The sequence below is a fragment of the Sceloporus occidentalis genome, unplaced genomic scaffold (genome assembly GCF_023333645.1).
Source record: "Sceloporus occidentalis isolate IW3139 unplaced genomic scaffold, rSceOcc1.0.p SCAF_32, whole genome shotgun sequence".
Lineage (NCBI taxonomy): Eukaryota > Metazoa > Chordata > Lepidosauria > Squamata > Phrynosomatidae > Sceloporus > Sceloporus occidentalis.
Window position 1 is genome coordinate 1,563,901 of NW_028317012.1, and position 63,224 is coordinate 1,627,124.

The 63,224-nt window shown below is 46.9% G+C and overlaps 1 pseudogene; it reads right to left on the reverse strand.

Annotated features, from left to right (window-relative positions):
- Positions 1-5,860: 5,860 nt before the first annotated feature.
- On the reverse strand, positions 5,861-48,213 carry LOC149298460 (neural-cadherin-like; annotated as a pseudogene).
- Between the last annotated feature and the right edge of the window lie 15,011 nt (positions 48,214-63,224).

The window sequence follows — 63,224 nt, forward strand, 5'->3', positions numbered from 1 at the left end:
TACACGTCTTCTCTCTCCCTCATACATTAGACATGTCTTCTCTCTCCCTCATACACGAGACACGTCTTCCCTCTCCCTCATACACGAGACACTTCTTCCCTCTCCCTCATGCACGAGACACGTCTTCTCTTTCCCTCATACACCAGACATGCCTTCTCTCCCCCCAAACACCAGACACGTCTTCCCTCTCCCTCATACAGCAGACACGTCATCTCGCTCCCTCATACACCAGACATGTCTTCTTCCTCTTTAACACAACAGACACGCCATCCCGCTCCCTCATACCCCACACACATCTTCTAGCTCCCTCATACACCAGACATGTCTTCTCACTCCATCATACACCAGACATGTCTTCTCCCTCTCTTATACAACAAAAATATACCAGACATGTCTCCTCACTCCCTCGAACACCAGACACGTCACCTCGATCACTCATACACCAGACACATCTTCTCTCTCCTTCATACACCAGACAAGTCTGCTCGCTCACTCATACACCAGACATGTCTTCTCTCTCCTTCATACACCAGACATGTCTTCTCTCTCCTTCATACACCAGACACATCTTCTCTCTCCCTCATACACCAGACATGTCTCCTCTCTCTCTTATACAACAGACATGTCTCGTCACTCCGTCATACACCAGACACATCTTCTCAATCCCTCATACACCAGACACATCAGCTCTCCCTCAGATACCAGACATGTCATTCCGCTCCCTCATACACCAGACATGTTTGTTCTCGCTGACTCATACACCAGACATGTCTTCTCTCTCCCTCATCCACCAGACATGTCTTCTCCCTCTCTTATGCAACAAATACGTCATCCCGCTCCCTCTTACTCCAGACATGTCTTCTCACTGCCTCATACACCAGACAAATCTTTTCTCTCTCATACATTAGGCATGTCTTCTCTCTCCCTCATACACCAGACACGTCTTCTCTCTCCCTCATACACCAGACACTTCTTCTCTCTCCCTCATACACCAGACACGGCTTCTCAGTCCCTCATACACCAGACACGTCTTCTGTCTCCCTCATTAACCAGCCACGTCTTCTCTCTCCATTACAAACGAGACACGTCTGCTTGCTCACTCATACACCAGACACATCTTCTCTCTCCCTCGTTAACCAGACATGTCTTCTCCTTCTCTTACAATACAGACATATGATCCCGCTCCCTCCTACACCAAACACGTCTTCTCTCTCCCTCACACACCAGTCACGTCTTCTCTCTCCCTCATATATCAGTCACGTCTTCTCACTACCTAATACACTAAACATATCTACTCCCTCTCTTATACAACAGACATATCACCTTGATCCCTCATACACCAGACACGTCTTCTCTCACCCTCATACGCCAAACACGTCATCTCGCTCCCTAATACACCAGACACGTCTTGTCTCCTCCTCAAACACCAGACACGTCTTCTCTCCCCCTCATACACCAGACACGTCTTCTCTCTCCCTCATACACCAGTTACGTCCTCTTCTCTCCCTCATACACCAGAAACTTCTTCTCACTCCCTCATCCACCAGACATGTCTTCTCCCTCTCTTATACAAAAGGCACGTAATCTCGCACCCTCATACACCAGGCACGTAATGTCGCACCCTCATACACCAGACGTGTCTTCTCACTCCCTCATACACCAGACATGTCTTCTTCCTCTCTAATACAACAGACACGCCATCCCGTTCCATCATACACCGGATACATCTTCTCGTTTCCCTCATACACCAGTCAACTTTTCACCCTCTTTTATACAACAAACACGTCATCTCGTTCCCTCATTCACGTCTGATTGCTCCCTCATATACCAGACATGTCTCCTCGCTCCCTCATATACCAGACACGTCTCCTCGCTCCCTCATATACCAGACACGTTTCCTCACTCCCTGATACACCAGACACATCTGTTCTCATCCTCATACACCAGATACGTCTTCTCTCTCCCTCATACACCACACTTCAACTCTCTCCCTCGTACAGCAGACATGTCTTCTCCCTCTCTTATACAATAGGCACGTAATCTCGCACCCTCATACACCAGACATGTCTTCTCTCCCCCTAATACACCAGACATGTCTTCTCTCTCCCTCATACAGCAGACATGCCTTCTCCCTCTCTTATATAATAGGCACGTAATCTCGCACCGTCATACACCAGGTACGTAATCTCGCACCCTCATACACCAGGTACGTAATCTCGCACCCTCATACACCAGACATGTACATACACCAGAGGACGTCTTCCTCTCTAATACAACAGACACACCATCCCGCTTCCTCATGCACCAGATACATCTTCTTGCTTCCCCCATACACCAGACATCTCTTCACCCCCCCTTTACAACAAACACGTCATCCGGTTCCCTCATATACCAGACATTTCTCCTGGCTCCCTCATATACCAGACATGTCTCCTTGCTCCCTCATACACCAGTCACGTCTTCTCTCTCCCTTATACACCAGACATGTCTTCTCTCTCCCTCATACAGCAGACATGTCTTCTCCCTCCCTCATACACCAGACATGTCTTCTCCCTCCCTCATACACCAGACATGTCTTCTCGCTCCCTCATATACCAGACATGTCTTCTCTCTCCCTCATCCACCAGACACATCTGCTTGCTACCTCATACGCCAGATATGTCTTCTCCCTTTCATATACAACAGACATGTCATCTTGCTCCCTCATACACCAGACATGTCTTCTCGCTCCCTCATAAACCAGACACGTCTTCTCGCTCCCTCATAAACCAGACACGTCTTCTCGCTCCCTCATAAACCAGACACGTCTTCTCGCTCCCTCATACACCAGACACGTCTTCTCTCTCCCTCATATACCAGACACGTCTTCTCTCTCCCTCTTACACCAGACACGTCTTCTCGCTCCCTCATACACCAGACACGTCTTCTCTCTCCCTCATATACCAGACACGTCTTCTCTCTCCCTCATATACCAGACACGTCTTCTCTCTCCCTCATATACCAGACACGTCTTCTCTCTCCCTCTTACACCAGACATGTCTTCTCCCTCCCTCATACACCAGACATGTCTTCTCGCTCCCTCATATACCAGACATGTCTTCTCTCTCCCTCATCCACCAGACACATCTGCTTGCTACCTCATATGCCAGATATGTCTTCTCCCTTTCTTATACAACAGACATGTCATCTTGCTCCCTCATACACCAGACATGTCTTCTTGCTCCCTCATAAACCAGACACGTCTTCTCGCTCCCTCATACAACAGACACGTCTGCTCTCTCCCTCATATACGAAACATGAATTCTCCCTCTCTCATACACCAGACTTGTCTTCTCTCTCCTTTATACACCAGACACTTCAGATCACTCCCTCATACACCAGACACGTCTTCTCTCTCCCTCATACACCAGACACATCTTCTCTCTCCCTCATATACCAGACACGTCTTCTCTCTCCCTCATATACCAGACACGTCTTCTCTCTCCCTCTTACACCAGACACGTCTTTTCTCTCCCTCATACACCAGTCACGTATTTTCTCTCCCTCATACACCAGACACGTTTTGTCTCTCCCTCATACACCAGTTACGTTCTCTTCTCTCCTTCATCCACCAGACATGTCTTCTCTCTCCCTCATACACCAGACTCATCTTCTCACTCCCTCATAAACCAGACATGTATTCTCTTTCGCTCATACACCAGATACTTCAGCTCACTCCCTCATACATCAGACATGTATTCTTGCTCCATCATACATCAGACATGTCTTTTCGCTCCCTCGTACACCAAAGACTTTATCTTGCTCCCTCATACATCAGACATGTCTTCTCATACCCTCATACATCAGACACGTCTTCTCTCTCCCTCATACACCAGACACGTCTTCTCTCTCCCTCATACACCAGACACACCTTCTCTCTCCGTCATACACATCTTCTCTCTCCCTCATACACCAGACATGTCTTCTCTCTGCCTGATACACCAGACACACTTCTTCTTGCTTCCTCATACACCAGACATGTCTTCTCGCTCCCTCATACACCAGACACATCTTCCCTCTCCCTTATACACCAGACACGTGTTCCCTCTCCCTCATACACCAGACACGTCTTCCCTCTCCCTCATACACCAGACACGGATTCTCAGTCCTTCATACACCAGACATGTCTCCTGACCCCCTCATACACCAGACACGTCTTCTCTCCCCCTCATACAGCAGACATGTCTTCTCCCTCCCTTATACAATAGACTCGTAATCTCGCACCCTCATACATCAGTCACGTAATCTCGCTCCCTCATACACCAAACATCCCTTCTCCCTCTCTTATACAACACGTCATCCCACTCCCTCATACACCAGACGTGTCATCCCGTTCCCTCATACACCAGACGTGTCTTCTCTCTCCCTCATACACTAGACATGTCTTCTTGCTCCGTCATACACCAGAGATGTCTTCTCGCTTCCTCATACACCAGACACATCATCTCTCTCCCTCATTCACCAGACACGTCTTCTCTCTTCCTCATACACCAAACACATCTTTTCTCTCCCTCATACACCAGACACGTCTTCTCCCTCTCTTATACACCAGACATGTCTACTTCCTCTCTTATACAACATGTCCTCTCACTCCGTCATTTATCAGACACATCTATCTCCCTCATACACCAGACACATCTGCTCAATCCTTCATACACCAGACTTGTCATCCAGTTCCTTCATACACCTTATAGACCGCCACTAAAGATCGTCCTAGCTTAGCAGTGATCCACCTGAATGATCAAAGTCTGACATCTCAAACGCTTGTCAGGACATAGAGTATTCCAATTTACCTCTGGATTGATGAATAAATATCCGTGAACTTCTCTGAGACCTCTTTAAGCAACTGGTCAGCCACCGGCCGACATGGTCAACCTATAACCCATTGCGTGTCAATAGTGAAGTGCATTAATGACCATGAAATGCGTGTGTTATTCGAGCAATGGAACTCACCTGGTTATTTGAGAGACGGCGGAATAGTGTTTTGTATCCCATTTATCTTCATCCAGCACAGCGACCTTCCCAATCTCTGCTGATGACCACCCGGCTGTTTTAAACAAGAAAAAATGGTAAGACATTCATAAGTATGTCTGCATTCGTGCCCATCTGTATTTTTAATCATTTGTCCTACATTCTGCTGTCAGGAACTGTACAATATACGATCAGCATGCCCTGCCGGAGAATTAACGAGGACTAATTTCCAATACGTCCCTCCTGTTTAGCTCAGTTAACCGCGGAATGAAAATAACTGACAGCCATTAACGTTGACTAAAGATCATTCGTTCACTGTTGCTGCTCACTTTCACTTGGCGGCGTTTGCCAGGAGGGATTTTTGGATGTAAACTCATTGTGTAGATTTAAAGCGATCTAATAAATATCAATATTTTACATGTCATTAGCCTACTTAAAAAATGTAAAAAAAATAAGTGGGCCTGCGTGTCTGTCCTTGACAAGGAGATTAATTATTTTTTCCTTTGTTTCGATCTCTCGTATGCTTAAATTATTAATTTTATGTACAAATATAAAATTCATATTTATAAATCTTCTAGCAAAAAATGACGTGTCTAGAACGACCTTTATCTTACAGCCACCATTCGCCGTGGGTCTCTATAATCAGTTTAAAAACAAACATTATTCCTGCCTCTTTATCAAGAGAACGTACGTATAACCAAACTGATGTTCGGGGGGGGGGGGCGGATAGGAAGGGTTATTAAAGACTTGGAGCCAAAACATGTAAAATAATGCATCTGGGACAGAGAACGTAAAGATATAATTAATAGCTACAATACTGGTCACAACAGCAGAGAAGAGACTATTGAGGCTACTCACTTACAATGTTTTCCCAAACAATAGGTTTGTACAGAGCAGCCAATGCTGGCCCGTTGTCGTTAACATCCAGAAGGTCTAGAATGACAGTTGCGCCTCCTGTTTGAACTGGGATACCCCGGTCTGAAGCTACAATGACCAGGAGGTATTGGGAAGTCACCTCCCGGTCTAGGGCTTTCACCACTTTGACAGCCCCACTTTGGTCAACATAAAACTGACTGAAGACATCAGACTCCGCGTGAACGCCATAAACAAACTGTCCATTTAATTCGGATCAGGCAGTGGGAAACTGAAGAAAAATCACAGTCCCGGACCTCGATGGTAAGGTTAAATCTCCGTTCCTCAGGGATCTCATAATCCAGCTTCTTATTAAGTTTAATTATCGCGTGTTTCTCCTTTTGGTTGCTTTCAATAGTGAATGCGTGGCCTGGGTCTCCTCCAACGATGCTAAATGACAATAAAGCGTTTTCTCCGTCATCTTCATCTACTGCCACCACCTGAAGGACGTTAGAGTTGATTTCACTTGTCTCCCAGACGGTAGCATGCCACGTATCCTGAGTGAACACCGGTGCGTGATCGTTTATATCTAGAACATGAATAGTTGCCGTACCGGTGGAACTCATTCCTCCGCCATCTTCAACTTCAATAAGAAGAAAGTAAGTATCTGTCTCTTCACGGTCTAGGTTCCCGAGGGCTGTAAAAATAACACCGGTGGTGGAGTCTATGCCGAAGATGCTTCGGTTAAGCAAATCCAGGGGATTGTTAACGATGGAGTAAGTCAGAATAGCATTGGAACCCTTGGTTCAACTGCACTCATCTCCATGACGGACGCGTTGGCAGGAGCGTTTTCCAGCACATCTCCACTGCAGGTGTTTCTCTCACAGATGAAATGCGGTACGTGGTCATTCACATCATCTACATAAATGATCACATCGGCAAATCCTGTGAGGCCATCTCCTCCTTCATCTGTGGCAAGAACCACAAACCTCCAGAGAGCGTGTTCCTCGCGATCCAGAGGCTTTTGGGCAAATATTCCTCCTGTCCTTTCATTTATGGTAAAAACATTACCTGCTCCGCTTCCATGCAGAAAATACTTCATGGTTCCTTGTTCTCGGTCATCTGGGTCTACAGCAGAAACCTTGACATACGTCAAAGAGTAAACACAGTAGTATTGTTATTATTGGCCAAGAACATTTGAAGAATACCCCTAACCCCCTTGTTCTGAGAGTTATAAGGAAGATGAAGTCAAACAAATTCTGGAAACATGTTCAAAGTACCAGTACCAAAACCGGTAAGTGTGACAGTTCTTCCATTATGTGACCTTGGTACTCGTTCTGCGAGAAAACCGGAGCCTCATCATTTTTGTTCAACACGTTGATCATGACCGTGGTATAATCTTCCCACTTCCCGTCCGACGCCAGCACAGTGAGTTCATAGACCGGCACCTCCTCGTAATTCAGTGGCTGGAAAATGAAGACAGCGCCGGTTTCTGGGTCTACATCCAGGGCTCCCCCGTTATTCCCAGCTGTGATCTGATAGCGGATCTTTGCATTCATCCCTGTAACATAAACAAACATTCTGAGAGCTTCTTCCAAACCAAACAGCTTCCCTTTAAACGGAATGACTTGTATGTCAAATGAATGATCTGCATTACTGATAAGCACAGGAATGAGATATTACTAGTTACTGATAATTCCTTTGCTCACCAAACTTCCGTAACATGCAGTGGCGTCGCTACAGGGGGGCAAGGGGGGGCAATTGCCCCCCCTAGGTTAATCCTTGCCCCCCCTGTTGCCCCCCTGCCGAAATTGGAATAAAGTCGCAATGCGACTTTAAATCCAGTCTTTTTTTTTTTTTTTTTATGTGGAGGAGAGAGAGGGTGCGGCCCGCGTAAGATCGGCAGCCAGGGCAACCGATCTTACTTGGGCCGCACCTCGAGCCCTGCTACTTACCTGTGGGAGGGTCTTCTGTACTGCATAGAGGAAGCGGAAGCTAGCAGAGAAGGCAGAGGGAGGCCGCGCCCCCTGCTGAAGTCTGTCAGCGGCATCGAGGAGCTGCAGCGCAGGTAAGGGGGTGGGGAGGGTGTTTGAATGGGTCTGGGTGATTGAGGGAATTAATCTGTGGATGAATGAGTATATGAATGAATGTGTGTGTGATAGCATGGATGTGTAAGTGCTGGAACCTTGGCATGATGGAACTGTGATTGCTGTTAGCAATCACACTCCTATCATGCCAAGTCAGCCAGTACATGCTGAAACCTAGCTAGCTGCCCCCCTTGTGTATTGATGCTGCCAGCAGTATGGGGTCTGCACATCACTTACAGCCACCCTGTACCAGCATGTACTGGCTGACTTGGCATGATAGGAGTGTGATTGCTAACAGCAATCACAGTCCCATCATGCCTAGGTTCCAGCATTTACTGGTTGGATGTGTAAGTGCTGGAACCTAGGCATGATAAGACTTTGATTGCTGTTAGCAATCACACTCCTATCATGCCAAGTCAGCCAGTACATGCTGAAACCTAGCTAGCTGTCCCCTTGTGTATTGATGCTGCCAGCAGTATGGGGTCTGCACATCACTTACAGCCACCCTGTACCAGCATGTAGTGGCTGACTTGGCATGATAGGAGTGTGATTGCTAACAGCAATCACAGTCCCATCATGCCTAGTTCCAGCATTTACTGGTTGGATGTGTAAGTGTTGGAACCTAGGCATAATGGGACTTTGATTGCTGTTAGCAATCACACTCCTATCATGCCAAGTCAGCCAGTACATGCTGAAACCTAGCTAGCTGCCCCCTTGTGTATTGATGCTGCCAGCAGTATGGGGTCTACACATCACTTACAGCCACCCTGTACCATCATCTACTGGCTGACCTGGCATGATAGGAGTGTGATTGCTAACAGCAATCACAGCAAGCACAGTCCCATCTTGCCTAGGTACCAGCATTTACTGGTTGCCTTGGTATGATAGGAGTGTGATTGCTGTGTGGGCAGTGTGGACGCAACTTGTGATCTATGCCTGTAATTTAGGGGGTTTTAAATATACCTTTTAATGCCGTGTTTTTATGTGAATTCCAGTTGATCTATGCCTGCAAAGCTGGGTTTGTGTGTTCTTCTGTAGATCCATATCTATATATTTCCATACATTATTTATGTATACCTGCAAATACAGGGTTTGTATGTCTTATTCAGTTGATTAATACCGGCAATGCTGTTTCCATGTATTTATTTGATCTATACCTGCAAATACAGGATTTGTATGTCTGATTCTGTTTATTTGATATATACCTTCAGTGCTGAGATCACAAGTGAATATCAGTTGATCTATACATGTAAAGCTTGGTTTGTGTGTTAATGTGTTGATCTATACCTGCTATCGGCAACTGGGGCTAATATTAATATATATGGGCAGCAGGGGAATCAATACACAAGGGGCAAAAACACTAAGGGGGGTATAAACGACAATGCAGTGTGAAAAATCCATCCTGATGTAGACGTCTGTGACGTAGATTGTGTCCTGCTGTTTGTGTGTTTTTGGTTATCAGTGTAGCAGAGCCTGTCCTCGGGTGTGTGTGTATAGGTGTTGGTGTGGCAGAGCCTGTCCTGGTGTGTGTTTGGGTGTTGGTGTGGCAGAGCCTGTCCTGGTGTGTGTGTTCAGTTGTCAGTGTGGCAGAGCCTGTCCTAGGGTGTGTGTTTGGGTGTCAGTGTGTCAGAGCCTGTCCTTGTGTGTGTGTGTTTGGATGTGGGTGTGGCAGAGCCTGTCCTGATGTGTGTGGGTGTCTGTGTCGCAGAGCCTGTCCTGGTGTGTGTGTCTGGGTGTTGGTGTGACAGAGCCTGTCCTGGTGTGTGTGTCTGGGTGTTCGTGTGACAGAGCCTGTGTTGGTGTGTGTGTTTGGTCATCTGTTTCCTGGCACTTAACTTACAGTAGGAATTATTTAATTTATATTTATCCAGAGATAAAATGCCCTCCTGAAGTTGTAGTGACTTCAGGGGACAAAACGTTCAAGGCCCTGAAATCATTTACTGGAAAAGTTATTTATTGTGTTATAATATTTATTTCAAGGATTAGTCGCACTCAATTGTGGCTTCAGGCTTCCCATGTTGAATGATCAAGTATTATTTTAGCCCAATAACAAAAGTATAATTCCATAGCACATTACTTTTGGAAATTATGAATGCCCCCCCAGTTTGACTGTGATATCTTGTGTGCCCCCCCTATGTATTGTTTCTAGAGTCGCCACTGGTAACATGGACTTTATGTAGATTAGCAATTTCTTCTTGGTACAAAAAATCAGTTTATTACCATTCTTTACTCTTTTGAGAACTAGGGGTGGAAACCCCTGGTCTAGGGGTATCAGTTGAACTATCCTTGGTCACATTCCTAGACCCAGCTGAACTATCCTTGGTCACATTCCTACATTTATAACTCTTTGGGGGCAGAGCTCTGTAACTCTCTTACAACTCGGTCACACTTATTTCACCTTCGTCAAGATCAGTGGCACTGACAAGGGCAGCAATGGACCCCACGTCCTGGTCTTCCTGCACGTTAACGTGGTAAGCGCGCTGAGCGAAGGCCGGCTGGTTATCATTAACATCGCTGATGAAAACGCTCACGTACGCCGAGTCTGCAGAGACGAGAGGCAGGAGATTAAAATACTTCACAGAGGCACTTCTGTCAGCCGCAATTCCTTAAACTGTCCGCCCGCATGTTAAATGAAAACTAATATGCAGACAATCCGCGGACAGACCCTGCGGCTCGGAAACAACTTATACAGCCGCGTTATTCCAAAGCTCTTGAAGATGAGATGAATGTGGACGGGAATTTGTTTCAATGGATAACACGAGTATAACTCCCCATGTCAATGGCTCATTTAAAAAAAAAAAAATTATTTCTGGCCAATCGCCCCAATAACGCATTTTATTGGGGTTAATTTGTTCTCATTTGCAAACCGTGCTGCTCTTCAGAGGAGCGTTAGGACGTAGATCCTTTTGAACACCATTATAAATTAATGATATTAGTGAATTTCATTAGCATTGCATAAAAGAATACATTTCATTTTTTGCGCATAACTTAATTTAAATACACAAAAAGTTACATGATTTGCATAAACTTCTGGCAGCTTAAAGTCATTTTATACGAACAGAACTGCATGAGTTAATCCCGGGGTTTCTTTACATGTTGAAAGGTGTGCCCAACCCTAAATATTTAAAAGGTGAGGAGGTAACAGGGCTGAGAGTTACCAACGTAACAATTGACCCTCCCTCTGGCACTGCAGCAGGATCAGACTTTGGGGTATCTCAGCAGGATCAGATGTTGGGGTAAAGAGGGGCATGGATATCTCAGCAGGATCAGACCTTGGGGTATGGAGGGGTATGGGTATCTCAGCAGGATCAGACGTTGGGCTATGGAGGGGTATGGGTATCTCAGCAGGATCAGACGTTGGGGTATGAAGGGCTATGGGCATCTCAGCAGGATCAGACGTTGGGGTATGGAGGAGTATGGGTATCTCAGCAGGATCAGACGTTGGGGTATGAAGGGCTATGGGCATCTCAGCAGGATCAGACGTTGGGGTATGAAGGGCTATGAGCACCTCAGAAGGATGAGGCATTGAGGTTTTATGGGCTATGGGCTATGGGCACTGCTTTGTGAACATACATTGGGGTGGTTTGTGGGCAACTTCGCAGGATCAGACCTTGGGGTAGGGAGGGCTATGGGTATCTCGGCAGGACCTTGGGGTGGGGATGGTTGTGGGCAACTATTTAGGAATAGATCTTGGGATGTATGCTGCATTTTGGTTGAGCAGTAAGGCCACTGTGCCAAAATAAACCCCATATTATCCTCACCAGAATTGGGTTGCCCATGTTTTCCAGGTCGAGCAGACTCTGATCCATCTGCCGACATAACTTCTAGGAGATACGAGCCCTTGGTCTCCCGGTCAAACACGGCAGCTGTGTAAATGACTCCCGTCTGGGGATCGATGTGGAACAGAGCATGGTCTCCGCTGCGATCTTCTAAAATAGAATAGGTGATCTGGAGCAAGACAATCAGACCACAGTTAGCGCAGGCTGGCTTGAAAACACTTTGCTGATATGAGGTGGAACTGATGGAAAACCACTAATGCTCTTTGTTGCAAAGGCCTGGAAGCTTTTACTGAACACGTTCTGCCAGGACTACATATATTATTAACGTAACAGTAATGCCGGTGCGCAGGAAATGCTGCGATCCGATGAGCAAAAGGTCTGTCTGCTCTTTATTATTTATTTGTGGCTTTAACTGACACGTGACCCCTCGACAATCAACAATCTGGCCCTAATACCAGACAGTGTTATCAGGCGAGAAAACCCCCCTATGTGGCATCAGTAACTCTAATTAACGTGCTGACCCCCTGATCTAGTGTAGATATTGGTATGGCCGTGTCCCACGGATCAGTATGGCCCTGTACTATGAACTGGTATACACCCCTCTCCTATGGATCGGTATGGCCCTGTGCTATGAATTGTTATACACCCCTGTCCTTTGAACCAGTATGGCCTGATCCTATGAATCAGTATTGCCCTGTCCCATGAATCGTAATGGCCCTGTGCTATAAACTGGTATGCACCCCTGTCCTCTTGATAGGTATGGCACTATGCTATGAAATGTTATGGCCTTGTCCCATGGATCGGTATGGCCCTGTCCTGCTGATTGGTATGACCCTGTCCTGCTGATTGGTATGGCCCTGTCTTACAGTTTGGGATGCCCCTGTCCTACAGATTGGTATGGCCCTGTCTTACAGACTGGTATGGTCCTGTTTTACAGATTGGTATGGCCCTGTCTTACAGATTGGTATGCCCCTCTCCTACAGACTGATATGCCCCTGTCCTACGGATTGGTATGGCCCTGTCCTACGGATTGGTATGGCCCTGTCCTACGGATTGGTATGGCCCTGTCCTACGGATTGGTATGGCCCTGCCCTACGGATTGGTATGGCCCTGCCCTACGGATTGGTATGGCCATAAAGCACTTTGTTTTACATGTGCAAATTACAGGAATATATGCTATGGCTAGAAGGACCAGGGATATCTAAAGAACATGCGTCAATGGGTGCAGATTTTATAAGTTGGTACCGCATTTAGTATACCTAGGAACACAGAGCTATAGGAGTCAGAGTGTGCGTGTGATGAGGTTTCACGTATGAACTCACCTCTCCATTCAGTCCGAGATCTTGGTCAGATGCAGACACCTGGAGCACAAATGTTCCCAATTCAAGGCCTTCTGTAACGGTGGCCTCATATATGGACGACGTAAAGAAGGGCACATTGTCATTCACATCTGCAATATAAACAAGTCCGGCTTCACATTTGCTGTTCTAGCAGCGCAGGCACAGAATTGATATCCGAAGATTTTACCTGTAATGTTAATGTACACCGTAGTGAAGGCAGCCAATGGCACAGCAGCAACGGTCTGAGCTCGGATCTTCAGGATAAAAGTCCTGGTTGTTTCATAATCTAAAGGTTCAGCTACAAGAACGGAGGCAGAGCCTTCTTCTCGATTTACCGTCAGGTAGAAACGAACGGGCATGTTAGTCTCCGGGACCAACCCTTCCTCTAAATTGTACGTCACACGAGGGTCTCCCAGCAGTGAGGAAGCTTTAACGGTCTGTAGGAATGGCAGAACATTGTGTAATTAACAGTGAATTACAGTAAAAAGAAGCCCTCAACAGCAGGAAGTCCACTCGGAAATGACAGACATTAGAAGGGTGATTAAGGCTCCTTAGTGGTGATGTCTCCATACCCCGTTCCCTCTCACTAGCTTCATATCAGGCCTAACGGGAAGCAGATGTCTAGATGGGAATGATCCCTGGTAGCCGGGCATGAGGGAGAAATCCATATTGAAATGAGATCATACACCAATGGGCAGAATCCTTCTATGACTCCTACCAATGGCTGGAAGCATTGTACAGTTCCCACCGACGGGTGGAAAAATTCCACTGGTTTCCAGGTCAGAGGTCACGTCATACCACAACAGGCGTATCTCTCATGGTATTTTCCGGAATCACCAGGTCATATCTTTCTTTTTCCCAGACCAGAGGCTGATTCTGAGCATCTGTGATTCGAACGGCTACTTCCACCTGCGTGCTTCTATTTCCTCCGTCCACGGCCGTGACCTCTAGTGTTATTAATGATTTCTGATGGGAAAAAAAAGGTTAAGACAAAAAAATGAATTACATTCACTTAAACCTTCTCCATTCAGCAACCTCCCCGACAAAAAAAACAAACCCAAAACTGCTCTCCCAATTGATTTAAAAGCTGTGAGTAACAGATGGTTGAGGAGTTTCATGCACCACTCACATACTCTGGTACTCAAAGTGTTATTTAGTTGTATGGTACTTTTCTTTTTTTTGTATGGTTTTTCATTCTATCGCCCAACCAATTTCCAATTGCAGAGCTACCCAGAGGCACGTATCAAAAAAACAAGAAAAAAAAGACAGTGGACGATTCCCAGCAAACAGCTGGCATTCTGCAATGGAGAGTCTCATTTAGCGGTAACCTCGGGGACTCACACGGGGGCCTTCCAATCAGTGTCCAGATGTCGTCGTCTGGCCGTAGAGACTTTTGATTTCAGAAAAAGCAAACATGACAGCTTGACAATGCCTTAAAACTATCCAAAAAGCCCCGTTACGTCCCCACTTAAAAAGCCACCAGCTGTGTTTGCAAAGCATAAAGTTGAAATATCCAAACACAAAGCTACTCGCTGTCATAAGAGATACATTGTAGTTTTGCAATATGTACATTAAACCGGTTACTTAATATTAGGAACAAAAGAGAGATACAAGTGCGCCATATTTTATTATTGCATTATATATATAGCGGCTTACAATCCTACTATAAGTCATATTGTATAAAGGGGTCTGGGGTCAGAAGGTGACCCCGCGATATTTTCATTTAAGAGTACTATCACTTGTTGAAAAGTAAGTTGGTTCTCTAAACACAGCATGTAAACGCTTGCTACGTTACCTGAGATATTGGCTGGCGAACATAAAGCCACCCCGTAGAGGTGTTAATGCTGAAGGCCACCGGTTCCTCTCCAGACACGGAGTACATGATCGTTCCATTCACGCCATAATCGTCATCACGGGCCGCAACGCGGAGGAAGCTGCTTCCCACGGCAGCATCTTCTCTCAGGAAATCTGGGACAAGAATGAAAACATTTGAATTCTATGTTGTCCACTGGGGTCCCAAATACCCCATGGGCGAGCTGGCCAAGCTCTTGTGGACCAGCAGATCTAGGAAGACTCTTAACGCTGAATTCCACTTAAAGCTATAATTAGAAGAGGACAGAGGAACATGATGGGGACTCGGTGCTTGTAGAGATCTCATACTCTACCCACGGAGACTCAATTACATTCGTAGTGGTTGTTCTCAAAGCTGGGGTCGTTGTCATTTTGGTCCTGGATCTGTATGTTGATCTGGCACAGCCCTATGAGAGGCTCGGCCGCCTGGTCTGTGGCTTTGATGGCGACGGGGAACTTTCTGCTTCTCCCGATCAAAGCTCTGAAGGGTTGTCAGGACTCCTGCGTGGGAAACGTGTTAAAGAAAGCACGGAGGCGATGTGACTGGCAATTCCTGCTATAACACGTGAAGAACATTTTCTCATAAGCTTTTGAGAAAAAAAGCTTGGCTGATTAACCTGACCTACAACCATGGTTAAAACCTGCATCGCCAAGCCTATCTGACCCACAGGTTTTAACAGAATCAAATGAAGCTCCATGATGTCACCTCTGGCTGTTGACCCTGGGGTAGAAGGGTAGAAGCGTATCCACCAATCCAGCAAAAAGCATATTAAAAACCTAGAACACAAATACACTGGGGAGGAAAGTGTGTCCTCGGTCACCGTGCCGCAGCCCATCTCTCCATACAATGTTTAAAGGGCTTTAAGGTATAGGAGGCGGTGGCACCTATGTCCGGATGGATGCTGAATGCAGGAAGAGAGCCCTCGCGATGAACGATCCCGTACTTCACTTGACCGTTGACGCCAACGTCTGCGTCTTTTGCCTCCACCTGCAGCACAGACGTTCCTGGGGGCTGCTTCTCCAGGACTATGGCGTGGTGACGGTACTGGGCACACTGGAAATAACGTTAAATCCACACATTTCTGTTAGGATCCGGCTACATCTTGGAGCCAAGGACAGTTCTAACGCGGCTTTAGTTCGTTGCCGTTCAGTAAGGGATGATTCTCCTAAGTGGTTTTCTGGAGTTTGATTTAATGTATGAGGTACCTGATGGAAGACGGGCTTGTTCTGGTTGACGTCATCGACTCTCACGACGACTGTAGTCGTGCTGGTGAGGCTGTGAGGACCCCCCGAAGCATTGTCATCTGTGGCGGTCACATACAGAACATACTCGGCTCCATGATGCTTTGGAAGCAGGTTAGAACCAAGACGGATTATTCCTGTTAAATGGTTTGAGGATAAATCAGTCCCATTGTTACAAATCCTTAACCCAGGGTAAGTGATACCACCTACTCAACTATTTAGGAACTTCAAGTTATAGTTACTGTGACGGAATTCCGGTGAGGAACTCGATTTTATCTCGATGACTAATTTTCTTCTTTATGTAGCAGAATATGCGAGAAATCATCAGGTATCTGTAAAAAGCATCGGTGGCATTGGGGGGGGGGTTAGTTATGGATGTATACAAAATATAGCTCTACGTACCTTTCTCGGAATCAATAATAAAGCTCCCTTCTTTATTTCCTTCCGAAATGTTGTAAGTCACATGATCTCCATCTGGATCAAAGGCATGTACGGTGGCAACCAGGGTGTTGGGAGCAGCTTCCTCCGATACAAACGTTCTGTATCTAGAAAACGGAGTACATAATCAAGTTCCTCCGCAGAGAAACGCTGCCAAGAGACCCATTCAGTGCTACCTCCTACCCCGAGGCTCGGCCAACACCAAACCTATAGGCCTTCTGAGCCAAAAACTCATCCCAGCCTCACCGGCCCTGGCAAAGAAGTTAGAGAATGAAGTCTATGCAGTCGCCTTCGTTGGGAGAGACCTGATGAACCGCAATGTATTACAATGTATTAGGTTATGGGAGTGAAGCTACAATATTTTACGCCATAAAGAAAAAAGACCGAACCGTGACCTTCTCCCCGGCAGAGACGTAATAGACGTTCTACGCCCGGCTTTAAAATGTATCGCGCTCCAAAGAATCGCGGCAGTTACAGACATGTCATCGTTAATAATAGGTTAAAAAAGAAAAAAAAAAATTGCATGAATTTGTGCAAGCGGAAGAAATATGAAATGAGAAAACCCTGAATGAGAAAAAAGGGTAACCAACGGCCATTACGCCGAGACGTCTGCTCTGTCCAGATCACACGGCTGCAAATTGAAGGAGACTGGAGAGGAGATTATTTGTGAATCCCTCGTTTAATGCACCAGGCTGGAGGGACGCTAACGCCGCTCGACAACAAATAAAGTGACTTCGCGGGAAGGTCTCGCAAGACAAAGGAGGCGTTAAAGAATACAAGTAGGGCAACAATGTATCAGTTACAGAAGGTGCAAGTTTGTGATGGGGGAGAAGAAGGGAGAGAAGAAAGGATTCCGGCAATACACCGAGATGCGTTGATGGACAAAACAAAACAAACTTTGGCCCCTCGAGACGCCTCTCCTTAAACGACCATCTCACGCTCATTAAACTGACTAATGGCCCTGCAATCATTCTGACAATCAGGGCTATACACGGCACCCCGGGTAGAGCGAGTGCAACATACAGGACAACAGAAACGGCATTTCATACGCCATCACCCCGGCCTGCGGGGGGCAGTATAGAGTGGCTGTTAATTACCTGACAACACTATCCCTCTTCTAAAATGATCACCTAGCATTGTATTGCCCTCCCCTTTGGAAGCGAAGCTTAGAAAATTGCCCAAAGTTTAACAATTAATCTTTGGGAAAGATTGCCCAAAACTCTCAAGTTTGAATCTGTTTTGGATCCATTACTTCCACGCTGTGAAGCGGAAAGGTTTGCCAGCTCCATGTCGGCCCTACCCTAACTAAGAAGAGTCTCGTGAGCTGCACCTACGTGGTTTGAGAGAACTCCGGAGCTTCATCGTTCACGTTGGAGACACGGATGCGGACGGTGGCTGTCCCGGTGTTTGGGTCTTCTCCGTGGTCTATCGCCAGAACCACAAACTCGTAAAGATGGTTGGGCCTCTCGTAATCCAACTCCCGGACGGGGCTGATAACGCCCTCCTCGGAGATGCCAAAATCGGGGCTCAAAGAATAATAGGAAACCTCGCCATTCAAACCGGAGTAGTAGTCGGTGGCTGTCACTGGTTAGAAGCAAACATAACAACAATAAGCATGCGCGGCGCTCTGATACACCATATCATTACACATCATGTATGTAGGTAGTGTGTACCGTGCATTGTGAACCCGATACCATTTAACCCACCAAATAACGACACAGAGACTGAAATTGGATAAAGCAGGCCACAGCACAATTTTATTATAAACCATAAAACACTGTGTTGGCCCAAAACACCATAAACCAATAACAAGAATATACAATAACCGATAAATAATAAATACAAATATACATAACACATTACCATAACATATTCAAACATAACACAGGAATCGAATTAACCCCGTCCTTGCCGGCCTCTCACACTGCACAATCCAGACCACAGGTACTCACCTCCCCCCTCGTCCAAACAAAGATGACAGCTACCTTTCGCTGTCCCACCACCAATGCTAATCACCAGCCGTCCACAAGCTCGGTGGGCACGTCCAATAAAACACCAGAGGTTAGGGGAGGATTGAGCCTTCCATTACACCATCATCCAAACTCCATCACTTACCAAAAACAGACCGGCAAGGACACACAAACAGCCACTAATCAGCGGGGGCCCCCATCAGCACACGCCATGGCCTGACCGATAGCCTCCTGCAGAGCCAAATTGAAAAGATCCAAACCGATGTCATTCAAATGAACACCATCACTCCGAAACAAATTAGCCGCGTCCCTCTCAAACACCCTATGCCGAACCGTCACGCCATTAACGCGGAAATCCAACGATTAAATTTAACCCGCGACCGCTCCAGGGCCCGCTGGTTAGTCGCCACCCGCCAAAAATTCCGAGACACCACCTCGGACCATACCGGACATCAGGAAACAAAACCAGAAGCCTAGCGAGGTCCCGAAGAACCGTATCCCCCAGAGTCCTGACCGGGACTACCCCAAGATCATTCCCCCAGAGGTGAATCACCAGGACCGAGGAAGGACCCAACAACCGAGACAACCGAACCAGCTCAAGGAGGAGATGAACCCACCGCATCCCCCGCTTCCCGAACCACCGCACCTCAACCGCAAGAGGAGAGAACCCCAACTGCTCCCCGTTCGGGCGAACTGCCGCCCCCCTCCTGGCCCAGAAGACGAAGGAATGTCCAACGAGCCAGACTTGAGGGAGAACCACACCTACAAAAAACAGAGAACATTAAACAGGCATATCCAAACGAACATACGACCTAAAACGACCCGATCGCCAGCGCCCAATACGTTGCACTGAGGAATCAGGCAAACCAACCCGGGTATCCTCCGTGGCGGCACCAATCCGAAAGGAATGGCCCCCAAAAGACCCGGCAGGAACACCCAAGACTGACAGCGATTTCCGAAAAACGCCGACAAACTGGAAATGGGATAAAAAGGACCCGTCCTTATGCACCAACAGCGGACCCCCCACCGCCGGGCGTACCAGGAGAAACTCGCGAACCGACGACACTGGGCAAATAGGGGAGCCCGCAATGGCACCCAAACGAACGCAAGACCCCCTACCCAGGACATCCGTCTTTGAGCTCCGAATGCGAAAGCTCAGACCACCAGCCCCCAATTCCACATCCTCCGCCAAAACACCCCCAGGAACACGCTTACTAGGGCTAACCAACTCCCCACCAGTGCACACCCAGGATAGCCCCGAAACCCACCGACACAGCCGCATCCGTGTAAAGATGGGAATTAGAAACCTGGGGCGCCTGCCAATAAGACCGACCATTGTAGGCATCCAAAAAAGACCCCCAGACAGCCAAGTCGTCCCGCAGCGGGCGAGTAAGCCGAATAAAATGGCGGGGCCGAACAACACCCGCAGCCAGCCGCCGGCTAAAAACCCGACCCATCGGCAAAATGCGACAAGCGAAGTTCAACTTCCCCAACAGCGATTGCAACTGACAAAGCTGAACCTTCCCGCCTCCCCCGCACCCTGGCAACAAACCCCTTCAAGTCAACCAGCTTATCAACAGGCAGGGGGCACTCCATCGCCACAGAATCAATCTCGATTCCAAGGAAACTCAGACAGGTGGACGGCCCCTCCGTCTTGTCGGCCGCAAGAGGAACTCCAAAACGACGCATCACGCCTGCACAGTGTGCAGGAGACGAAGACAATCCCCCGAATCCCCCGACCCGATACACAAGAAATCGTCTAGATAATGCAGGATAGAAGCCAAACCCAAACATTCGAAATAGGAGCAGGATATAGAACAACCCATCGGGAGGCACATATCAACGTAAAAACTAGACTTGGGCACCAGGGGGCTCTTCCTGTTCGTCTTCGTGCTCGTCTTCGGGGGAAAAAAAACCTTCGTATTCCGCGAATATTCGCCCGTTCCTGTCTTCTCTTCGGGCGAATATTCGCGGACATTCTTCGTGCTCGTTTAATCTTCGTTTCCTTCCCGGTTGCCTAGCAGGGGTTAATACGGGGTTAACAACACATTGGAGCAGCAGCAGCTGCCGTGAAGGAACGTGTGTGCAACTCTATTGGTCGTTTCGGCAGGGGGCTGGTCTGGCATCAACGAGTAAATTGCAGAACGCACTTCATTAGTTGATGGCAGGCCAGCCCCCTGCCGAAACGACCAATAGAGTTGCACACACGTACTGAGGTGTACTGTACACAAAATGACAAATGCTCCAAGGAACTTGGCCTCCGTTTATCATACACAATCACACATCCATAGATGTTTAATAAAAGAATAGGGATTATTTTACATTTTTAAATTGATTTTGGACCACTTGTAATACATGCCTAACATTTGCTACCTATTCACAATGGCATACTTTGCAACAACCCAACTTTTACTGGACAGGACTGGAAAAAAGCAGGACTGTCCACCAAAATCTTGGGTGTGTTGGCAGGTATGCGGATGGAAAAATGTTGGGCAAGAACTAAAAAATAGCTTAGGGTTAATGTACGGTTATGTTTAAGATTAGTAGCAGTGCACTGGTTTGGTTAAAGATGTATTATGTCTAAATAATAATTTAATTTTAATTGGTTTTAAAAAAAAAATTAGGGGTTTATTTAAATGTATTTTAAAGTTAGATTTATTATTTAGTACTTTATTATATTTATTTAATGTTTATACTAGTGCTACCTACCGAGCTATAACTACCAACGTGTATTTGCATACCTAGATAGCTAAATTAGATGGGACAGGACTGGAAAAAAGCAGGACTGTCCCTGAAAAAGTTGGGTCTGTTGGCAGGTATGTGGATGGAAAAACGTTATAGTATGAAGTGTGAGTTATAGCGTTAATGCTAGTGAGTGCAGAAGTGAAGGCCAGGACAAATAAGAAGAGGAAAGGTCCTTGTGATTTGTGCATTGTACGTGTATGTGTTATGTGTGTTATGTGTGTTGTCACTGTGTGTTATATGTGTTATGTGTTATGTCACTGTGTTATTTGTGTTATTGTGTGTGTTATGTTTGGTTGGTTGGTTGTGTATCAGAAGGAAAATAATGAAATGGAAATGGAAAAGGAAATGGAAAAGGCGAATGAGTGGGCAATTGGCGACCCACTCACCTGTTTCACCCCAGAGCAAAGCATCCAAACACTGTCAGTCCTAGACGTTTGGCAGCGGACTTCCAGAGCTCAGACACAAGGCCCTAGCGTAAGCTGGCCACTCCGGCGGAGGTAGCAGGCGTTGCCACACCGCAAACAGACGCAGCCAGGGGGGAGAAACTGCCCTTACCATTAGGGACATTTTGGGCATGACTCTAGCCAGGAAGCGAACTGGCACAGAAGAGATGCTGGCACCACCACAACCACCACCACCACCACCAGCAGCAGCATTGAAAAATGGGAAAGGCGAATGAGTGGGCAATTGGCGACCCACTCACCTGTTTCACCCCAGGGCAAAGCACCCAAACACTGTCAGTCTTAGACGTTTGGCAGCAGACTTCCAGAGCTCAGACACTAGGCCCTAGCGTAAGCTGGCCACTCCGGCGGAGGTAGCAGGCGTTGCCACACCGCAAACAGATGCAGCCAGGGGGGAGAAACTGCCCTTACCATTAGGGACATTTGAGGCATGATTTCAGCCAGGAAGCGAACTGGCAGAGAAGAGACGCTGGCACCACCACCAGCAGCAGTAGCAACATTAGAAAAGGTAAATGAGTGGGCAATTGACGACCCGCTCACCTGTTTCACCCCAGGGCAAAGCATCCAAAGACTGTCAGTCCTTGGCGTTTAGGAGCAGACTTCCAGAACTCAGACACTAGGCCCTAGCGTAAATTGGCTACACCGGCGGAGGTAGCAGGCATTGCCACACCGCAGCAAGTGCAACCAGGGGGAGAAACTACCCTCTCCATTAGGGACATTTCAGGCATGATTTCAGCCAGGAAGCGAACTGGCAAAAGATACTGGCACAACCACCAGCAGCAGCGTTGGAAACGGAAAAAGGTGAATGAGTGGGCAATTGACGACCCGCTCACCTGTTTCACCCCAGGGCAAAGCATGAAAGTCTGTCAAGTCCATGGCGTTTGGGAGCGGACTTCCAGAACTCAGACACTAGGCCCTAGCGTAAATTGGCTACACCGGCGGAGGTAGCAGACGTTGCCACACCACAAACACGTGCAACCAAGGGGAGAAACTACCTTAAACATGACTGCTTAAACCCATAGCAAGGTGAACAAACAAGAAGAACCAAATAACCCCACCCAAACCCCCTGAAATAAAGACACTAGACACCATTGAGTGGGATAGGGCATTTGGCCACAGCTTTATTAAAACCATTCCCCAGGCCAGCGGAAACCAAACATACACATCTGAAAACAACCTGCCAGCTGCTGAGCGCTAGGCCCAACAGGCAGTTAAATTACCACCGATTGTACCAAGAGTCCCAGCCCTGCGGGTGCCATGAGCCGCCCGCAGGACACGCCTCCCCAAGCCCGCTATGGGCAAATGATCCAGGTTGCCTGAAATTACCTCGCTGGCCAGGGGACCAGACCGCTGCTGTGACAATAAAGAGAACAAACAGGAAAGAAAAAACAAAGCAATATACATAATACAACACAAAATATACATGACCAATATAGAGGGGCGGGCGGGAGGGGAACGTCTGGAAGCTGCTGTTGGTACAAGGAAAAAGAGGTAAGAGTCACCTCTTCACCTTCCTATAAACCCTGATAGCTGCAACATTGTTGCAGCTACCCACCAATGAGAGAAACTAACTAAACCACCATGCATGGGCCAGCAGTCATGATCCCCCTTTCCTATAGGTCCAGGGGGCCCCCTTGACTGCTTAAACCCATAGCAAGGTGAACAAACAAGAAGAACCAAATAACCCCACCCAAACCCCCTGAAATAAAGACACTAGACACCATTGAGTGGGATAGGGCATTTGGCCACAGCTTTATTAAAACCATTCCCCAGGCCAGCGGAAACCAAACATACACATCTGAAAACAACCTGCCAGCTGCTGAGCGCTAGGCCCAACAGGCAGTTAAATTACCACCGATTGTACCAAGAGTCCCAGCCCTGCGGGTGCCATGAGCCGCCCGCAGGACACGCCTCCCCAAGCCCGCTATGGGCAAATGATCCAGGTTGCCTGAAATTACCTCGCTGGCCAGGGGACCAGACCGCCACCGCGACCCGGACCAGAGACCACTATGGGCCGGGAAGCGCCCCCCCCCGCCGACAGCGCCCTTTCAATGCCCGACTGAAGACCCAAATGAAAAATATCAAGGCCAATAGAATTCAGGTGAACACCATCCTTACGCATGAGGTTACGATTATCACCCTCCAGCTCTCTATGACGAACCACCACGCCACCTATACTGGAGACAAATTTCGAGACAGAATGATTAAGCTTCCTACGACACCTCTCCAATGGCTTAAGCCTAGGATCATTAGACCAAACCGGGCGAGGAACGACCTCGGACCAGACTAGAGTAACACCTGAAAACAAAGAACAACATCTGGCCAAGTCATCTTTGATCTGATGAATGAGGGAAATGGTCTTAACCGTACCAATGTCATTCCCGCCGGCGTGAATGACTAAAATAATGAATTTAGGCGCAAACCTGTGCAATAAACGACACTCATGAAACAGACGATCCCATCGAAGACCACGAAAACCACGCCAACGGATGCGGGCCACGTCAAACGAAAAACCCAAATTCCTGCCGTAAACACGCGATTCCGCCCTCAGAGCTGCCCAGTGAATATAAGAAGGCCCGATGATCCAGACCAATCTTGGGGGGCCTAGGAAAGAGAGAGACAACAATTACAGCAACAACTGAGGGCGAACATAAAGCCGAAAACGATTAGAGCGCCACCTACCAATACTACGAATTTTACCCGAAGAAAAACCACACCTATACGCTTCAGTGGCAGCCCCTATACGAAAGGAGTGTGAGGAAAAATTACTAGAATCAACCCCAGCTACAGAGAGACAACGCTTGAATACCGAAGAAAACTGATATCGAGTCAGTGGGATACCATCAAGATGTACAAATAATGGGCCCCCAACCAATGGCCTGACCCTCAAGAAGGCCTCTAGCAAAGCAACTGGACAGGACTCACCACCAATTCTCCTCAAAGATACCAAACAACCACGGCCTTGCTGATCGGTTTTGGATCTCCGAATTTTAACAATTTTAACAACCAAGAGCCCGCCAGAGATGGAAACATCTTCCCTCAAAATGCCGCCGGGGGAACTCTTATTAACCGACACAAGTTCACCAATGCGAAAGGCCCCAAAGAAAGCCAAAGAAAAAACGGATTTGAACAATGCGAGTTCAAAAGCTGAATAACAAAAAGACGAAATATGACACAGTATAGACCTTAATAAGGACAATGAGACTGGTCGCCGGCGATCCGGCCGCTTACCCCTCTTCCAACCTTTTATTATTTTACGAATCACAAAGTCCTTGGTAACATCCTGCCACCCTAAGGCTTGAAACAAAAAGGATAAAGCAGACAAGTCACGTGCAGCAGACGAACCCGAAAGACGCGACATTCTTAAATTCTCGAGATAACACAAAGTGGCCCGCATCCTACCGTCATTATCCCGAAAACCGGAACGATTTTCCGCGAAGAGCCACCAAGACTTCCACACCTTGCAATAAGCCTGGATCGACTGCGACGACAACGATCTACCCAAGAGCTTCAGGAGGCCTGAGAAACGAGGGTCCATAAGTGCGTAGGGCAAGGAAGGCCGGACACCGCTGCCGAAGGAGCCACCTCCCGAAAACGACTGAACTGCAAACGAGACAATGAGTCCGCAATGACATTTGACACTCCGGGAATATGTCTAGCCTTCACCCAGATGTTGAATTGGAGACAGCGAAGAACTAAGTGACGCAACCAAGCCAACACCGGGAGTGAACTGGAGGAACAACGATTGATAACGTGAACGACGCTCATGTTATCAGTTCTGAATACAACACGCCGATCAGCGAGTTCATGACCCCACAGCTCAACAGCAACTACAATAGGAAATAGCTCCAAAAGAGTTAAATTGCGTCGCAAATCGGAAGCAACCCAAGCAGCAGGCCACTCATGTGCACACCACTGACCTTGGAAATATGCTCCGAATCCGATGGAGCCGGAGGCATCAGTGTAAAGCTCAAGCTCTGAGCAAAAGCACTCAGCCTGCTGCCAACAAGTCTGCCCATTGTACTGATCCAAAAAGGTGCGCCACACAGAAAGGTCTTCCTTGACGGCTCTAGTAACCCTAATAAAGTGCCTAGGGTTCCGCACACCCACTAACGATAAGGACAGCCTCCTACAAAAAGCCCGACCCATGGGCATAACACGGGATGCAAAAACCAGGTGACCTAGAAGAGACTGAACCTGTTTCAACTGAACCTTTTGAGCACCTAAAAATCTTTCCAATAGCTGAACCAGAGTGTCAATCTTAGCCTGTGGAAGGCGAAAAACCATCGCTAACGTGTCGATTTCAATGCCTAGAAAGGACATCGTCGTGCAAGGGCCCTCCGTCTTATCTTCCGCCAGAGGAATATGAAATTCCTGAGCAACCGAGCGGAATTCGTCCAACAACCGCTGACAAGCCGAAGTACCAGAAGGACCAACAAACAAAAAATCGTCACGATAATGGAGCACCGAATGAAGACCTGACCGGAGCTTAACCACCCACTCGAGGAACTTCAAAATAGTAGCAGGAGATAGAACACCCCATGGGCAAAAACATGTCAAAATAATAGTAACCCTGAAAAAATATACCCAGCAAGTGAAAACAGGCTGGATGGATAGGAAGGAGTCGAAAAGCGGACTCGATGTCCGCCTTAGCCAGAAAACAACCCGAACCCGCTTCCCGAACTAACTCGAGTGCCCTATCGAAAGACGCATAATGAACCCTACTCTCAGCCTTGTCAATTCCATCATTGACAGAGACACCCGGAGGGTATGACAGGTGATGGATGAGGCGGAATTTGCCTGGCTCCTTCTTGGGCACTAGCCCGAGCGGAGAGACTCTAAGATTGGTGAAAGGAGGGGAAGAAAAGGGGCCAGCCATCCTACCAGCCTCTACCTCGTTTTGAAGCTTTTCCGCAACTATCTGCTCATTCAACCGAACAGATTGTAGGTTTTTGGAAATGGAAGGGGAATCAGACGGAACAAAAGGGATCCAGAAACCTCTAGAGAAACTATCCTCCAACAGTAAAGCATCACGCCGTTTAGTGTACTGGGCGAGCCACGGGCGCATCCTTTGGACGCTCACCCGCGTCTTCACCCTTACCTGAGTCATCCTTTCCTTGCTTACCCCCAGAACCTCTACCTTTTTTAAAACAACGCAATGCTGGGTGCGCTCCCCCACAATGGGAGCATTCATGTCTGAACCTGCAGGAATTATACCATCTACAATGGCTCTCACTGTAGAGCCAGCAGAGTCCCCTCTTGGAGGCCGCCGCCGCCGCCGTTCCTGAGGCAGCAGCGGCGGCACCCCGAAAGGGCAGAGGCCTAGCAGGAGTCATAAGCAACAGCCACAGGTTGCCATCCTGCATGTCAAAACGCAAACCAGGACGCACCGCCATTTTCTGGCGGAACTGCTGATCATACAGGAACCAGCACTGACCACCGTAAACTTTGTAAGCACCCCAAATCAAATCAAGATACGCAAACAACGAAGGACTCCGTTCTGGGAACTTTTCACATAAAATTGCAGAAAATGCCGAAAAACCCTGCAACCAATTACCGAAGCTTCTGGGAAGCTGTTTAACCTTATCCGAATCGTGGCCCTCCGACCTCCGTGGTCTGTCAACCGATTCCCTATCAGGGGGAACTAGTGTCAGAACATCAACAAATTCCCCTCGCCAAATTTTTTCTTTAATGTCAGCAGGAATATGCATGCCCAAAGGTGACAACTCACATGCAGAAGCCGGAACAGAAAACAAAGGAGCACCGTCTCCATGACCTAAAACAGCTGGGTTACTATTAACAGCTGGACGAAGGGTATCAAGCCTGTCCACCACTGCCTTTAGCAGTTTAACCAGATCACTCCCACCACTCTCAGCCGGAACCCCTGGACAACTAGAGGCAACATCCCATGCCCTGTGCTCCCAAAACTCACCACCAGGGGCAGCTGCAGATGTGACAGGCAACTGAAGAGGCTCATGCAGATCATCCTCAGAGGTGTGGAGGTCGAGATCCGGATCCGGGTGTGATGGTCTAGGAGATGCCGTCCGTCCTCTAGCCACTCTCGGGTGAGAGCGCCGCTGGGGGGATAAAACCGGGGCCATCCGTTCACTAGACGGACGCCCATGCCGCGGAATCCCCTGTGACGTCACCGTGATCTGCGGGTGCTCCGTCTGCCTGCCAGCAGACGAGCTCTGGCGTCTGCTCCCTCGTGGCCGTAGATGCGCATGCGCGCTGACGTCAGCCGCTGTGCGCGTCATCAGGAGCGACGTTCGTGGGCTTCTGGAACGCCCCCGTCTTCGCGCCGAACTGCTGGAAGCGCGGCCTGACCTCGTGGTTCTCCGGACGGGCGATGGAGAAGCTGCCTGGCGCGGCCGGCTGACGACCAAAACCGGAGGACTGGTCGGAGACTCGGCATCCTGAATCGCCTCCTCAGGAGCCACAGCCGAAGACGGCACTCCTCCCCCTCGTGCCCGCCGGACCGGGCTTGGGCTAAGACGTACCGGAGGGCGGGAGCGTCTCGTTCTTCGCCCTATCACCGCGGGCACCACTTCTGCTGCAGCCGGCGAGGCATCCTCGCTTTGTGCCTGCAGCATCAGGTCTTGTAGGGACGTTCCACCATTAGCTGCAGCATAAGCTCGCAGCAAGGTGACAATTTGGGTAGCGTCCATAGCAAGTACAGGAGTAGGCTCACTGTCACCTATCTTCTTCTGTTTGAAAAGTTTTTTTTTTCTTTTTTTGCAGGTATTAGAGCCAAACAGCAGAACAGGAACTCCTGGAACGTCTGGAAGCTGCTGTTGGTACAAGGAAAAAGAGGTAAGAGTCACCTCTTCACCTTCCTATAAACCCTGATAGCTGCAACATTGTTGCAGCTACCCACCAATGAGAGAAACTAACTAAACCACCATGCATGGGCTAGCAGTCATGATCCCCCTTTCCTATAGGTCCAGGGGGCCCCCTTTACAGAGAAAAAAAATTAACTTTCCAAGCTAAGAGCTGGATAACCCAACTTGGGCAGATTGAATTTAAGAAAGGCAATCTGCTCCATGAGATGAGGTGCCATGCGTGAGCGCTGTGGACTCAGTATGTTTCCAGTCATAGAAAACACGCGCTCACTTTGAACAGTGGTTGGCGGACATGATAGTAGCTGCTGCGCAACCCATGAGAGTGCAGGCCACACACTCTTCATTTCATCCCAGTAGCTAAGAGGATCAACATTAGACGCAGAAGGAACTTCACAGAGGTAAAGTTTGACCATTTCAGCAGCACTACTCTCCTTTCTGCTGCTAGCTCTGTCAGATGGTCCAACTATACTCCCAAGTGCCTCTTCCCAAAACGCAGCTGCTCCACTCAGCTGTGTTGTGCTGCTTGTGGCACTGCTGCTGATGCTGCTGCTAGGAGTAGCAGACCACATCATCTCTTCCTCCTCTTGCACCTTTCCCTCCTCGGACAGCATTCCCATTTTACGCTGCCAGTCACGCACCTTGTTGACCAATTGCTCCCGGTACCTACTGAGAACATTAAATTTCAAAGCTAGCTTTCCCTTAATTCTTGGATCGCAAAGGCACGCTAGCATCATTTCGGGACTCTCTTCCATTCGTTTGCGAAGGTGTACTTTTAGCAGATCCTTCAGCTTCCTGGCTATGGCTGCTACGTCAGGATGTAGAGTGCCACCTTGAACAGCCTCACGGTTTCCAAGGAACACATCCATCTTGCTGCCTAGATGGGAGAACACTGGGATTACCTGGGCCAGACTGGCAGTGTTTGAGCTTAAATTTTCTGTGGCATCCCTGAATGGTTTAAGGACTGCCACTAGCTGGGCGATCACTGTCCAATCCTCCCTATTCAATGGAGAGGTAATCCCAATATTGTGCTCTGAGGCAAGATTATGGATTGCCCTCTGCTGCTCCAAAATCCTCTCCAGCATGTCTAACGTGGAGTTCCACCGTGTACTGACATCCTGGCGTAGGCAGTGTACGGGAAGACCTGACCTCTCTTGCTCTTCCCTCAAAAGTTGGCTAGCCTTAACACTATGGTGAAAGTGCCCAGCGATCTTTCTGCAGCGGGACAGAACTACTGCTGCCACATTAGTTCCTTCTGACATTGCTGCCTTCACTACAAGATGGATGATGTGGGCTGCACAGCGCACACCAACAATATGACCATCTCGCAGCGCTTTCACCATATTGGCACCTCCGTCAGTTACCACAAAACCAACTTCAACATTGGTGCCCGCCTCTGCTCCCACCCAAAGGCTAAACATTTTCCTCATTGCATGCAGAATATTTTGGGAAGTGTGCTTTTCATCCATCACTTCTGCATGGAGAAGGAAAGATCGGTAGCCTGCTGTGTGACAGGGCCAGGCTAGCTGGCTCATGTGTCATATGAAGTTTAGCCGGGTCACGGAGCACTTTTGTGTCCGGTTCTGTATACCGTGACCCGGTAATATATTATATTGTGTTTATTGTGAAACCGGCCCAGAGACTGATGTGGATTCAGCCCCAGCCTTCAAAGAGACGATCCTATAATCTGGCTGGGGCTCTTAATCAGCCAGCACAGCCCTGTCTGCCCAGACGGCACCCGCACTACAGGGGGGATAACACAGGTGGGGGAACCCATTGTATTCTGTAATCCCCTCACCTGATACATCCCCTGTATACTGATGGGATTTGTGATGGGATGTGGCTGATGGGATTGGGGGTTGGGTTCGGTACACATTTTATTGAGATTGTATATAAGTTCTGTGTGTTTGTAAATAAAAGAGTTCTTCTTCTTGGTTTACTACGAATGGTGGTCTGGATGATCCGTGGATAGCTGAGTGCTATCCTTATGAGGGACTGACTGGTGATTCCTCAGCCCTCAAACAGGGGGACCCAGCCTTGGGTACGGTGACCCTGTAACATTGGTGGCAGCGGTGGGATGAATCCCACGACTTGGGTGAAATCCAAACCACCAACTGGGATTGCAGACGAGAGACACCAAGAGAGCTCCTGGAGGTTTGTAGCAAAGGAAAGGCTACTCTGATTGCGGACTGCAGAGAGATGGACCGGCACCAGGATGCCCCAGAGGAGAGCCTCGGACTGAGTGCTCTACAAAAGAACATTCTATGGCACCTATCCCTGTACCCAGGAGGGGCTACATCGGAGCAAGTGACGGCGGTGATTAAAATGTGTCACCAGCCCACCGGAGAGGGCCATCTCCTTGCTCTATTCCTTACTGATGACTGTGACCTCTACGACTCGACCGTCCTTCTGTGAGACCTGGGAGACCGTTTGTGACGCTCGACTCTCTGACAAGGACTGGGATAAGATATTTGTTTTCACCCATAAGAGCTCGAGAGCCACTAAGACGCAGGAGACTAACTATAAACTGTTGACGCACTGGTACAGAACGCCGCAGCGCCTTCAGCGTATGTTCCCGGGTACGTCCGACAGGTGTTGGAGGTGCGGTGGGGATGTGGGCACGATGTTGCACATATGGTGGTCCTGTCCCTTGCTGCAACCTTACTGGCGGGAGGTTCACCGGGTGATTTCGGAGTTATCAGACTCTCCCCCCCCTTTCCGTCCGCTGCCCATGCTCTTGCATCACACGTCTCACTCGATCTCTCATTACAAACGGTCGGTGGTCCGACATCTCCTCGACGCTGCTAAAAGCCTTATATCCTTACACTGGAAGCGACCTTGCCCTCCCTCTCACCGGGACTGGGTGGCGAGGGTGGAGGAGATCAGGAGGGTGGAGGATCTCTCCGCCTCGACCCCGAAACTTAGGGAGGCCTATATGGCCACGTGGTTTTACTGGTTATCCTCGGTTGTTGGGCGCGATGTATAGTTGCCTAGTTTCGCCCGGTGTCGCCCGGCTATTCGGCGGGCCGATGCTCGTGGCCGCGAGCTGTCCGGACTTCTTGATTTGTGTTCTCCATTGTTCCTGAGCTGGGTATTTGCAACGCTGCTTGCGTGCTGGTGTAAGCCTCTGCCTGTACTTGTGTTATGTACCTTGCTTTGTAGTTTTATGTTCCACTGTCTCGTGCCGTGGTGTCCTGATTCCCCCTTGCCCCCCTTCCTTTTTTCCTTCTGTATCCCTGCCCTACCTCCCTCCTTTCTGTTTTTGAAAATTTCAATAAAAATCTGATTTTGAAAAAAAAAAAAATGTGTCACCAGGAACTGAGCCAGAGTGGGTCTGTATCTCCCAGACTAGGGGAACAGACCCCCAAAATATCATACCAGGATATCCAACCCTTCCGAGACCCAGAGGATGAGACAGACCAGGTTACAGCCGAGGTGTGTGAGCTGGAACACCAGCAGAGGCAGTTGGAGTCTGTGCCTGCAGATTGGAGGGATGATTTCTCCCATCCCCACTTTGAAACTTACTGGGCACAATACTGGACAATGTGGGATATACGAGTTCCACTCCTGGGTGAGAACCCGTTGCCGGAGTGGGAAGACGAATTGAGGGGTCTCATATATGCAGAGCTGGACCTCCAGAGCCGCTACCAGGGATTCTCCCAGCAGTTAGCAGGTGAAGACCACAGCGACCCTCTGATGCTGTATAGCCCCGTCGACCCAGGACTGATATATGATGCCTTCCAATTTGATTCGTCCTTCGGAAGCCCCTGCCAGTATCGCAGGGATACAATCTGGGACAACCGTGCAGAAGTCCTGGTTTATGCTATTCCCCCCAAGCTGGAGGCTGTTATGGATTGCCTGGTCCAAGAGGAATGGCAGCTCGAGAGGGACTATAAAGAATTGCTGCGGAGAGTGGAGCTCCAGGAGTTACAAGGAGACTGGGAGCATGATACTACAACTTGCGGGAGTGGGACCGAGGTCCTCTTCACCTACTCCTCGGCCCCTGCCCTGGCGAGAAGAACCGAGGTCCTCGCCAGCAAAAAGAAGCGGAGGAGGAAGCCAAAAGCTCCGACCCAAGTCCTCACCAACAACCCTGGCTGCTCTACCCCGGCAGAAGAGATGACTGTCCCCACCGCCCGAGTAAGTGGCACAATCCCCCTCACCAAACCCTTATCTATGCCCGTAGAAGCCAGGGCCCCAGATTGTCCCCCTGATTTCCCGAGTGTCCTGGAAGAAGTCCGGGTCACTGCCCCAAAGGTTCCCTGTGAAGTCCCCGGTGACCCGGTAGAGGCACCGTTCCCTAACCTAGTGAGGACTAGGGGCTGCCGAGTTCCCTGGGTCCTCTCAGTAGCCTGGCGCAGGCCCTGGTTCCTATCCCTGTGTTCTCCGAAGTGATCCCTGGTTCCCCAAGTGTCCTCCTAGAAGCCCAGGTCACTGTCCCAGAGTGTTCCTCTGACTCTCTCCGTGCCCAGGCAGAGGCACCTGTCCCAGAGAGGAAGATCGAGGGTCTGCTTAACACTCCCGGTGGTCCAGTATTGGCACCTGTCCTTGCCCCGGAGTATTCCCCTGGGTCCCCTGAGTACCCCGCAGAGCTGCTTAGCTCGCCCAATAACCCTGTAAGGGCACCTGTTCCTGTCCCAGAGTGTCCCCTAGGTCACTCCAGTGTCCCGGTAGAGGCCTCGCTTACTACCTCTACGTGTTTCCCTGGTTCCCAGAGTGCCCCCAGCCCGATCAGCAGGGTTTTCCTTCCATGCAACCACCCTGGCCTGGCAGCTGCCCCAGACTCAGTTCCCAAGACTAGGGAGCAAGAGTCCCCACGTGCCCCTGTTACCCCGGTGAGGGGGATAGCCATGTGCCCCCGGCTGAGCTGGGACCGTCCTCCAATTCACAGAGGACTATTGACTATCCTTTTGGGCGACCAGGGCCCTGGCCCACCTTCAATGGATGCTTCTGACAAAGGGGGCCATGAACTAAGGCCTGCACCTTTGAACTTTGTCCACTCGGACAGCCTGCAGCAGACCCGTGTGGATCTGCCTGGTCTGCCGAACCGTTGGTCAAGGGGGAGATCTGTGACAGGGCCAGGCTAGCTGGCTCATGTGTCATATGAAGTTTAGCCGGGTCACGGAGCATTTTTGTGTCCGGTTCTGTATACCGTGACCCGGTAATATATTATATTGTGTTTATTGTGAAACCGGCCCAGAGACTGATGTGGATTCAGCCCCAGCCTTCAAAGAGACGATCCTATAATCTGGCTGGGGCTCTTAATCAGCCAGCACAGCCCTGTCTGCCCAGACGGCACCCGCACTACAGGGGGGATAACACAGGTGGGGGAACCCATTGTATTCTGTAATCCCCTCACCTGATACATCCCCTGTATACTGATGGGATTTGTGATGGGATGTGGCTGATGGGATTGGGGGTTGGGTTCGGTACACATTTTATTGAGATTGTATATAAGTTCTGTGTGTTTGTAAATAAAAGAGTTCTTCTTCTTGGTTTACTACGAATGGTGGTCTGGATGATCCGTGGATAGCTGAGTGCTATCCTTATGAGGGACTGACTGGTGATTCCTCAGCCCTCAAACAGGGGGACCCAGCCTTGGGTACGGTGACCCTGTAACATGCTGCAGCAGCTTCCTTAGACACACCGGGCTGCCACCAGTGTGCTGTCAAAGAAAGAAAGGCATGCTGGCCGCTAGGTGCACTCCACAAATCTGTAGTGAAATGAACACACTGACCAGCAGCCTTGGAAAGCTCCTCTTTCACTGCTGCAACACAGGACCGATACAATGAGGGGACAATGTTCCTGCTGAAAGTGGAACGTGACGGAAGTGTATATTGCGGAGCCACAGCCGCCATCAATTGTTTGAAAGGCTCCCCTTCGATCATAGAGAAGGATGCCCCTCCAACAGCAACGAACTGACCAATCAGTCGCGTTACTTTATTGGCCTGCTGTTTGGGCATTGACCTTTTGGATTGGAATGCCACAAATTGTTCCAGGGTGGGCTGGACATGCAGTGCTCCAACCTGCCTTGGTCTCTGGCTGCCAGCACTAGCTGCTGCTGCTGCTGCTGCTGCTATTGGCTCAGAAGAAGAAGCTGTTGGGGTTTTTCCACGGCCACCAGCTATGCTGCCTGCACTAAGTTTTACTTCTGCATCTTTCCCCAATAGCACAGCGTTGTGTTGAGTGCTGAGGTGATGCTTCACGCTAGCACTGGTAAAATGGCCAGACACTTTCCCTTTGCTTATTAGCTTCCCACAATGTTTGCACTTTCCATAGCGCCCTTCTTCAACATTTTCAAAGTGCTCCCAAATTGGGGCGCGCATAGCCTTGGAGTGTGCCTTGGGTGCTGCTCCTACTGCTCGGGGTGGATGAACAGAGGCAGAACTAGTGGTGGTGGGACTGGTGGTAACAGTACTGGCCATAGTGGGACTGCTAAATGCTTTAGATTTGCTAGGTTTTGCTGCTGCTGCTGGTGGTGGTGGTGATGGTGATGATCGTAGCGGAGAAGGTGGAGGCTCAGGGGAAAATTGTGCACTAGTCATTTGGACACTGCTCCCTGAGGAATCTGATTCCTGACCACTCATCTCCTCTACTTCCTCTGGCTCATAGTCTAGCTCTTCATTAGCCAGATCGAATGGAATTCCTGCTAGGCTGGAGCTAAGACTGATATCGTCGTGAGACTCGTGACTAGTAGTAGTGCGAGCAGGAAGAATAGACTCTGCACTTGGCCTCTCAGTCTCAGGCTCCTCTGCTACCTCGCTAGGTGGAGTTCCACTATTTGTAGCCCTCTCTAACTGTCTTTACAAAAATTTTGTAAGGACTTGGTGGCTTGCTAGAGGTACTAGGGGACATGGCGTGGCGGTACCAGTGGGAACAGTAGGCGCAGCACTAGTGGTGGTAGAGGCGGTGGGGGTGGTGGTGGTGGTGGTTTTCCCTACAAAGGAATGAGATCGCTTTTGTTTGGGACCCCTCTGAGTCTTGCTGCTAATTTGGCTCTGCTTGGTACCTTGCATGCTGCTTGTGGATGGGGAAGATGCTGCTTGGGGCAAAAGGCACTTCTTTTTAGTCACTGGGCTGGTACTACTTGTGCTACCCTTTAACTTTGAACGTGCTTCTGGTGCTTTAGGCTTTCCGTAAAAAACCATAGAGCTTGTGGGCCTAGCCGCACTACTACTGCCTGCTTTTGGTGCCTTTCCTTTACTTGATGATCCTTCAAGCAATGCTTCCCCAAATAATAAGCGAGAGCTTGGCCTACTTGGCCGACTAGACTGACGCAAAGGCTGCATCTTAGAACTGGTGGTGGTGGTGCTGGTGGTGGTGGTAGATGGAGCTTGTCCCTCCTTAGTCCCAAAAAGAGGATCCATTTCAAATTTTGTGTTGTGTGTGTAGTGTAGTGTTTAAAAAACTATAAAAAAATAAAAAATAAAAAAAAAGGAAAAACGAATGAAAGACAAAAAAATTTGAGGAAGTTCTCTTCAGTGCTACTGCTTAAAAAGTAAAACTATGCACTACTGCACTGTGCTGTTGTGTGCAATCTGGCAAAGTGCTAAAGTTATTTAAATTATTAACTCAAGATTAACTATTTAATAACTAGCAGTATTTTATTTTTAATTTGAATTTACACGGGCCTAAGAGCTTAGCCTACTACTATGCTAGCCTAAAGCTATATTTCCTTACTATAAGTCTACCTCTAGGCAGACGCTCTCAAACCCACTAAGCTAAAGTGAGGTTAAATCAGATTCAGTATGATTTATTAATTAATATTAAGTTATATAATATTAATAGATTAGAAATAATTTACTTATATATTATGTATTATAGATAGAAGAATATAGATTATGAATTAGAATTTAGAATTAGAATTACTTATATTATAGATTATGAATTAGAATTTATATTGTTATATATTATTTATAATATATTATAGATTAAGATTAAAGAAGATTAGAATTATTTTAGTACTACAGCTAGTAGCTTGAAGCTTTGCTTAGTACAGCTCGTCACAGTCAATTTTTCTTGAAAAGAATTAGAAATAAAATAAAATGTCACAGCAAAACAGTTAGCTTCACTGCTTGCTGAACAAAAACACACAGCACTTATGCGGCTGCACTCACTAGCCCAACAAGTTCACTTCACTGATGGACTGAGGTGAGCAAAACACTAAGGGTACTTTTAATAAAATTGAAATAAAATGTAAAATAAATGAGAAAATCTTTGCAAAACAGTTAACGTCACTGCTTGCTGATCAAAAAAAAACACAGCACTTATGCGGCTGCACTCACTAGCCCAACAAGTTCACTTCACTGATGGACTGAGGTGAGCAAAACAAATGAAATAAAATGAAAGATTATTAATTAAGAAAAATTGACTTGGTCTCTTGCTGTTGCTAAAACAAAGCACAAACTATAGAGCTGCAGCACCAGTACTAATAAGATTAGCTGAACTATACGCTAGTAGTAATTAATTAATATTATTACTTTTATTTATAGCTAATTTAATTAACTATTAAGATAAGAAAGAATTATAGAATTATTGATATTACTGATTTTAGATTAGACACTAGTAGATGTCTTGAATGTCTACAGTACACTCTACACTAGTATACTATTACTAACTATAACTGACAAATATATATATAATTTTATAATGAATTCAATTATTAATTATATTAATTAATATTACTGATTTTAAATTAGACACTAGTAGATGAATGTCTACAGTACACTCTACACTAGTATACTATAGTATATCTATATATATGACTGACAAATATATATATATAATATTATAATGAACTATTAAATTATAGACTCTATTAAATTATTATTTATAAATTCTATTTAATTTATTTAAGCAGGACAGGCAGTAGGCACTAGTGCCAGCCCAGGGCAAGGGCACCCCAGTGCCACTGAGACACTGGGTGCACTGTCAACTCAACAGCACTTACACTACAGTTGATGACAAATTAAATAAAAAAAAAATTAAATTAATCAAATTATTATTATTAATTACCGTATTTGCTCGATTATAAGACGAGGTTTTTTCCAGAGCAAATGCTCTGAAAAATACCCCTCGTCTTATAATCGGGGTCGTCTTCTAATCAGACCCCAAAAAAATGGCTGGGGCCATGCTGCTTACCGGTCGCGAGCAGCGTCTCTTCCGTTAGAAGCAGGAGGACAGGAAGCTTGTAGCTTCCTCACAGAACTCTTTCTCCCCCTCCCTCCTCTGGGGGCGGGGCCAGAGAAGTTGCTGGTACAGCCGGTCCCCTGCAGAAGTCTTCGAGTGAGAGATCTGCAGTTCAGGTAAGGGGGTGGGGGAGGGTTTTGGGGTAAGTATGTGTGATTAATGTGTGAAGTATGTGTGATTAATGGAATGAATGAGTATTTAAATGTTTGTGAATGTGTGTTTGTGTGTGATAGCATGGATGTGTAAGGGGGGTGGGGGTTGTAGCATGGCATAGGGAGGCTGTAATCCCACTACTATCATCCCCAGGTTCCAGCATGTACTGGCTGCCTTGGCTTGATAGGAGTGTGATTGCTGTTAGCAGCAATCACACTCCTATCAAGCCAAGGCAGCCAGTACATGCTGGGTTAAAAGGCATATCATGGGGCTGAGTGGCATATAGGGGGTTAAAATGCATTTCTGGACCTCCAGAAATGCATTTTAACCCCCTATATGCCACTCAGCCCCATGATATGCATATATACCTCCAGAAATGCATTTTAACCCCCTATATGCCACTCAGCCCCATGATATGCCTTTTAACCCCCTATATGCCAGAGTGGCATATAGGGGTATAAGGCATATCATGGGGCAGAGTGGCAAATAGGGGGGGTATAAAGCATTTCTGGGGGCAGAGTGGCATAACTGGGGGGGGGGCAGGTTGGCAAATAAAAGGAAATTTAAAAAATATATTTACATGAATTAATATTTACTGGTAAAACTTTTTTTCCTATAGGGTCGTCTTATATTCAGGCTTTTTGTTTTTTTCCTAAATTAATATTTTGATTTTGGGGGGTCGTCTTATAATCGGGGTCGTCTTATAATCGAGCAAATACGGTATATTAAGTAGCACTGAAGTGAGGATGAAGTACACTGTGAGAAATGGCAGGCTAAGGCTTACCAGTCTCACACAGAACAGAACAATCTCTCTGTAACGCTCGGATGCAGCACAGGAGTGTTGCCAAAGCAGTCACAGCGAAAAATGAATGGATCTCTCAGGCAAGCTCTGGTCTTATAAAGGCGCCTTCAGAATTCAAAAAACAGCAGCACAGGCATTGGACGAGACCCTTAGCGTGACGTCACAAGAGTGAGCTGATTGGACAGACGAGATCAGCTCACTCCTGTTTGAAATTTTGGCGGCTGCGCGGCAAAAACGAAGACGATCACGAAGAATCTTCGATTCTTCGTGGTTGGGAGTCTTCGTCTTCTCCTACGTTGTGCCGGCACTGTATTCTCTTCGGCGTGTCTTCGGAACGAACAAAAAAACGGCCTCTTCGTGCTCGTTTTCATGTTCGCCCGAAGACGAATGCGCAAGTCTAGTAATTACTCGTAGAGCCGTAAGCCACTTACGATGTCATTTGTACGATGCAGTCTTTGGTGTATGATACCCCGGGGAGTTATTCTCAAGTACTATTTATTGAGGTGCATTACAGTTTATTACCTCTCCGGATGGGCTACACATTGAGATTGGCTGCCAGCTTTTAGACCACAAATCAGGCTTTGGATAACCCTCATCTTTCCTCTGCGTGCAAATAGATCCGATGATATCTACGGCAATGAAATCTACAATCCCACTCGGCGAGGTCAACGTGGGGTATCCATAAAGACCTCAGAGCTCATGCAAACTCAAGCAGAACTGTCCGTCATCAACCATCCTCTTTGTAAAGCTCATAACTGCTGCAGATCCTGAGAAACCCGACTTGTAGTCCACAGCCGCCATCAACATCTTAGCTTCCAAAGAAGATCTGCAGCAGCTGTAGGGTTTGTCTGGTACATCATTACAAACTCAACAGCCAGCAGGATAAATGCTTTAGAACCCAACATGTATGCGGTGGAACAATAGGAACCCTTAAGAACCCAACCTTGTAGCCCACTGCGCCATCAACCTCTTAGCTTCCAAAGAAGATCTGCAGCAGCTGTAGGGTTTGTCTACATCATTCACATAATCTCACCAGCCAACAGGCTAGATGCTGTAGGACAATAGGAACCATTTGAAACCCAACTTGTACCCTATTACTGCCATCAACATGTTAGCTTCTAAAGAAGATCTGCAGCAGCTGTAGGGGTTGTCTGGTTTGTGTAAACCATCACAATCTCATCGCTATGAGACTAGTGGGAACCCTTAAGAACCCAACTTGTACCCTACTGCTGCCATCGACACCTTAGCTTCCAAATAAGATCTACAGCACCCATAGGGTTTGTCTGCATCATTCACGCAGTCTTACCAGCCAACAGACTAAATGCTTTAGAACAATAGGAACCCTTTAGAACCCTACAGCTGCCATCAACACCTTAGCTTCCTAAGAAGATCCGCAGCAGTAGGGTTTGTCTATTTTTCTTTGTACATCATCACAACCCCAGCGGCTAACAGGTTCCATCACACTGGCTCTTGCTCTGTCCCATTAAGATCACACAGGCTGATGAATGGTTCTCCGGGGCAATTTTGTTGTTTTTGGAGTGGGTTTCTGACTTTGCACATCTGAGGGCATCTCTGAAACCGAAGCAGTATTTCTGTAACTCATTATATGAATCTTAGACAATTGGCAACAGATTGCGGCAGAAATAGGAGTTCATTTATTTATTCTCATTGTGACGGAGAGAACATAAAAATGATCTTAACTATTAGACTATGCAAATAGAACAGGGAAGCCGTAGCCAAAAATATGCTGCTATCCCCAGGGTATCGTTGCTACAAAGTGACTTTTATTACTACGGGGACAATTTAATGTAAACTTTACGCCATTAATACTAATCAGAGAGAAGGCGCAGAGCATACTCCGCAGCAGGGGCAGCGGGTCCGCGTGCAGGCGCGCAGGGGCAGCGGGTCCGCGGGCAGGAGGGTCCAAGGGCAGGCGCGCAGAGGCAATGGGCCAGCAGGCAGGCGCGCAGGGGCAGCGGGTCCATGGGCAGCGGGTTGGCACGCAGGGGCAATGGGCCAGTGGGCAGGCGCGCAGGGGCAGCAGGTTGGCACACCGGGGCAATGGGCCAGTGGGAAGGCACGCCGGGTCCGCGGGCCGGGGCAGCGGGTTGGCACGCAGGCGCGCAGGGGGAGCGGGTCCGCGCGCAGGGGCGCAGCGGGTCCGCGCGCAGGGGCGCAGCGGGTCCGCGCACAGGGGCGCAGCGGGTCCGCGCGCAGGGGCGCAGCGGGTAAATGGGCAGCGGGTAGGCGGGCAGGGGCAGCGGGTCCGCAGCCAGGGGGTCCGCGGGCAGGCGCGCAGGGGCAGCGGGTCCGCGGGCAGGCGCGCAGGGGCAGCGGGTCCGCGGGCAGGCGCGCAGGGGCAGCCCCGGGTATGCGCACGTATGCGAACCAGAAGCACGGCACCGGGTATATCACCGAATGCACGCACGTTCCACGGCAGTAGGATTCCCACAGGGAATACACGCCACCGGGTACGCATCCCTTCTCTTTACGGCAGTGGCGAGAAGGCACCAAGGCCAACGTGTCTATAAGCCTGCGCATGGGCATGTGATCCTCCGCTTATAATAGCCATCAAAAGGACTTAATGCCTTGGGTTACAAGACAAATACAAGTAGGTAAACCTCCCAAACGCTGCCTAAAATGTCTTGGACCAGGACCCTCATTACTCAGTCATGGGCCGGCCCTTTCCATCACTTTATCTGTGACCCCTTGTACGCTCCCAGGTTTTTCCTCCCCGGTCCCTTTCCCTCCAATTAATCAATTTATCAACATTCCAAAGCGGATTTCTTGCATCCAGTATCGGCGCATTATTATACAGATCTGCAGATATAAAGTTACGATATAAAGAGCCAAATCCAGTGAAAGTAACGCGTGGCCGAGCCAACTACCCACAACCATTAATATCACATTTGTTGCACGAAGTCAGAATTATCCGGGCAATTAAACACGGAACGTCCGGAACACGGCAGAGAACCGAGGGGCATCTAGGGGCGTGCAGGAGGCTTTAAATAACACATAGCAAACAAAAATGGCAGACGGCATTATTACTATTATTATTATTACTTATATACACAATATATACAACGTATCAGCACTAAGAACTTGGAACGATCAGCTTTACACACATGAGAGGGGAACCGGCACGCCGCGGCCCAGCGAGCGAATCAAACCCCAGAACATGGACATAAACTCTGCACAAAGAGTAAACAGCGCTACAATATAAACCCTCTGTGTGCCACAGCGGCACGCGGCCCATCGCAAGGCAAACACAATCGTATCGTTAAAGACATATAAGCGAGCGGCAAACATCTCAGATGCTACATCACAACAGCATAAAACACAGGGTTTAACTCTTTCGGCCCAGTTTGTATTTTTAAAAAAAACAAAACAATTTATTGATAAATAAAACCACATGCTTGTCTTGTAAACAAGCCACTCACCGGCCCTCCGTGTCCTTACTGTAACAGTTCAGCCGGAGTCCAAACAATCCCTCCAGGGGTTAGATTTTGGTGTAATAATCCAGACCCCAGAGCTCCGCCGATCTGCAACCAATATTATATTCCAGGGCCTTGGCCTGCTGCTTGATTGAGCAGATAATTCCCCAATTCACCCCAAACAGGCTTTTCGGGGTGCAGAAAGTTGACAGCAGCCCCCCACGCAAACTTGTGGGGTCTTTTGGGTTTCCATTTCCTAATAAAAAGAGTGGATTAAGAGGCAACATCAAAGCAGCTCTTTGGAAATCACTGAACAGCCCAGCAGTCCTGACCCAGGTGGATCAATCAGGGCCGCCCTCTACCTGCAAGATCCACCTCCATTCCTACCAGGAGATCCTGACAGCCTGCGGGGGGCAGACCTCGCAGTAACAATACGTGAATAAACCGTGATATTCATCGGAGGACAGCTACAGGAGCTGTAACAGGGCACCTACCGCATGGAGAGGGGCAATAATAATCATTATTATGTGAACGATGTATAACGGGGCAATATCTGCACTTTATGCTATAAAATTGGACTATAGTATGTGCTATATAAGGTTTCAGACATGGCGTCTGTTCATCCTCACCCCAGCCTCAGGGGGTACCGGGAAATTAATGGGGTTCATTGTCAACCAACATATTCAATGATGCAACATTTTTTTAAAATAAATGATTGTATCGATAACAATAATAATAATATTATTAATAACAATAATAGCAATACTAATAATAATAATCATAAAATATAACAATACTAATAGTAATAATATTATTAATAGTAGTTATAATATTATTAATAACAATAATAATAACAGTACCGTATTTGCTCGATTATAAGACGAGGTTTTTTCCAGAGCAAATGCTATGAAAAATACCCCTCGTCTTCCGCTCAAGCGGAAGTTGTCTACGCGAATCGCGTACAGCTCTACACGCTGCCCGGACTAAGCACCGGGGACTCAGAAGCACCGGTAAGTTTGGAGGAGGGAGGGGGAGGGAGTGTTAAACGGGGGGCATAAGGCATTTCTGGAGGCAGAGTGCTCTGTGAAATGCCTTTTTACCCCCTTAATGCCACTCTGCCTCCAGAAATGCCTTTTAACCCTCTATACTCCACTCTGTCTCCTGAAATGCCTTATACCTCCCTATATGCCACTCTGCCCCATAATATGCCTTTTAACCCCCTATATGCCACTCTGGCAATTATAAGGCAATTCTGGAGGCAGAGTGGCACATAGGGGGTCAAAAGGCATATCATGGAGCACAGTGGCATATAGAGGGTTAAAAAGCGTATCATGGGGCACAGTGGCATTTAGAGGTTTTAAAGGCACATCATGGGGCACAGTGGCATATAGGGGGTATAAGGCATTTCTGGGGCAGAGTGGCAAGCCTGGGGGCAGATGTGCATAACTGGGGGGGCAGGTTGTAAGAAAAGGAAATTAAAATAAAATATTTTTCTCAATCATAGCTTTTATTAACAAAAAATTGTTCACATAGTTTACATGAATTAACATTTACTGGTAAAACTTTTTTCCTATAGGGTCGTCTTATATTCAGGCTTTTTCTTTTTTTCCTAAATTAATATTCAGATTTTGGGGGGTCGTCTTATAATCAGGGTCGTCTTATACTTGAGCAAATACGGTAATAATAATAATAGATGCTGGAATGTATTAGGGATGTAACACTTTGTAATAATGTATCAACATCCTCATTACTCATGCTGCATTTTATTATAGCTGAATCGTTACAATTCTCCAAAATGACAAGATTTTTTATCTTTCACTTACATTATCTGCAGCCCTAGCGCACGCTATTGCTGGTGATCATGTGACGTTTGGATGCCCCCCTGTTATGCTCAATGCTTGGTGGATGAGCTCCGTAAATCACCGCAACACATGCATTTGTAGCTGACCACCGTGCAGTAAGATAAGTACTTTCATCCAAAGTAACCCCTACCCCCATTACCCCTTCACAGTAAGTGAAGTGCTTTTGTGTTAAAGAAGACGATACATTTCTCCGGCAGCACATCTCCTCTCTGCTGTCCTTTGTGCTTAATATAATTGGATATTATTTATTATCATATAATAACGGTTTAATATGAGGGAAGCACATGCTTCATCCGCAGCTACAGCGGAATCTTTGTGTTTGATATAATTGGATATATAATAATATAATATATCATATTATTACTGTTTAATATGAGGGAAGCACATACTTCATCCGCGGCTACAGCGGAATCTTTGTGTTTAATATAATTGGATATATAATAATATATAATATCGGTTTAATATCAGGGAAGCACATGCCTCATCAGTGGCTACAGCGGAATCTTTGTGTTTAATATAATTGGATATATAATAATAATTAATATCATATAATAACGGTTTAATATGTGGGAAGCACATGCTTCACCCGCGGCTACAGCGGAATCTTTGTGTTTAGGCTTTTTATGTAAATTGTCCCATTTATGACAATCTCCAAGCCGCTAATGATACCTCCAGACTGAGAGGGTGGATGATTGCTCTGCTATACAAATGCGCAGATTGCAGAGTGTATCGTTCTGTATATACAATACAATTTGTAACAATGCATCCCGGGAACATGAATACAGAAGTAGGGGAAGGTGATTGGAGATTATACAGTGGGCCATTTTAGGAATATCAGTTTTAAAGTGTTTTATATGCAGGGAAACGACGGTCCCTCTTTTTCAAATGTATCTGTTTGTCTTGGTCTGTCAATTCTAAATTTGTCACAGCCTTTGAATGTATGGACTGTATGAGGCGCTGCAGAAATAATAACAATAATAATAATAAATAATAATAATAATAATAATGAAGCAGTTCTATGTCCAAAAGCAGGCAGTGTTCGGTCACCCTCTGCTGGAGAAGAAGCGCAACTACATATAAATCAAGGTTCTTGCTCAGGATATTTCTGTTCTTCCACCAGGGCTAAGAATATTTTTTATCTTGCATGTTGACATCTATGATTTTTATTTGTTCTATATTGATGCAAACATGCATGGAATTCACTGTCGGTTCCATCAGTATTGTACACATGGAGTTGCCCCTATGTGTAAGATATTATAGGGGGGGGGTGAATGAGGTACATGTAGTGTAAATGTATTGGTCCAATGGAGGAATTTTTTTTACCCCTTTTCTGATATAGAAAAAAGTCTGTTTTTAACCAATGGGTTAAAATGTAGGGCTCTATATTTTTAAATTGCCACAGTAAGCTTTTCCGTATTGTAAGATATTATAAAGGGGGGGTATATGTGACACGACTCAACTGTTAATATTTTGGTACAATGGGGGAAATTTTTTAACCCCATGTAGAATGTTGAAAAATGCAAGTTGCTAACTACTGGGCAGATATCTGGGGCGCTATATCTTTACATTTCCACCGTAAAAACACATCGTATTGTAAGATATACCGTATTTGCTCAATTATAAGACGAGTTTTTTTCCAGAGCAAATGCTCTGAAAAAGACCCCTCGTCTTATAATCAGAGTCGTCTTATAATCAGACCTCAACTAGGTCTGACTATGAGACTAAGATCCAGATCTTTCCCCTAGAGGGTTTAGCACTTGAAACTAAGGACAATTCATATGTTAAGAGTTTTTCGCTCACCTTTTTACTATCTGTAAACAAAGGTGCTGACCATTCTTTGTCTTTATATTAATATGTTGTGAGTGTCTGGTTTTTTTTATATACAAAACAAAATAAAGATTTAAAATAAAAAAATTATGGAAAAATGCCATAGTTGGCACTTAAAATGTGCACGGGTTTCATCAGGCTATAAAATGAGCATATAGCACCTCCTTGTGGAAATAATATAAAACGACCCTTAAAATCTGGAACGGTGCAGTTAACCCCAACTATATAGTTACATTGTCACCATTATGGTAGTGGAGACAAGAAAAATATCAAACTATTGAATTTGAGTCTTGGCAACTCAATGAGGGCTTCTTTATCTTCCAACCTGTTGTGGGACTTTTCTTTAAGGCAAACCTGCAGGTGTTAATTGAATGACAGCTGACCCCAATCAAAGTTTGGTTCCGCCCCCTGTTTGAAGGTTAAGCTTAGAATGTTCAGGCTCCCCGTGCAGACGATTACTCTGGCTCTGCCGCCCCACAAAAGAGTAAGGAAAACATCTTGTAACAAACAACTCCCGATAGTTTAATTAGAGATTGTTTATGTGCAAGTGCAAACAAGTGCAGTAATATATTGAACACTGGTAACAGTGCAACGTCTGTAACAAAACTTGGGCCTTCCACACCCCCTAGCATGCAATCACTCCCTCTGCTCCCACAACTCAAAATAAAATATTTGCCGCACTGGCTAAGTGAAGACTGTGAGAGTTAATGCAGTCTTTCCTCGTTCTGACCATACTGTAACTTTGGGGGGTCCTCTCCCCCATAATCATCCCCAGAGTCCCTTTGTCCCCTCATTCACTAAGCTGCACCTCTCTCCTTTTTCCTCCCTCCTAACAGTTCAGGGATAGGTCAAATAAACATTGTGGTGTTGGTGTGTGTATGTGTTTGAGTGGCTGTGTAAATCAGGAATCGTGGAAGGTATAAAACAGTCGATAAGACACCTGACTTGTAAAAATATTTGCTCTAAAAATATAAGACAAAATACTTTTGTGAGCTGTGTATAAGTTAGAGCGGCTGTGTTCATATTTACACAACCACACTGTACAAGAACCCTAAGGTATGGAGCCAAAAACCTTGTCCTTTGTAGGCGTCCCACCTAACCACTTTTATTGAATATCTACACAGTACAATACAGAGAGTCAAATCACAAGTACAATGCAGAGAGTAACAAGTAAAGTAACAAGGCAAAAAGTAACAAGTACAGTGCAATGAGTTACAAATTACAAGGCATAGAGTTACAAATACAATTATGAAGTCACGAGTAACATGAAGTGAGAGTAATAGTAAGTCTACATTGACAATAATCACAGTTGAATTACATTCTTAGTCTGCGCCGGGTCCAGCCGCACTGCTGTTAATGTGGTTTTGTTTCCATTCCCAAAGAGATTACGAGCGGCCGGCTCCTTCTCATCTTCGGACAAGACCTGACCACGCTGAGGCTCGGCTTTCCAGAGCAGGTGAACGTTACAGACAGAACGGCATCGGATAGACCTGCGCGTAAAAGATAAAGTAAGTTAATCACATCGTGAGCCAGACAAGTAATTAATGCAGCCACAGGAAAGGTTAAATATTCTCCTTTACTCACAGAAGTAGAATGAAGGCAAATCTTTAAGAGCAGACACAGAGCTGCATTATACTCAACTAACTGACCCTCAGCTAACTCTACATGGAACATATAACCAAGACAAGTCACGCCAAATACACAACGATTCTAATCGCACGCAGTCACATTTACTTAAAAGGAAAATGTCAACATCAGGCAGTCAGGGAAGATGAATTACTGACTTCATTTACTTCAGTGCAGGGAGTCAGCCTGACTCTGGATCGCTGCCACACGGCTTTGATAAATGAGACAGAGGGGATCGGAGGAAAGCTACTTACAGAGGATCGAAAGAGTTGTGAAGTCCACGGAGTCATCATGCAGGACAGAAGGTACGGAGCACATGGATGGCTTGGGCTGGAGATCAGGGGTGACTTTACTGAAGTCACAGACAAACCGGGATTATTGCCTAGCGGCTGCTCCACTGGGTTTGCAGTCTACCTTGATAACCCAACTGGTTGATGCTTCCCAGAATCGCGCCTCTCGGATAGACTTTAATTTCTTTGTAGGTCCCGTGAGCTGCTGTTTTCTCTCTGTGCTCCCCTCCTCCATTAAAGCGAAGCGTGAACTCGTTCTGCATCCTTTCCAAGCCAACGTCATTCCACTCCCCAGTGTCTATTTTATGGTCGGGAAGTGTGACTGTGTTGGGACCATCACTGAGATTGTAGCAGACTGTTAGAAGCCCATGCATCACTTCGACAAAACAAACGGTGCCGTTAGATCCCCGGGTCATGCTGAACCATCGCTATGATCTACAGGCTGAAATACAATGACCCTAAAGCTGTCCCATCTACCGGCTGCTCTGAATCGGAAGCTTCAGATGTGGACGCGACTCTACCCAACGTGCAGCATGGCGCGTGTCAAGGTATGGACTTCATGCTGTGTTTGGTACCTGCAGGTGGATGGATTCGCTCCGGTCCTTAGAAGACAAACGCAGGATGACGCTGTCGGCGTTGCGTGTTCTTAACGTTGCCTGAAAATGTGTCCGCTGCGGATGGCGAGAATGGGGGAGCAGGTACCGGATGTGGCCTCCAGGATGGAAGAAGTTTGTGGACATCTGCAAAAGGATGAGTATATAATGCGGATTACGCTATTCACTATGATACAGAAATGATCGCCCAGCAGAGCACCAGGCGGTGGCAGAGCGTTCAGATGTGATGTATGAAGAGTCCTGTCTGGCGGAGCTTTGGCCACAAACATTCAAATGGATTCCTTGATGATCGCACCGCGACTCCCCATTTTCCAATAATCTACACTATACTCTGGGCATGCACAAAGATGTCCCGGTTCAGGTGAGTCTCTTTAATATAACAAATATTGGCATGAAAAATAGCACTTCTTCTAAATGGCTTAATATAAAACACACTTTATAGTGGGAGACATTCTGATAACAGCAAGGTGGTGGAACCATTAATTCAGGTTTGTCTCTTTATTGTTCTTGTAGAGTTATTACCCGTGAGCGCATCGGTGTAAGCCAAGCCTGTACCTTTTCCGCAGTCCTGGTGAGCGGGTGGGCAATCACAGCTGGGGGTCCAGGGGTCACTGACGCAAGGAGAGTCGCAGGGTGCGGGTGATGAGCAAGCTGTACCCTTCCTCGCACAGCCTGGGGAGCTATTAACGGCCTCCAGTGGGGCTGCTAGATCATACACCTGTGTTAAAGGAAACACACACTGCATCAAGAAAATTATTAGATATTCTGCAGGTCAGCACAAAGTAGCTCAGATAACTCGGTGGAAAGCTTTGATACGGACCTACCCGTTACGTTCTTACGGTTCAGTTACCCTTTGTTACCCTTAGAATGTCTATTGACCCGGCTCCTCACACAGTTTGGCTGCATATCTGCGAGTTGTATGTTAGTGAATATTGGTAATAATACACATTACTAATCAAAACTTTCTAATTTATTCGTGTCTTATAGGAATCATTACCAACCTCTGTCCTACGTGATACCAGCCGTGACTATCCTGCTAACCCGCCTGGTTATACCACGTCCCCCAAAGTACCGAAGCTGATCCAGTTCACTGGTCCATCCGCAGCTCCCACGTCCACTACAGAGCAGCCGTCTGCAGTAAGAGGTAAGCGATACTCTGCGTGATAGAAAGTCATTACCTGCTTATTAAGAACGACGTTGCGGAGACAGCCTTTAAAGGGTTTGTGCGGAAGGAGATTGTGGGAACGAGGAGATGACTGCTTAACACCTCCGAGCTGCAGAACGGCATCCGGCTCCCAAAACCTGCAGAGAATGGCATGCATATCAGACACGGGTCACAGTAACACGTGGTGTGGGGCTTTACTACTGCAGATAATATTAAACATGCATAAAAACTATGTCATGACTCTTCAACACTTCCTTTCTTTTCAGGAAAACAATAGTTACCAATAAGATAAGCGTTTACGCTTTCACTACAATGGGCTTCAATAAAATTGAAAGCAATTCTAGTGAATGTAAGATTAGAAGCCGTCTGTAAATCCATGGGGTATAAAGACTCTCCCTGCCCGTCATTACCTGGAATACACCATACGATCCTGAATTCTCACTGTCCCATCATGCTCTGATCTCCAATTCCTTCTGTGTAATCAGGATGCATAAAGAACGCAAGACTGAACGGCTACCGCCTGCCCATGGAGAACACGACGGCCTCGCCGGTGTCAGTTATAAGCCGGGAAGGAGTGACCGAAGACTGCGTCTAAGACGTCTGTAGCAGCAGCCCCTGCAGCCGCGGCTTTGTCTGCATTGATCTATGGATGAACCACGAATGCAGGTATCACCCAACGCGTGCTGTGGTCACAAGACTTCAGAAGAGATTAGAGCTTTGGGGTCTTACCTTGTGCTTTCTAAGCATTCCCAGTTAAGCTGCACTCCGTACAACGCATTCACTCCACTCGATTGTTAAACCAGTCCCATGTGTCCAGGGATAATGAGAATAGTTGTCCTGTATGAAAGAGGAAGAAACATTTTGAAACACTTTACATGATTTCGTTTTACTGGCTTAAAATGTAGCTGATCTTCCGCTGTTATGGTAGATTTAACCCCTTCTCTCCCTGTAACTCCACAGGTGCCCCCCAGGATACCTGCTTACAGAGAACAGCACAGAAGCTCACTGCGTCTACACGGTATGTGCCAGCCACCCCTGCAAACACGGCACGTGCCACGCTCGCCAGCCAAATTCACCTGCCTCTGCGCAGAGGGGTACGTCGGGAGCGGATGTCACGTCTTCAGCCCCGAACTCTGATTCAGCACTCTTTATAGCATCTTGATTTGCCTCCTGACGATCATAGGTAAATTTAACACACCGTCTCCCTCATTACCTCCCATGTAACCCGGGAGGGAGGCTCAGCACCACCTTTATGGGGATCGGTAATTCATTAACCCAAGGGCATTGGTTTATACAGCGCTGGAAGTCCTACCAAGGGTGGATCAGGGCAAGTTAAGATTGGTAGCAACCCTGTTATTCATGATGGATCAAGAAAAAGCATTAAAATCTAAAAAATATTCAGTACCTTGCATGCTTCAGGAGGATCATTGTTGTGGTCTCGCTGCAAGAGGAGGAAGACCATAAACCAAGGAGTTTATCACAGATCCGGGCATAGCCAGGACCTTGAGGACACCAGAAAAACCATCTTCCATTACAACGAAGAAGGCGGCGGCAACGAAGACCCCGTGAGTAAAGAGTTTGTGGGATACAATGTTATATTTTTTATATGTAGTTTGTAGCAAGTTTAAGACTTTGGTCCACTCAGCAACTTAACAACCATGGGCAATTACAGGCCGATAACGGGTGGGAGCTGCTGCTGATCCTGGAATTCTGATACAATCCGTACTCCATACGCCTTAAGCCGCTTCATACACAGCTGAACAGTTAAAGGGATAATTGCCTTGTGTAACGAGATGGAATGTTTTAATTACCTAATCACACTCAAAATACATTTATGGGGGGGGGTAGGCAAGCACAGATTTGGTGCAGGACGGGTTAAATTGGCTGAATGCTCGTTTGGCAACTTGCTGAGACGAACGAACCAATCCGTTTTAATTCGAGTGAATGTTCTCTGCAGGACGCATTCAACGCGACAGAGCTCCAGCTGTGTGATCGGAGCAGCGCCGCGCACGCTTTCTGCAGGAAACGGTCCCTTAAGCTGCGATTCCGAGACGTCTGTCAGCCTGAAGGAGCCGTCAAAGTTCCCCGCGTCGGAGCGGAGCCGTTCTTTTACCAGCGGAGATTTCGGCCGATACTTCTACGACGCGTTCCAAGAAGCTGCCTACATCCAGCAAGCACTTTCATGCGACAGCTTAAAGGTCTATCACGTGGAAGGAGACGGCTCCCCGGCGGGCAGCCTCAGCACGCTGGCGTTGTCCGGAGCCGAGGGGACGTGGAGTACGAGGAGGAGATGAGACGGTGGGGGCCAAAGTTTGTGACTCTCTCTAAACTCTACTCTTACACGGCCGCCGATGATCTGCAGTGAAAGAGCGATGATTGGGAAAGACATCCTATGCTTTTGGCAGAGACTTGCGGTGATAACATTGAGGATTGTGCACCCAACGCAACAATGGTTTGATCTGGAGAAGCTGCAGAAATAAAGGAGAGAAAGCGGACCAAAGAGCTTACAGTCTAACCCGTGGTATCCCCTCGCTCACCTTAGGACCGAGTCCGCCGAGTCTGAAGATGTCCAGAACAGCAGCGAACAGGTCTGCAAACCTAGAGCCGGGACAAGAAGCTTGCATTAGTTCTCTAGTTACCCTTTATACCCCCGCGTGACTCCAATTAACGTCTGATCACCGCACCCCTATCAAAGATTTAACGAGCTCCATTTAACGAGCTCCACCCAGGACTGGGATTCCATGTATGTAAGTCGTGTGTACCGTGCATTGTAAACCCAATACCAGTTTAACCCACCAAATAACGACACGGAGACCGAAATTGGATAAAGCAGGCCACAGCACAATTTTATTATAAAACCATAAAACACTGTTGGCCCAAAACACCATAAGCCAATAAGAATATCCAATAACCGATAAATACAAATATACATAACATTACCGTAACATAGTCAAAACATAACACAGGAACCGAATTAACCCCGTCCTTGCCGGCCTCTCTCACTGCACAATCCAGACCACAGGTACTCACCTCCCCCCCTCGTCCAAACAAAATTGACAGCTACCTTTCGCTGTCCCACCACCAATGCTAACCACCAGCCGTCCAACAAGCTTGGTGGGCACGTCCAATAAACACCAGAGGTCAGGGGAGGAGTGAGCCTTCCATTACACCAGCATCCAAATTCCATCACTTACCAAAACCAGACCGGCAAGGACACACAAACCGCCAGCTGTGACAAAAGAAAGTTAGTACACAAGAAATAGGGAGGGTGGTAAGCAGGTAAGACTGTTGGCCGTGTCTGTAAAAAATGACAGTGACCGGGGTCACCCAGAGGGCACCTTATATCACCTAGGGTCTCCCACCCCTCAATTAACATACCCCAATCAAAACACGGACATGCCCTGAGCATGCACTAACCCACACACATACATGCTCCCTGTCCATTTAGCTACGCTGATTCCCAGGTGCCTTTTCCTTACGAGGGCCCAATAAGGATACAGGATTTATTTCATTGTAACATTACACGGCTCACACGGCTCACTCGGCCCACCCACGTGACCCCCCCTGTTCATGCCTTACTCAGTAAAACAATTTGGCTCTTTGTCCTCAATTTGTAGTAAAACATTGTTAGGGGCCGGCGATTAAAACAAACCATGGAAACAATTGGAGACCAGCCCAAAACTTCATGAGGCCATTTTTTGCTGCACATGGCAAGTTCCAGCCCCAATATTTATATATAATATATAAGCCGTATGTAACATAATTTGACTTAAAACACAGGTGAGGAGGGCCCGCTTGTGTTAATAGGGGGCAAACCCTGCATTTTCAAAGTATATTCGACAAACACATTTCAAATAAAATATATATAGAAAACCACTTCTAACAGGATTATGGCCCTTGAGAGCTCCTGTATACTGCGAAAGAGCATCTAAAAGTATGAAGTTAACCATTTAAAGTAACCAAACTACTGAAAAACTTATGTAAAACAAAGAAATTACTTTCACAGCATTAGGTAACACACAGGCAAATAAACGTGTACCAAAAAACTATGCATACCCTGACTATGTGAGACACTCTGTGACTGAAAGAAACGATCTCTGCTTCTGGGGGGTAGATCAAGAGGGCTGCATTCATTTCAAAATCACAGAATTCACAAACCTTTGCCGGTCAATCTCCAAGCTCAAGACCAGAGCATCAGCTCCACCACAGGACCAACACACAGCACCAAGAAACACAAAGTTCTGGCTAGAAGGCTGGAGAAACGCCCGCTTTAAATAGACTTTTGATTGAGGAAATGAGGTACAGGAGTGAGTCAGGAGCAGGCAGACATCTTATGTCCATGGAGAGGTAAACAGTACAAAATATAGCAAAATATATGTAGATATAGCTTGTTTCATGGCAAAACAGCAAAAAGTCTAGTTGTCTTGTGGCGTAATGGTGATTCTATTCCTGGTAAATATATATTATTATAGCGGCTGCGCGTATATCTAAGTCTTCAGAGTAGGTGAATTTGAGTTTATCTTTTATGGACGAATGCACTTGGGATGTAGAAATAATGAGGCAAACTATAGCATTGGGAATGCTGTTCTGCCGGTGACAGCAGACGAGAGGGATTTAGAGTAATAATTACTGATGACTTAAAGGTAAGCAGACAATGCCATAAAGCGTTGCAAAAAGCAAGCAGGGTGCTGGGTTGTATAACAAGAGGCGTTGGTAGCAGGAAGAGTTTCTGCCTTGTATTGTAAATTTTAAATCATCCAAAATGTTATACAAGGAAACATGCTTCTCTACGTATATATTTTGTGCTGTTCCAATAGCATGAGCATCCTGCCATCGTGTACTATTCACCATACATCAATGGGCCCATCAGGAAATACTACTTTACAGAAAGGGTAGTGGATGCATGCAATCACCATACAGGAGAAGTGGTAGATGTTAATACAGTGAAGACATTTAAGCAAGCATGGAATAGGCATAGGGCTAAGCTAGATATAGGATGAGGCCAGATACTAAGGAAAGGACTCAGAGGTTGGGCAGACTGGATGGGCCGAATGCTTCTTATCTGCCGTCACTTTCTATGTTTAACACAGGCAGCCAGAAGGGACCCTTGCGCTCTCTCGGAAACTTTACTAAAGGAGCCAGTCGAGTTTGGGTGCTCATTAACTCTTACTACACATCCTGACTGTAAGCAACGTCTACCATCTGTTATATTTCCAGAATATGAACTTTACTTCCTAATCACAAATTCACCCGGCTTTTTGCAATCCATTTATTAAATGCAAGGTTTTTTGTAATATAAATAAAAAAAAGGACATATCTCTTACTAATAAAGCTTTTCGATGCGCTTGGATTAGAAGCAGCAACGCTTTGGAGGGAAGGTTGATTGCTTACCATTACGCCACACGGCAGTCACACAAACATTTCTGTTTCACATTTATATACCGGCTCCGTGATCCAGGCACAGGCAGGCATTATATATCCACGGGGAGCAGGGCCATTTGTAAGAACCTTGTGGTGTGATGGTTAAGTGGGCTGCCTATGATGCTCAAGGTTGTTGGTGTGATTCCACCTGGTTGTGTTTGAAAAAAAAAAAAAGCTGCTGTGTAAATATATAATTAGCTGTATGCACCAATTATTTTTTTTTTTCAGCACAAAATATCTTTAGATAACGGCATAAAAACAGGTGCCTTATCTCATGATTCATTTGCCATGAGTCCTGACACACACAAACAGAAACATATTCATACACAACCACACTGACTCATACACTCAACCTAATGCTGACCCCCCCCCCACCACAGACACCACAGACACCACAGACACCACAGACACCACAGACACCACTACTGTTGGGGCTCATGGGAATTGAACCAGCAACCTTTTGTATGGTGCATAAGACACCTGACCATTGTGCCACCCGCATGGCCAAGAATTTAAGCTTTCCGTAGTCCTCTTATACTCACATGCACTCGTTCTAAAACTTATATATATTTACATAAGTCAAGCTGGAGGAACGAACCAGTAACCTTCTGTATCAGAGGATATACACCTAACCTTTGCGCCACCAGGTAGTTGGAAAGATCTCCACCCCACAGATATATTACACTCGCCTGCCGCCCCTACGCACATCTCCTCAGGAACAGGCAGGCTTTATACGCCAAATGGGGAGACAAAGCGCATAACAGCGTTGTGGCGTTGTGGTTAGGAGCGATGCCTACAAAGGACAAGGCTTCTGGTTCCATACCTAAGGGTTCTTGTACCGTGTGGTTGTGTAAATATGAACACAGCCACTCTAACCCATACACAGCTCACAAAAGTATTTTGTCTTATATTTTTAGAGCAAATATTTTTACATAGTGGCATAAAAGTCAGGTGTCTTATCGACTGTTTTATACTTTCCATGATTCCTGACTTACACAGCCACTCAAACACATGCACACACACCAACACCGCAATGTTTATTTGAGCTATCCCTGTACTGTAAGGAGGGAGGAAAAAGGAGAGAGGTGCAGCTTAGTGAATGAGGGGACAAAGGGACTCTGGGGATGATTATGGGGGAGAGGACCTCCCAACGTTACAGTATGGTCAGAACGAGGGAAGACTGCATTAACTCTCACAGTCTTCACTCAGCCAGTGTGGCAAATATTTTATTTTGAGTTGTGTGAGCAGAGGGAGTGATTGCATGCTAGGGAGTGTGGAAGGCCCAAGTTTTGTTACAGACATTGCACTGTTACCAGTGTTTAATATATTACTGTACTTGTTTGCACTTGCACATAAGCAATCTCTAATTAAACTATCGGTAGTTGTTTGTTACAAGATGTTTTCCTTACGTTTGTGTGGGGCAGCAGAGCCAGAGTAATCGTCTGCACGGGGAGCCTGAACATTCTAAGCTTAACCTTCAAACAGGGGGCGGAACCAAACTTTGATTGAGGTCAGCTGTCATTCAATTCGTTAAATGGATTCGTTAAAGCTTTGATAGGGGTGCGGTGATCAGACGTTAATTGGAGTCACGCGGGGGTATAAAGGGTAACTAGAGAACTAATGCAAGCTTCTTATTTAGACATAATACATCTTTAACCAAAACAGTGCACTGCTAATAATCTTAAACATAACCGTACATTAACCCTAAGCTATTTTTTAGTTCTTGTCCCACATTTTTCCATTCGCATACCTGCCAACGCACCCAACATTTTTGTGGACAGTCCTGCTTTTTTCCAGTTCTGTCCCATCAAATTTAGCTAAACTAGGTATACTAGTGCACGTAGGTAGGTATAGCTGGGTAGGGTAGCACTACAACTTTAAATAAATATAATAAAGTAAACAATAAATATAACTTTAAAATAAAATTAAATAATTCATTTGTTGATGCCAGACCAGCTCCCTTCCGGCGACCAATAGAGTCGCACACACGTACCTTCACGGCGCGAACGCATCTGCTGCTGCGGCTCCGATGTGTTCTTAACCCCGTATTAACCCCTGCTACGCAGCCGGGAGAAAACGAAGATGAAACGAGCACGAAGAATGTCCGCGAATATTCGCCCGTTCCTGTCTTCTTTTCGGGCGAATATTCGTGGACATTCTTCGTGCTCGTTTCATCTTTGTTTTCTCCCGGCTGCGTAGCAGGGGTTAGGCTAGGTTTCCACTTGGTTTTTTTTTTCTAAAAACGCCCATAAAAACGCCAATAGCGCCACCTGGCGTTTTTTAGTGAAAAAACGCTGCAGCCAGATGTTAGCTGTTCTTCAATAGGAAATCGCAAAATGCCATTTCCACTTGGCGTTTTTCTGTTTGGCGTTTTTTCAGTCCTCTTTGGCGTTTTTCTGCTTTTTTGGGCTCTGTGGCAGTTTTTCAAAATCGCAGCATGTTCACACTCTGGCGTTTTTTCAAGGAAATCTTGGCGTTTTTCTCCAATAGAAGTCTATGGGAGAGAAAAAACGCCATGAAAAAGCCATGTGGGTTTATTGCCTTTGCGTTTTTTATGGCGTTTTTTCCACAGTTACAATGCAGAGGATGGACCCAGTATCTGTGTGTCCTACGAGAAATAGGCTGAAAACAAACAGTTTCACACAAAACAAAGTCCTGGACTGGTTCATATTGAATTTTACACCATTTGGAACAAACGTGCCATTACAAACAAACATACCCGACGCATCAACTGGATCCTGCGTGCCAAAAGCAACAGCAAACAATTTGCACCATCATTTGGGGCCAATCTTCCCAGAGGAGCAGACATTCGAAATAAAGCATGCCTTACAAACCACAGAAAAGAGACAAAAGGGTCTACCAAGTAAATGACATCAGGAGGGGGCAGATACTCGCCATTTATCCTAATCCCTTTTAGCTGGGTGAAACTTCTAACTTGTAAAGGCTGGAAAAACTGCCTAAGGTCAAAAAAAGCAATTTCCACAGAAAGGCTTAAACGCCAGAAAAAACTCCAGAAAAAACGCCAAAACGCAGGTAAATGCAGTGGCAGTTTTCTTGGCGTTTTTCCTGGCGTTTTTCATCAAGAAAAAAACGCAGGACAAAAACCCAAGTGGAAACCTAGCCTTACGAAGATTTTTTCCCCCCTGAAGACGAACACGAAGAGCTCCCTGGTGCCCAAGTCTAATCGTTATAGTGGATCTGTGTATTTGTATCATTTTATACTTGGTGCATATGATTATATGTGGAGCAGGCAGACATCGTATGCATTGCTAACCATATAAAAGTATTTTGGTTCCAAACTCCATGAAAGCTGGATCTACGTGTGTAGCGCGTCTGCATGTTCTTCTTATGTTTTTAGAGGGGGTCCGTATGAGTAAATGTAGAGCAGGTGGGCGGCCAACACCATGTTGTGGTGTGGCGTAACGGTTAGGTGTATCGCTTAAACTGTGACTGGTTTCTGGTTCAAACCTGCTTTGCTCCTGTAGGTAACTGTATAGTGCTTCTAACCCCCTTCGCTTCGTGGCTAATTTATTTCTAATGTTTTTAGAGTCGGGAGATATTAGTATATGTGGAGCCGGTGGGCGCCCATCTCCTGTAATGGAATGGCGTGATGGTTAAGTGAATTGTGTAACGTGTGGCTGGCTGCTGGTTTTCACCCGTCAGTCTGCTGTATGAGCTGATTTGTAATCTTTTAGAGCGGGTACATGAGAGTATTGTGCTGTGGAAACAGCAGCCAGCAAAGATCAATTTGCGCCGGTGGTGTAGATGTTAGGTGCGTTACCCACCACCCAAAACGCTACCGGTTCTAATCTCCGTGAAACCCGTGTTGATGTGTGTAACATGTCCGTGTGTTTTCTTTTAATGTGTTTAGAGGGGTATATATGAGTATATCCGGGGCAGGGGAAGATCAAGAGCCGTGCTGCTTCGTGGCGTAACGGTTAGGTGCGTCACCTACCATTTCTCTTGTTGTTGGTTCTAACCCCCTTAACTCCTGTCGGTAACTTGATGTTGGCTTGAATGTTTTTTTTCTTAAGTGTTTAGAGTGGGGTACATAAGAGTATTTGGGGGACAATCAGTCAAGTCATAACCAGCCGCAGTGGTAGGTTAGGTGTTTGGTGCATTATCTACCATGCAGCGCTTTGTTGGCTCCAAGCCCGTGATCTCAGTAAACAAACGTCTGGTGAATGTGTTTTTTTTAAATGTTTTTAGAGCGTGTGAATCTAAGTATATGTTTATCATGCCATGGTGTGGTGTAGTGGCTGCGTGTATTACCTGTAATACAACAGGTGAACTCGCTGTGTATAGTGTGGCTGTGTTATAGTGAGTGTTATAGTGCGTGCGTGTGTGACTTATTTTATATTTGGTGCATGTATGTGTATCAGGCAGCCGGCGAGCTCCCGTTCATGCGGTGGCGTAAAGGTTGGGTGCGTTATTCATGTTGTGAATGATAATTTTAGTCCCTGTGAATGTGTGGTGCAGTTGTGTTGATTGTTATAGTGGATCTGTGTATTTGTATCATTTTATACTTGGTGCATATGATTATATGTGGAGCAAGCAGACATCGTATGCATTACTAACCATATAAAAGTATTTTGGTTCTAATCTCCATGAAAGCTGGATCTACGTGTGTAGCGCGTCTGCATGTTCTTCTTATGTTTTTAGAGGGGGTCCGTATGAGTAAATGTAGAGCAGGTGGGCGGCCGACGCCATGTCGTGGTGTGGCGTAACGGTTAGGTGTATCGCGTAAACTGCGACTGGTTTATGGTTCAAACCCGCTTTGCTCCCGTAGGTAACTATATAGTGCTTCTAACCCACTTTGCTTCATGGCCGATTTATTTCTAACGTTTTTAGAGTTGGGAGATATTAGTATATGTGGAGCCGGTGGGCACCCATCTCGTGTGGTGGAATGGCGTGATGGTTAAGTGGATTGCCTAACGTGTGGTTGGCTGCTGGTTCTTACCCGCCGGTCTGCTGTATGATCTTATTCTTAATCTTTTAGAGCGGGTACATCAGAGTATTTGTGGAACTGGCAAACCTCCTGACCCAGTTGAGATGGTGGTCTAGGTGTTTGGTGCGTTACTCCCCTCCCCTCATCCATACAAGTGGATGCAGGTTCTATTCTCCATGTATCCTGTATATAAACTAATGTTATGTTTTCAGAGTCGGTGAATCTGAGTATTTGTATAACAGACAAGGCACTTTTGCCCCATGGTACTGGTGGCGCATGTCTTAGCTGTGTTCATCACCGTGCTCCTGGCCCCTGGTTCTAATCTCTGTGATTCCTGTTTAACATTTGATTTTATGTTTTTTGGAGTAGGTAAATTTGAGTATATGTGGATGGGACGAGGGTGGCCATCCAGCCGTGTGTGTGGCACGTGTGTTTGGTGTATCGCTCACCATGCGTGAGGCTCCTGGTTCTAATCCCTGTGCGGCCTGCGTGTAAGGGTGGGTATTTGTAACATTATGTTTTTCCAGTGGGTGAATTTGTGTATTTGTATTAGGGATGAGCCGCTCTTCTCCATCTCGAAGGTGGCGCGTGTGATGCGTGTATCACACACTGTGCCGTGAGTTCCGGGTTCGAGCCCCAGGAAGTCCTGCGACTAGAGACATTAAGTTATGTTTTTAGACTCTGTGAATTTGAGTATAAGTATTACGGACGAGCAGATTCGGTCTGCCACAAGGGTGGCGCAGGTGTCAAGTGTACTTACTTACCAAGCGGTTTGGTTTCTGGTTCTAATCCCCGTGAGGCCTGGCGAGTGGTTGCGGTGCGGTATGGTCGGTGCGGTGTGTAAGGCGTATGGGTATGTTCGGTGCGGTGTGTAAGACGTATGAGTATGTTCGGTGGTGTGTGAAAGTGCGTATGTGCGGGTCAGGATGATTGGGGGTTAGAGCCAGTCGGTAGTACACAACACCTTTTATGCTTTTTTTCTATAAATGCTAAAAAAAAAATAACAATAATACTGCAGCGCAGGTTTTTTTTTTTCAGGGTAAGACCACCGTACGCACAGAGACATTGTCAGTAGCTGTACCGAGCCACACGGAAGCAAGCTATCAGCACATCATCTCGTAGGCAACACACCGAACCTTCAAGCGAAATCAGACTGGGACCACAGCATCGAGTATGCAACATACCGAACCTTCAAACCACCGCATGGCTGGATGCTCCCCACGGAGCTACAGGGAATCGAACCGGGACCGCAACATATGGCAGGCAGTGCACCTAACCATTACACCATCGGATGATTGAAGGATCTTCGTCGCCATGAACATATGACGCCTGCGTGTGATGCACAAATACACATAACATCTAACATAATGCACACAATCTAAAAGGTGCACTGCCTATTGCTTAGTGTGTCTAACTGCTTAGTGTGTAGAATTATGGTTTCGGTGGGGTGGGGGGGGGGGGGGGGGGGCAAATTTGAGTATTTGTATTACGGACGAGAAGCTTTGTCTGTTGCAAGGGTGGCGCAGCGGCAGTGTTTGTTACATCCCATGCAGGTTGGTCCTGGCTCTAATCCCGTTGAGCCCTGTACGTAAAATTATGTTTTCAGATTGGGCGAATTTGAGTATTTGTATTACGGACGAGCAGATCCATTCATCGGAAGCGTGGTGTGCAGGTAAGTTGCGTTACTCGCCGTGCGGAAAGTTATATGTTCTAATCTCATTAGAGCATCTGTCTCGGTGTATGTTATGTTTTGTGAGTATAAGTATTTTTTAGGGACGAGCTCATTCGGGTTATAACACATACATGCTGCAGCCACGGGGTGACACTCAGCGAGCCGTTATAACACATACATGCTGCAGCCACAGGGTTACACTCAGCGAGCCCTTATAACACATACATGCTGCAGCCACGGGGTTACATGCACCAGGCCAGGACTGCAAACACTTTACTTATTAAACCCAACCCGCTGCACCCTCAGCAGCTCAGCATGATGGGAATTTCTGCACCAACAGCAGCCGCTGGCCTGAAACGCAGATAAATTAGTAGATCAGCCCCATTCGGCCCCCGTCCAGTCTCGTCTTAGATTCAGGAGCCGTATGTCTATCCCACACGTTTACGATCCCTTCACTGTATTAGCCTCTACCACTTCTGCTGGGGGGCTGTTTCACTTATCTTCCACCTCCTCTGTGTCAGGGGATTTACCCCCCCATCTTAGCTGAAGCCCCCTATATAGTGATGGGGTGGTTTTACACTGTTCAGCTGCACTGTATATACCTCCCTGCCTGCCCCAATAATAACCACCAGTGCAGATAAGTGCAGAAAAAATGGCCTCATGAAGTTTTGGGCTGGTCTCCAATTGTCTCCATATTTTGTTTTAATCGCCGGCCCCTGACACTGTTTTACTACAAACTGAGGACAAAGAGCCGAATAATCGTTTTACTGAGTTTATTTCAAACTTTAAAGGGTGAAAACAGAAGAGGGAGCTGGGGCTTTGGCACAGGTGAATGCATGCCGGCGGTAAGGCATGAACAGGGGGGGTCACGTGGGTGGGCCGAGTGAGCCCCGTAATGTTAAAATGAAATAAATCCTGTATCCTTATTGGGCCCTCGTAAGGAAATGGAATCCCAGTCCCGGGTGGAGCTCGTTAAATGGAGTCGTTAAAGCTTTGATAGGGGTGCGGTGATCAGACGTTAATTGGAGTCACGCGGGGGTATAAAGGGTAACTAGAGAACTAATGCAAGCTTCTTGGCCCCGCTCTAGGTTTGCAGATCTGTTTGCTGCTGTTCTGGACATCTTCAGACTCGGCGGACTCCGTCCCAAGGTGAGCGAGGGGATACCACTGGTTAGACTCTTTGGTCCGCTTTCTCTCCTTTATTTCTGCAGCTTCTCCCGATCAAACCATTGTTGCTTTGGCTGCACAATCCTCAATGTTATCACCGCAAGTCTCTGCCAAAAGCATAGGATGTCTTTCCCAATCATCGCTCTTTCACTGCAGATCATCGGCATCCGTGTAAGAGTAGAGTTTAGAGAGAGTCACAAACTTTGGCCCCTGCCGTCTCATCTCCTCCTCGTACTCCACGTCCCCCTCGGCTCCGGACGACGCCAGCATGCTGAGGCAGCCCGCCGGGGAGCAGTCTCCTTCCACGTGATAGACCTTTAAGTATCGGCCGAAATCTCCGCTGGTAAAAGAACCGCTCCGCTCCGACGCGGGGTACTTTGACGGCTCCTTCAGGCTGACAGACGTCTCGTAATCGCAGCTTAAGGGACCGTTTCCATGAA